Below are 72,089 nucleotides of genomic sequence, written 5' to 3'. Positions count from 1 at the left end.
CTCTGGCCATAGAAGCCCGGAGGCTCAGTCACAAGCAAGGGACCAGCACCGCTGTCGTGGAGCGGAGGCTAACAGAAGGCCCCAAGTCACCAGCCATACGGGTGAGCATTACACAGTACACTCAGGGACGTGGGCTACTTCTACCCGCTTACAGCAAGGTAGCCAGGAAGAGTGCAGACAGACGGGGAGGCCTACAACTCCACCTAGCCAGGGGATCTCCTGCTTGCTCACAGACTGACCAGGCCTCTTATGCTAGCCAGTACTCCCGGGAGGGTCTACCTTATAATCATCAGTAAAGACCCTGAACTGCACTGCAAAGACTCTGAGTCATTCCTGCTGCGCTCGTGCACCATCACCCCCATCATCCACACTCACTGCCCTGAGGCTATACTCCTCCCGTGGGGAGTTATCCCATTCTCTGCTGCGCACACAACACCAGCCTCAGCGGTCTGCCTCGCAGCGGTGGTACTCCCTGACCGCAATCCACGGGTGGCGCAGTCGGACAATTAACCTCAAAACCTAAGAAAGACTGCCACTGGTTTGACGAGCCTGAGCCACGGGAACGGGTCACCGCCACGGAGACTACAGACACCAGAGACCCGGCACCGGGTATCCCACACACGTGTACACACGGCCCAGGGGGCGTGTCACATGCAGTACAGCATATTACAAACATAAGTCCCATTATTGGGGAGTGGGTCTCCCATAGGATTCGCTTATGCCTTGCAAGCAAAAGCTGCCAAAAATTAGGACGGAGCAACTTGCAATGCAGTACAGCATATTACAAACATAAGTCCCATTATTGGGGAGTGGGTGTCCCATAGTATTTGCTTATGCCTTGCAAGCAAAAGCTGCCAAAGATTAGGACGGAGCAACTTGCAATGCCCCTTACAAGAGCCATGCAGTACAGCATATTACAAACATAAGTCCCATTATTGGGGAGTGGGTCTCCCATAGTATTTGCTTATGCTTTCCAAGCAAAAGGTGCCAAAAATTAGGAAGGAGCAACTTGCAATGCCCCTTACAAGAGCCATACAGTACAGCATATTACAAACATAAGTCCCATTATTGGGGAGTGGGTCTCCCATAGTATTTGCTTATGCTTTCCAAGCAAAAGCTGCCAAAAATTAGGACGGAGCAACTTGCAATGCCCCTTACAAGAGCCATGCAGTACAGCATATTACAAACATAAGTCCCATTATTGGGGAGTGGGTCTCCCATAGTATTTGCTTATGCCTTGCAAGCAAAAGCTGCCAAAAATGAGGACGGAGCAACTTGCAATGCCCCTTACAAGAGCCATGCAGTACAGCATATTACAAACATAAGTCCCATTATTGGGGAGTGGGTGTCCCATAGTATTTGCTTATGCCTTGCAAGCAAAAGCTGCCAAAAATAAGGACGGAGGAACTTGCAATGCTGGCACCCTGGTGGTATAGTGGTGGTGGAGGCTGAGGATAAGGAGAAGAAGATAAAACAGCCGAAACGTGGAAGCGTATACCCATGTGTGGGTGTGAAGCGGTGCATGTGAATACACCTCCCGAAATAACACAGTGGATTTGACTTTATGTTACTCTGCTGTCATTTGGTGGTGATGAGAAGTCTGGCCCAATCCAGCCCTTGTTCATTTTGATAAGGGTCAGCTTGTCAGCATTGTCAGTTGGCAGGCGAGTGCGCTTATCAGTTATAATTCCCCCAGCGGCACTAAAAACACGCTCCGATAACACGCTAGCGGCAGGGCAGGCCAGGACCTCCAAGGCGTACAGATCAAGTTCATTCCAAGTGTCCAGCTTGGATACCCAATAATTAAAAGGCACAGAGGAATCACGGAGGACGCTGGTGCGGTCGGCAAGGTACTCCCTCACCATCTTTTGAAACTTTCCACTCCTTGTGAGAGTACCCCGCGCCTCAGGGCCTGTAAGCTGGGCGGGTGTCAGAAAACTGTCCCAGAACGTTGACAGTGTTCCCCTGCCTCTGCTGGATTGGAGTTGCATCTCTCTCACCTGTACGCCTTGGTTGGGCAACGAACTGTGATCTCTGCCGCTAGTGTGTTCAGATGGGAATTTTTTTAAGAGTTCTGCAGCAAGGGCCTTCTGGTACTGCCCCATTTTTGTAGAACTCTCCACCTCAGGAATAAGAGAGTGAAAGTTCTCCTTGTAGCAGGGGTCTACAAGTGTCACCAACCAGTAATGACTGTCACCCAACATTTTGACAACGCGAGGGTCACGGTTAAGGCAGCGTAACATAAAGTCAGCCATGCGTGCCAGACTGGTGACGGGCAAGATTTCCGTGTCCTCACCAAGATGACGACTGACCATGCTCTCCTCCTCCTCCTCCTCTTCCTCCTCCCCCCTGTCCTCAGGCCACCCACGCTGAACCGACAGTATGACACTTGTACAGGTACTACCGTCTACAACGCATGATAGCAGCTCCTGTTCTTCCTCCTCCTCCTCTCACGTTGGGATGAGATGAGGCTGGGCTGTGTGTAATCGCCCGCTACGGCTTCTTGATCCATCTCATCATACTCTGGCTGCAATGCCTCCTCTTTAATTCTCTGCAGAGAGCGTTGCAAAAGACAGACAAGTGGGATGCTGACGCTAATGATGGCGTCATCGCCACTCACCATCTTGGTGGCCTCCTCAAAGTTTGTCAGGATGGTACATATGTCAGACATCCAGGTCCACTCCTGAGGTCTTATGTGTGGAGTCTGACCTGAATATTGACGGCCTTGTTGCAGCTGGTACTCCACAACTGCTCTCTTCTGCTCACAAATCCTTTGCAACATGTGGAGGGTAGAGTTCCAACGTGTGGGGACATCACACACCAGTCGGTGTGCCAGAAGCTGCAAACGCTGCTGCAACACAGCAAGGGCAGCGGAAGCTGTAGCCGACTTGCGAGAATGAGCTGACCGGCGGCGTACTTTCACGAGCAGATCTGGGAACTCGGGGTACGATTTAAGAAACCACTGAACCACGAGGTTAAGCACATGAGCCAGGCATGGTACGTGTGTGATCTCACCTCGCCTCAGAGCCGCCACCAGGTTACGGCCATTGTCACACACGACCATGCCGGGATGTAGGTTCAGAGGTCTCAGCCACAGATCTGCCTACTATTTCACAGCTGTCCACAACTCACAAGCAGTGTGAGGTTTATCACCTAAGCTTATGAGTTTCAGCACAGCCTGTTGCCGCTTGTCTGAGGCAGTACTGCAATGCTTCCAGCTTGTAACTGATGTGGTGATATCTGAGATGGAGGCTGAACATGAGGATGAGGAGGAGGAGGAGGAGGAGGAGGAGGAGGATGTGCAGGAGCTGTACACTGTGGGGGCAACTCTGACTGACATAGGGCCCGCAATCCTTGGTGTGGGGAGGATGTGTTCCGTCCCAAGGACCGACTGGGTCCCGGCTTCCACTATGTTTACCCAGTGTGCCGTCCGAGAGATGTACCGTCCCTGGCCACAAGCACTTGTCCACGTGTCTGTTGGCAGGTGGACTCTCCCAGTAACTGCGTTGTTGAGGGCACGGCAGATGCTTTGGGACACGTGCTTGTGTAGTACGGGGATGGCACACCGGGCAAAATAGTGTCGGCTGGGGACCGAGTACCGAGGGACGGCCACCGCCATAAGATTGCGGAAGGATTCCGTCTCCACCAGCCTAAAAGGCAGCATTTCCAACGCAAGCAGTCGTGAAATGTGCGAATTTAGGACTGTGGCCTGTGGGTCGTTAGCTGCGAATTTCTGCTTTCGTTCAAAGGTCTGAGATATGGACAATTGAACGCTGCGGTGGGACGTGGACGTGGATGCTGTTTCTTGAGAAACTGCCATAACAAGTGAAGACAGAGGAGGGGGGCATCTTTACATGCAGTATGGACAGGGGATTGCCTTGCACACACAACAGGGGGTTCTATTGCACGCACAACAGTGGAAGAAGCAGTGGTGACACCCGCTGACACTGGTCGTGGACCCTGGGTTTCGCCCCACAAAGTCGGGTGCTTTGCTGCCATGTGCCTGATCATGCTGGTGATGGTCAGGCTGGTAGTTTTGTCACCCCTGCTGATGCTGGCATGGCAGGTGGAACATATGGCCTTTTTGGGGTTATCAGCAGAGTCTTTAAAAAAATTCCCGACTCTGGAAGACCTACCGCTTGTACTGGCAACATCCCTCGTGTTGGTGTTACGGGGAACGGTTGCCTGCCTTCTGTCTGCGGCCACCACACTGCTTCTTCCTGCCTGTTGGGGTACTCTGCCTCCCTCCCCCTGTGTGCTGCTGGCCTCACTCTGCATGTCCTCCTTCCACCTTGGGTCAGTTACTAGATCATCCACCACCTCCTCCTCTTCCACTTGCGCACCACGATCCTCCTACTCACTTCCTGGCAATTGTGTCTCGTCATCGTCCACCTCTTGTGATAGATTGCCAACGTCGACTTCCTGTGGCCGTGGCTGTTCAAATATTTGGGCATCGCAACATGGGATCTCCTCTTCCACCACTTCAAGCGTATCAGGCGAGGGGCCCAAATATGGAAATGGACCAGTGAACAGCTCTTCAGAGTGTCCAAGTGTGGGATCACTTGCTGTCTGACGACACTCGGCATGGTGGGAGGAAGGAGCATCAGGGTGAGGAGGAGTATGCGGTCGAGACTCACGGCTACTAAGAGTTGACCGTGTGGAAGACAGACCGGAGGTGGTGGTGCCCAGGTAACTGGAAGTATTATCTGCTATCCAATTAATAACCTGTTCACACTGATCAGTTCTCAATACTGGTGTTGTTCTGTGCTTCCCTAGTAATTCGGTCAAGAAGTGGGAGCGAGAAGATGTGGCTGTTGGTTGTGGCACATTTTCACCTTGGCCACGGCCCCGTCCTCTGCACGAACCATCACCAGAACGTCCACTTCCACGTCCCTTGCCAAGCGCCTTGCCCATTGTAAATGAAGTAAAATAGCTTACACTTGCACTATCAATGGAAAAAGGGTATTAAAGAGTAGATTAGAACCATGGAAGAGGAAAACCACAGTTATTGTTTACTGGGGTATACCACACTTTTTTAAATAGAGATATTTGCGGCTAAACAGTGAGCGACACACTCAAACTGCTTTTTTTTTTAGATACCAAAGGCCCAAAACTGGATAGTACAGCGATTTGACCCGTGGAACTGCGAAACCACACTGGGATGTCGGGCCTACACAAGACTATTTTCAACAGATATATTTTTGTGTCACAACAGTCAGGAGACACTACTGTTTTTCTTTACGGAAAATATACCAAAACCTGAACAATAAAGATTTTTTACCGTGGGATGGCAAAACCACAGTTATTGTTTACTGGGGTATACCAGACTTTTTTAAATATATAGATTTGCGGCTGAACAGTGAGCGACACACTCAAACAGTTTTTTTTTTTTTAGATACAAATGGCCCAAAATGGATAATACAGAGGTTTGAACCGTGGAAGTGCAAAACAACACTTCTGTTTCTCTAGCCTACACCTGACTATTTTCAACAGTTATATTTGTGTCTGAAAAATCAGAGATACGCTTTTTTTTGGGGGGACGGGGACACACCAAAAGGTTAATAAGACGGGTGTTTGTACAGTGTGAAGGAGGAAAAAAAAAAGGAGGATTTAGATGAAAAAAAAAGGATTTTTCCTGGCCCCCGACACCTGGTGCTAAGTCCAGCAATTTCAGCAACAGGAGCACACAGGACTGTAATGCAGCGTTTGCTGGTATAACCACTGTGTCTCCTATACAGCCTGCCTGCCTGGTATCTGGAATGGATATTAGTCCTGAAAAGGACTGTTTGTTCTGGCAGCCTTTACAGACCCTACACTAACTATTTCGCAGTTTATATCTCTCCCTAAATCAGCAGCGCTGTCCCTACACTGTCTAATCTGGAGTGACTGTGTCCAAGATGGCGGCGCCCGGTTTTAAATACTCGAGGTGACGCTGTGCGGCCAGCCAATCACTGTAATGCCCACAACCAACATGGCTGCAGCATTACAGTGACTGGCTGGCAATCTCTGCATGTTCATTGGCTCTGTAAAGAGCGCCAAACATGCAGGGCGGAGACCCGAGCTCCCGCCCGAGTAACCCGGAAATGCTCGGTGCTCGCCGAACATCCCGAGTACCGTGATGCTCGGGCAAGTACCGAGCAGCGTCGAGCATGTTCGCTCAACACTACTCAGCACTAGACAGTCCGAGTGCAAATACTGTAAGGTGTGCGGGTGCATCAGGTTTCAGTTCGGTGTCAGTGACCATAGAGTGCAAGGATGGCCAGTGGCACCAGGGGCAGGACCACGGAGATGGCCAATGCTCCGGATGGTGGGGCGGAGGTGGAAGACGATATCGCTCCAGAAGAAGGGGAGTCCCTCCTAGGCTCCCAGGGAGAGAATCCTCGGCGTTCGGTCCCTCAGTGGGCCACCTGCCCTGGCGAGTCTCCAGGCTGGGGACAAGGTCACCTTCAAGACCCTCATGGCAGAACGTCAGCGGGAGCGCAAGCACCAGGAAAATATGCTTCAGCTCCAGCTGCAGGCCCCAGCCAGTCGCGAGTCCCCTGAGATCCGAGTCCCAAAGCTATGGGCAGGCTACTTCCACCTGCTCGACAAAGGAGGGGACTTGGACACTTTCTTGCTGGCATTTGATAAAAACTGTCATTAGTACCATCTGCCTGAGGACCAGTGGGTCCAGATCTTAACCTCTCACCTTAGGGGTAAGGCCCTGGAAATCTTTGAGTACCTGCCCAGTGAGACCACCCCGAGCTATGAGGACATCAAGCAGGCTCTGGTCTGGCAGCACAACTTGACCCCTGAGTCCTACCGGTAGAAACTCTGGAGTATGCAGCAGGGTACTGCATACATCTGGGTCGATCACATGCGGGCCTTACTGAGAGCAGTTGATCAATGGACCACGAGACTGTAGCTCACCACTATCCAGCAGCTGAAGGAGCTCATCGCGACTGAGCAGTTTCTGTGGGACTGCCCGGAGGACCTCTAACAGTACCTCCGTGACCGGAAGCCTAAGGGGGCCTCTGCAACAGCGACACTTGCTGACGAGTACTCCAACAACAGGACTCCAGAGGCTAAGAAACTTGCCAGCTGGGGAGGGAGTAAGACAAACGCGGTGCCTGCTGTTCCTGCCCCCAAGCGGGCACCTACCCATGCTTTCCTCTCCATGCCAGTAGGGGAACCCCGACTGTGTCACCTTTGCAGACATCTGGACCACTTGAAAGCCATGTGTCCCCAGCGCCGGAAGGGCCCGTCCCGTCCCAGAAACCGTCCACTGTTTTGTGTGTGAGTGGGGGTGGTGGGAGGTCCCTTGATAACTTTCAGATTGTCACCATGGGCCACGCAAGGATGATGGGACTGCGAGACACCAACACTAAGATGACTCTTGTGCGGCCTGAACTGGTGTTGCCCCAGGATTTTATAAGTGGGAAAACTTGCGCAGTCTCCGGGATTGGCAGTGTCGAGCCAGCGCTGCCCGTTGCCATGGTGTATTTGGACTGGGGCATCGGGAGGGGAGTGCGGGAAGTGGGGGCAACTACAAACATTCCGGTGTTTTGCTTGGGAGAGACTTGTGGCGGCTAGTGTCCCACTATGTGGCCACTGTATCCCCAAGGCCTGACCCTCCAGATGTCATGTCCACCCCTGTTGATGACGTTATTAACATGCCTACGGATGGGGATGTGGGGGTGGGTGATGTACTGTGTCCCTCTCCCCTCAGGGGGGAGGAGATCAATCAAGTCAGCTGTGATAAGGCCATAGAGTGTGGCCAGCCAGCAGGCTGGAACAGTTTGTCCTGTGAGGTTGTGACAGAGGGGACAGACAGCTGCAGAGGGGGAGCATGCCATGGAGGTCGGGGCAGTCCCAGGAGAGGTAGGGCTCAAAGGTAAGGCCGCATGGCAGGGTTCCTCCCCAAGCGGCTTGTCAGAGGGCCAGGGTAGTCCATTTAGACCGGCGATTGGTCATAACTAGAGGAGAAGCGGGCGCTACCCGCGGTCGCAGCGGCCGTGGCCGTGGTCACACACAGTGGTGGCACCCGGGCCTCAGAGGCCCCTTGGGTGTCTGACGGCTTCTCCCCTTCCGACCACGTGGCTGCCGGGTCAGACGGAGGACAGGAGACAGGTCCCGGGGAACTGACAGAAGACGTGGTAGTTTCGTCTATTCTGCCAAGTCCAGTCAGGGGTTTCAAGCGGCGTTGGAGACTGACAACAGCCTGAAAGCTCTTAAGGAGCAGGCGGCACAGCATCCCTTGGACTCAGACCTCGAGAGGGTGGTCTGGGACCAAGGACGGCTGTACCGGGTAACGTTCCAGCAAGGTTCACCGGAGGTGTGGCCCAGGGACCGACAGTTAGTGGTACAGTATCCATTCATGGCGGAGTTGCGGATGGCGCACAAGTTTCGGATGGCCAGACCTCTAGGGATCACTAAGACCAAGGCCAGGCTAGCCCAGCATTTCTACTGGCCAAGGATGGGGGCCGAGGTGACTGCCTACTGCGTGTTGTGTGACACCTGTCAGAGGGTGGGGAAGGCGGGGCGGCGCTCCAAAGCGCCCCACTGGTGCCCATCATTGAAGAGCCTTTCAGGAGGGTAGCTGTGGATTTGGTAGGCACGTTGGCCACTCCCAGCAGCTCCGGGAAACGCTTCATACTGACGGTAGTAGACTATGCCACCCGGAAGTGGTAGCCTTGACGTCCATTCGGGTCGACAAGGTGGCCACCGCCTTCCTGGAGATTTTCTCCCGAGTGGGTTTTCCCCAGGAAATGCTCAGACCCAGCTCATGTCGCAGCTGATGAAGTCCATCTGTAAGCAAATACTGGTGCAACATCTGGTGCCTAGCCCGTACCACCCATAGCCCAATGGCCTGTGCGAACAGTTCAATGGCACCCTAAAGCAGATGCTTAAGATGTTGGTCGACTCCCATAGGCACAACTGGGAGCGGAACCTCCCACACCTGCTATTTGCCTACCGGGAGGTTCCACATGCCTCAACGGGGTTCTCCCTCTTTGAGCTCCTGTACGCCCGGCCTGCGCAGGGCCCCCTGGCTCTGGTGAAGGAGGTCTGGGAGCGGGACTTAGCCACCCCTGGAGTGTCAGTCATCGAATATGTTGTGCGCTTCTGTGACGAAATGCAGGCCTTGGCGCAGCTGGTGCACGATATTATGACGCAAGCCCAGGCCGACCAGAAGCTATGGTACGACCAGAATGCTTGTGAGAGGACCTACCAGGTGGGTCAAAAGGTGTAGGTACTGGTCCCCGTACCCCAGGACAAGATTCAGGCAGCCTGTGAAAGCCCTTACCTCGTGCACCAGAAGGTCAATGCCGTAACGTACCTGGTCACCCTGGACCACGCACGGGGAAGGCGGAAGACCTTCCATGTAAACATGATGAAGGCCCATCATGAGCGGGAGGCCTGCACCCTCCTCGTGTGCAACCTGCCAGGAGGGAGAGGCGGAGACCCTCCCAAACATGCTCACCCAGGCCAGGTGGGTGGGACCATCGAGGACGTAGAGGCTTGCCACCAGCTGTTGTCGGACCAACGGTCCCAGCTGTGGGCAACCCTATACCCCTTCCGGGATTTGTTCAGAAACAAGTCCGAAAGGACAGAGTTGGCCGTCCATCACGTGGACACCAGAGATCACCCCCCAATCCGGTGTTCATCATATCCGGTCTCTCTGGAGGTACAGCAACACATGCGCCAGGAGATTGACAAGATGCTGAAGCTGGGGGGCATCCAACCATCCAGCAGTGCTTGGGCGTTGCCTGTGTTCCTCGTCCCAAAGAAGGACCGGACAGCCCGGCTCTGCGTGGACTACAGGGGGATCAATGCTGTCACGGTCACCGATGCATACCCAATGCCATGCATCGATGACCTGCTCGATCAGTTGGGGGGGCCAAGTACCTGACCATCATGGATCTGAGCCGGGGTTATTGGCAGATTGCCCTGACACCCAAGGCAATGGAACGCTCTGCCTTTTTGACCCCATTCGGACTGTACGAGTCCACGGTGATGCCATTTGGCATGAAGAATGCCCCTGCCACTTTTCAGCGGATGGTCAACACACTACTCAAGGGATTCGAAGGGTACATGGCCGCGTACCTGGATGACATTGCCATCTTCAGTCCCACCTGGGAGGATCACCTGGAGCATCTGGCGCAGGTGCTCGGGCGGGGCCAATGGGCAAGCTTGACCATTAAGTCGGCAAAGTGCACTTTCCTGAGTGAGGTCCACTATCTGGGACACCGGGTAGGTGGGGGAGCTCTAAAGCCAAAGCCTGGGTAGGTGGATGCCATTGCATCCTGGCCCATCCCCAGGACCAAGAAACTGGTGATGTCCTTCCTGGGCACTGCCGTGTACTATAGGAGGTTCGTCCCTCACTATAGTAGCCTGGTGAAGCCCCTGACGGACCTCACCAAGAAGTAGCTGCCCTCCGCAGTGGATTGGACAAACGACAGACGGCCTTCCGGGCGCTGAAGACTGCCCTTTCTAGCTCCCTTATACTACAGGCAGCCGACTTTACACGGCCGTTTGTAGTGCAGACCGACTCCAGTGACTTTGGCCTTGGTGCTGTGCCCAGCCAGGTTGACACTAGGGCCATGAACACCCTGTTTTGTACCTGAGCCGGAAGCTCCTGCCGAGGGAGGTGGCCTACTCCACGATGGAGAAGGAATGTCTGGCAATTGTGTGGGTCCTGCAGCGTTTCCAGCCATACTTGTATGGGTGCTAATTCACTGTGGAAACAGACCACAACCCCCTCAGCTGGTTACACACCGTATCTGGAATAAATGGGAAGTTGCTAATCTGGAGCCTCGCGCTCCAGCAGTACCACTTCGCCACAAAAAGGGCCACGACCATGGCAATGCCGACGGCTTATCCTGACAAGGGGAAGTTGCAGACGGGAGGTGCTACCCCCTAGCGCCATCTAAAGGGGGGAGGTGTTAAGAATATTGTAGGTATAATCCCATGTCAATCATTGCATCTTGTTTGGCAGGGGATTATAAGGGTCTACAGTGTACAACTGCAACCGGACACTGCTTCAACTAAGAAGAAGGGAGGGGGCAGAGTGACAGTGAGTGACAAATATCTCACAGCAGCTCTCAGCCAAGGAGCTGCTACAGGAAGACCCACTGTGGACCCAAGCCAAGCGGCATTCCCTTTGTGTCAGACGATAATAATTCAATACAGAGTTATGGGAATACGATACATCCCAGGGATACACCAAATAGATTTTTGGAATCACACGAACATGAGGAATGTCACCCTGGCTTCCAGCACAGTCTAGCGCGTAGGGATGGGGAGATACATGGCACAGCCTTTTGGAAATCCCTAGGGCTACTGTGTTTGGTCTCCATGCATAGCAGGGGCCTGGCTGGATCCAATGACACCAGAATCGGCTCCCTAGAACCGTCCGTTAAGGAAGTATAGCCCATTTTAGTTTTTGGAGCTTATAACTGAAAGAGGCCAGGGGTGGAGATTCAGGTCCAGCCCAGGGGGCAGAAGGGGGAGTGACCCAAAGAGGTTAAGAGCTCCTGCAGCTCTGGCCCATGGTCTTTTTCTCTGGAAGGCCACGACGATACATCGTGTGAGGGAAGGCACAGAAAAGAGAGGGGGACCCACAAGCCTCCCATGTGGCAGCCCCTCCCCCGCAAGCCAGGCCTTCCATCTGACTGGTAACTCTTAATATCTGCTTATGTCTTTTGTACCACTACTATTGTATTTGCATCTCTGACCATTATGTATGTATAACCTTATGTATTTAGTGTATTGTCTAGTGTGCCCTTAAGGGGATTAAATATATAATTTAACCTTGGGCTGCTCTTTTATCTCGATCCTCACGTCCGTTGTTCGGTCCAACGAACACGCCACCGAGGCTGGCTTCTGGCCCGATATAACTCCCGTTATATCTAATAGAAACAGGTGGCACCTCTACCAGGCCGACAAGGTTCAGCTTCACTGGGGCTAGTGAAGGAGTCTCTCAGCCTGTCAGAGGTGTGAGCGAGTGTGGTGCCACGTCACTGACTGAGTGGGCCACCTCTTCTCACTTCCGTTGCCTTCCTGTACCCGTGTGGAGAGGGGATGTCTGTGTACAGCTGTACCAATCTGACCTCACACGTCCCCAAGGGGGTGCGTAACGTCACATTAGTGCAAAGGGCAGATCCGTATCACGTGTTCCGTCTGATGTAACTGGGATGTCAGGTGGGTGGCGAGGTGTGGATCCTTCACAAGTGGTGGCAGCGGTGGGATTCTGCGGTATCTCTCTGGTACCATTCATCACAAAGGCATTAGAGAAGTTTCTCCTTGTCCTTCAGGGCCATCATGTTCGTATACTATCGATCAATCTGGTGATGGTGGCATACAGTACAGACCAAAAGTTTGGACACACCTTCTCATTTAAAGATTTTTCTGTATTTTCATGACTATGAAAATTGTACATTCACACTGAAGGCATCAAAACTATGAATTAACACATGTGGAATTATATAGGTAACAAAAAAGTGTGAAACAACTGAAAATATGTCTTATATTCTAGGTTCTTCAAAGTAGCCACCCTTTGCTTTGATGACTGCTTTTCACACTCTTGGCATTCTCTTGATGAGCTTCAAGAGGTAGTCACCGGAAATGGTCTTCCAACACTCTTGAAGGAGTTCCCAGAGATGCTTAGCACTTGTTGGCCCTTTTGCTTTCACTCTGCGGTCCAGCTCACCCCAAACCATCTCGATTGGGTTCAGGTCTGGTGACTGTGGAGGCTAGGTGTTCTGGCGTAGCACTCCATCACTCGCGTTCTTGGTCAAATTGCCCTTACACAGCCTGGAGGTGTGTTTGGGGTCATTGTCCTGTTGAAAAATAAATGATGGTCCAACTAAACGCAAACCGGATGGAATAGCATGCCGCTGCAAGATGCTGTGGTAGCCATGCTGGTTCAGTATGCCTTCAATTTTGAATAAATCCCCAACAGTGTCACCAGCAAAGCACCCCCACACCATCACACCTCATCCTCCATGCTTCACGGTGGGAACCAGGCATGTAGAGTCCATCCGTTCACCTTTTCTGCATTGCACAAAGACACGGTGGTTGGAACAAAAGATCTCAAATCTGGACTCATCAGACCAAAGCACAGATTTCCACTGGTCTAATGTCCATTCCTTGTGTTCTTTAGCCCAAACAAGTCTCTTCTGCTTGTTGCCTGTCTTCAGCAGTGGTTTCCTAGCAGCTATTTTACCATGAAGGCCTGCTGCACAAAGTCTCCTCTTAACAGTTGGAAGAGATGTGTCTGCTGCTAGAACTCTGTGTGGCATTGACCTGGTCTCTAATCTGAGCAGCTGTTAACCTGCGATTTCTGAGGCTGGTGACTCGGTTAAACTTATCCTCAGAAGCAGAGGTGACTCTTGGTCTTCCTTTCCTGGGGCGGTCCTCATGTGAGCCAGTTTCTTTGTAGCGCTTGATGGTTTTTGCAACTGCACTTGGGGACACTTTCAAAGTTTTCCCAATTTTTCGCACTGACTGACCTTCATTTCTTAAAGTAATGATGGCCACTCGTTTTTCTTTACTTAGAATTTGTATTATGGCAAGAAAAAAGCAGCTAACAGTCTATTCAGTAGGACTATCAGCTGTGTATCCACCAGACTTCTGCACAACACAACTGATGGTCCCAACACCATTTATAAGGCAAGAAATCCCACTTATTAAACCTGACAGGGCACACCTGAAGTGAAAACCATTTCCGGTGACTACCACTTGAAGCTCATCAAGAGAATGCCAAGAGTGTGCAAAGCAGTCATCAAAGCAAAAGGTGGCTACTTTGAAGAACCTAGAATATAAGACATATTTTCAGTTGTTTCACACTTTTTTGTTAAGTATATAATTCCACATGTGTTAATTCATAGTTTTGATGCCTTCAGTCTGAATGTACAATTTTCATAGTTATGAAAATACTGAAAAATCTTTAAATGAGAAGGTGTGTCCAAACTTTTGGCCTGTACTGTATGTGCTAATTATTTGGAGGTCCACTCATGCTCTATAAACCAACTGCTGCTGAGGAGAGATGCCACCCTTTTATTTCAGTGGGTTTCCTGTCCTGGATGGGTGGATCCTCTCTCAGGTGGCGCTGTCATGGGATCTGGAAAAAAATCCCATTACCGGTGAGTAACTTAGATTTTTCCACAAAAATCTTGCAAACTTTTCATTTTCACAAGGGTAACAGGAAAAAATGGATCATTCAATTTGTTGTGCAATTTCTACTGAGCCTAGCAATACTCCATATGTGATTGGAAATTACTGTTGAGGCACACGGCAGAGTCCGGAAGGCTAGGAGAGCGATTTGAATTTTGCAACCCAATTTTGTCTGGAATAGATTGTGGGCGCCATGTTACATGTGCTGCGCCTCAGAGATATGAAAACAGTAGAACTCCCCACAACGGACAGCATTTTGGAAACTACACCCTTCAAGGAATTCAACAAGGTATGTGATGACCATCCTGAACACACAGGTGCTTCACAAAATTTTGTAACATTGGGATGCAAGAGTGAAAAATCTCATTTTTCCACAAAAATGTTGCTTTAGTCCCAAATATTTCATTTTCGCAAGAGTAACAGGAGAAAATGAACCACACAATTTGTTGCACTATTTCTTCTGAGGCCGACAATACGCCAAATATGGTCAGAAACTACGGTTTCACAACATCTCAGAAATTTTGGAGCAGCATTTTGGCTGGAATAGATTGCGAATACCATGTAGCATATGAAGTGCCCATGTTATGCCAAAATAGCAGAAACCCCACACAAGTTACCTCATTATCGAAACTATACCCTTAAAGGAAATCATGTATGAGTATTATGAGCATCTAGAACCCACAGGTGCTAAACAGAGCTTTATAACATTGGGAAGTGAAAATGTAAAATATTTTTTCCACAAATGTTGCTTTAGCCCCAAATTTTTTTAATTTCCTAAGGGTAGAAAGAGAAAATGGACCACACTTTTTTGTGCAATTTTGCCTGAGTACAACAATACTCCATTTGTGGTGGAAAACTACTGTTTGGGTGCATGGCAGGGATCTGAAAGAAAGGAACACCATTTTGATTAAAACAGATGGCAGGTGCCATGATGCATGTGAAGAGCCCCTGACATGCCAAAACAGAAGAAACCTGCCACAAATGACCCCATGTTTGGAAACTACACCCCTCAAAGAATTAATCTAGGGGTGCAGTGAGCATCTTGAACTCACACATGACTAACTGAATTGTATAACAGTGGGCTGTGAAAATGAAAAGTTACATTTTTTCCCCAAAAAATGTTGCTTTGGCCACAAGTTTTTAATTTTCAAAAGTGGTAATAGATGAAATTGTCTAACAAATTGTACAATCCATTGTCTCTTAAGTTCGCCAATACCCCAAATGTTGTCAAAAACTACTTTTGAGGTACACTGCAAAGCTCAGAAGGGAAGGAGCACCATATTGGTGTTCAGATTCTGCTGGAATGGTTTGAAGGTGTCATGTCACATTGGCAGAGCCCCTGAGGTGCAAGAACAACACTTTACAAACTACACCTCTCAATGAATTCATCTAAGGGTGCAGTGATCATATTGACACCACAGACATGTCACAGAAATTTATACCATTGGGCAGTGAAAAGAAAATAATTACATTTTTACCGCAAAAAATTTGCTTTAGCCCCAGATTTAATTTTTTTCACATGGGGCAAGAGGTAAAAATGGCACCAAAATTTGTCACACAATTTCTGCTGTACGTGTCAATACTCCATATGTGGCTGTACAGTACTGGTTAGCCACACAGCGAGACTCAAGAGGGAAGGAGCGCTATTTGACTTTGAGAACAATTTATAGTAGAATAGTTTGCAGCCTCCATCTCCAGAGCCCCTGAACGCCAGGAGAGCAGAATCCCCCCACAAGTGACTATTTTGGAAATCACCCTCTTCTGGGAATTTCTCTACAGGTGTAGGGACGATTTTGACTCCATAGGTGTTTTCCAGAGTCAAGCAACAATGGACGTTGCAGAGTGAAAATTGCAAATCTGCCATTGTAGTACACAGACATTTTACCCAGCTCGTGCTTCTAGAGACACACACCCCATAAATTAAGTGGGCTCTCATAGCTACAGACATACCAAACATGTGGACCCTAAATGTAGTTTAGGCACATTGTGGGGCATTTGCAAAATAAGCTGGATTTCTTTTTTGGGGCAAGGAACCATAGTGCTTGTCCAGAGAGCCTTTGTGCTACCAGTAACATGGAAGCCCCCTATATTTCCATTGACAGATGATGGACTGGAGTGGGGACTTGCTTTTTTGAGGATGGAGTTGAAGCTTTTATTGGGAACATTTTGGACCATATTTATTCTGTACTCTAAGCTGAGCACTTCCATCTAAATCTCAGAGTGAAGTGATTCAGATGAAACCCCTGAAGGATCCCTTCACTATAATGAGGCAGCAGAGTTACTCTGGACTCCGTCTGGCCTCTGTTCAGCGGTGTCCTTTTCAGAGGTGCACAAAACTGTGACCGACCGCACTTTTATGCACGCTTAAAAAGACGGACACCACTGGATCATAGGTCAGACAGAAGCCACAGTGTCCCCCCTATCTGCCTCATTATAGGGAATCTTCCGCCAGGGGTTCTGTCTGAATCACGTATTTCGGAGATTTATACAGGAACCCCATGTATGTAAGCGCTCAGCATAGAGCGCTGGATAAATGTGAGCAGAGCCTTACTGCGATGTTTGGGAGGCAGCAGAATGAACAAAACAGCAAGAGAAGAATTAATTTTATTTTCTACGCCGTTTCTCATGCGGTATAAGTGATTAGACGACTATTTTTTGGATGAGTGCGATTACATAGATACCAGATTTACGGTATATATTTTTTTTTAGGTTTGGCTGCCATCACAAACTTAAAATGTTTTTTTTTTGCAAAATCAAGTTTTTGCATCGCTATATTTTGGGAGCTATAATTTTTCTATATTTTTGCTGACAGTCATGTTATGGCTTGTTTTTTTTTTTTGTGGAACGAATTTACATTTTTTATTGGTACCATATTCGGGCAAGTCACTTTTTGATCACTTTCTATTCCGATTTTTGGGAGGCCAGCAATTCAGGAATTGTTTTTTGTTTTTTTTTTGACAGCTTTCCTCTTCGGGTCAGTGCAATTACAGTGATATGATATTATAAAAAAAAATTATATAAATGTTTTGCCGCTTTTACACAAACTTTTATAGAAAAAATTGTTTTTGCATCGTTGTAGTCTGAGACCTATAGCTTTTTTTATTTCTCCGCTGATGGAGCTGTATTGCTTGCTTTGCGCGACAAGATGACGTTTACAGAAAGATTATTTTGATTTCCATTCAATTGTTTGATTGCGTTTTATTCTAATTTTTGATCAGCAGTATGATAAAGGCATAGGTTTTTAGCCACACTTTGTTATTTTCATTTAGTGTTGACTGAAGGAGTTAACTAGTGTGATGGTTTTATAGCTCAGGTCATTCCAGGAGCAGCAATATCAAATGAGTACATATAGTTGTGCTCAGAAGTTTACATAGCCCGGCAGAATTTTTGCTTTCTTGGCCTTGTTTCAGAGAATATGAATGATAACAAAAAACTTTTTCTCCACTCATGGTTATTGGTTGGGTGAAGCCATTTATTGTCAAACTACTATGTTTTCTCTTTTTAAATCTTAATGACAACCAAAAACATCCAAATGACCCTGATCAAAAGTTCACATACCCTGGTGATTTTGGCCTGATAACATGTACAGAATTTGACACAAATGGGTTTGAATGGCTAGTAAAGGTAACATCCTCACCTGTGATCTTTTTGATTGTAATCAGTATGTGTGCATAAAAGCTGAGTGAGTTTCTGGGATCCAGACAGACTCTTGCATCTTTCATCCAGCCACTGACGTTTCTGGATTGTGAGTCATGGGGAAAGCAAAAGAATTGTCAACTGATCTAAGGGAAAAGGTAGTTGAACTGTATAACAAAGGAAAGGGACACAAAAAAATATCCAAGGAATTGATAATGCCAGTCAGCAGCGTTCAAACTGTGACTAACAAATGGAAAATCAGGGGCTCTGTAAAAACCAAATCACGGTCAGGTAGACAAACAAAAATTTTGGCTACAACTGCCAGAAAAATTGTTTAGGATGCAAAGAAAAACCCACAAATAATATCAGCTGAAATTCAGGACTCTCTGAGAACTAGCGGTGTGGCTGTTTCAAGATGCACTTGAAGAAAAATGGGCTGCATGGTCGAGTCGCCAGACAAAAGACATTACTGCGCAAATTCCACAAAGTATCTCGCCTACAATACGCCAAACAGCACAGAGACAAGCCTCAAAACTTCTGGAACAAGGTAATTTGGAGTGATGAGACCAAAATTGAACTTTTTGGCCACAACCATAAAAGTTACATTTGGAGAGAGGTCAACAAGGCCTATGATGAAAGGAACACCATTCCTACTGTAAAGCATGGAGCTGGATCGCTGATGTTTTGGGGATGTGCGAGCTACAAAAGCACAGGAAACTTGGTAAAAGTTGAAGGAAAGATGAATGCAGCACGTTATCAGCAAATACAAGAGACAAATTTGCACTCCTCATCCTGGAAACTGCGCATGGGACGTACTTGGACGTTCCAACATGACGACGATCCAAAACACAAGGCCAAGTCGACCGGTCATTGGCTATAGCAGAACAAAAGTGAAGGTTCTGGAGTGGCCATCACAGTCTCCTGACCTCAATCTCATTAAGCCACTCTGGGGAGATCTCAAGCGTGCTGTTCATGCTAGACAGCCCAGGAATTTACAGAAACTGGAGGCTTTTTGCCAAGAAGAATGGGCAGCTTTGCCATCTGAGAACTTAAAGAACCTCATCCACAACTACCACAAAAGACTTCAAGCTGTCATTGATCTTAGAGGGGGCAATACACGGTATTAAGAACTGGGGTATGTGAACTTTTGATCAGGGTCATTTGGATGTTTTTGGTTGTCATTAAGATTTAAAAAGAGAAAACACAGTAGTTTGATATTATATTATAGTGTGTGTGTGTGTGTGTGTGTGTGTGTAAATTATATATGTATATTATTTATATACAGTACAGACCAAAAGTTTGGACACACCTCATTTAAAGATTTTTCTGTATTTTCATGACTATGAAAATTGTACATTCACACTGAAGGCATCAAAACTATGAATTAACACATGTGGAATTATATAGGTAACAAAAAAGTGTGAAACAACTGAAAATATGTCTTATATTCTAGGTTCTTCAAAGTAGCCACCTTTTGCTTTGATGACTGCTTTGCACACTCTTGGCATTCTCTTGATGAGCTTCAAGAGGTAGTCACCGGAAATGGTTTTCACTTCACAGGTGTGCCCTGTCAGGTTTAATAAGTGGGATTTCTTGCCTTATAAATGGTGTTGGGACCATCAGTTGTGTTGTGCAGAAGTCTGGTGGATACACAGCTGATAGTCCTACTGAATAGACACTTAGAATTTGTATTATGGCAAGAAAAAAAGCAGCTAAGTAAAGAAAAACGAGTGGCCATCATTACTTTAAGAAATGAAGGTCAGTCAGTGCGAAAAATTGGGCAAACTTTGAAAGTGTCCCCAAGTGCAGTTGCAAAAACCATCAAGCGCTACAAAGAAACTGGCTCACATGAGGACCGCCCCAGGAAAGGAAGACCAAGAGTCACCTCTGCTTCTGAGGATAAGTTTATCCGAGTCACCAGCCTCAGAAATCGCAGATTAACAGCAGCTCAGATTAGAGACCAGGTCAATGCCACACAGAGTTCTAGCAGCAGACACATCTCTTCAACAACTGTTAAGAGGAGACTTTGTGCAGCAGGCCTTCATGGTAAAATAGCTGCTTGGAAACCACTGCTAAGGACAGGCAACAAGCAGAAGAGACTTGTTTGGGCTAAAGAACACAAAGAATGGACATTAGACCAGTGGAAATCTGTGCTTTGGTCTGATGAGTCCAAATTTGAGATTTTAGGTTCCAACCACCGTGTCTTTGTGCGACGCAGAAAAGGTGAACGGATGGACTCTACATGCCTGATTGCCACCGTGAAGCATGGAGGAGGCGGTGTGATGGTGTGGGGGTGCTTTGCTGGTGACACTGTTGGGGATTTATTCAAAATTGAAGGCATACTGAACCAGAATGGCTACCACACCAGCTTGCAGCAGCATATTATTCCATCCGGTTTGCGTTTAGTTGGACCATCATTTATTTTTCAACAGGACAATGACCCCAAACACACCTCCAGGCTGTGTAAGGGCTATTTGACCGAGAAGGAGGGTGATGGGGTGCTAAGTCAGATGACCTGGCCTCCAAAGTCACCGGACCTGAACCCAATCGAGATGGTTTGGGGTGAGCTGGACCGCAGACTGAAGGTAAAAGGGCCAACAAGTGCCAAGCATCTCTGGGAACTCCTTCAAGATTGTTGGAAGACCATTTCCAGTGACTACCTCTTGAAGCTCATCAAGAGAATGCCAAGAGTGTGCAAAGCAGTCATCAAAGCAAAAGGTGGCTACTTTGAAGAACCTAGAATATAAGACATTTTCAGTTGTTTCACACTTTTTTGTTATGTATATAATTCCACATGTGTTAATTCATAGTTTTGATGCCTTCAGTGTGAATGTACAATTTTCATAGTCATGAAAATACAGAAAAATCTTTAAATGAGAAGGTGTGTCCAAACTTTTGGTCTGTACTATATATATATATATATATATATATATATATATATATATATATATATATATATATATATATATATATATATATATATATATATATATTTTTTTTTAATATTAAAATAATAAGTGACTAAGTGAAAAAATATATATTTATTGGATGGATTATATATTATAATATAAATAAATAATCCATCCAATAAATATTTTTTTTTTCACTTAGTCCCTTACTGGGACTTTAACTTTTATTAGTCTGATTGGTGGTATAATGCATTGCACCAGCACTGCAATGCCTTATACCTGTCAGTATTGCACTGACAGAAGCCTCATAGCCCATGCTCCTGGCATGGTCTAACAGGCTTGCCATAGCTGGCTGACCCGGAGGCCGCCATTACTACCTCGGCTTGCGATGACAACGATCAGTATGTCACGTGGCCACCGATCGGGCTCCCAGATGCTGCGATTGCCATGACGTATCTATACGTCAAAGGTCGGGAATCCCTTCCCGCCCATAACGTATCGGTACATCAAAGGTTGTGTAAGGGTTAATGTTTAACCACCGCAACCCCTCCGCATAACAGGCCAATGCCTTTTCTCATAACTTACTCTATCACCATTACTGAAGAAAAGCTTACTAATCTTCTCTCCAAATCACACCTCACCACATGTGCGCTTGACCTTATTCCCTCTCCTCCCTAACCTTACCACCATACTTATTCCAGCCCTAATCCATCTTTTCAACTTATCATTAACTTCTGGTGTTTTCCCTTCCACTTTCAAACCACAACAATCACACAAATCCTGAAGAAGCCATGTCTTGATCCAACTTTTACATCTAGCTATTGCCCCGTATCGCTACGCCCTTTTGCTTCAAAATGCCTTGAATAGCATGTTGATCTTTCTTCCCACCTCTCATACAACACACTGTTTGACAACCTACAATCCAATCTTTGTCTTCACTCCAATTTCTCCCAGCTCCACCAAATGGGCAGAACTGGGGCAGGACACCACAGATTGCCCAATTCATGATGAGCTGTGGCGTTCCCTACACCAGAAAGCTCACTCCTGTACCTGACTGGGGTGAGATTTCTGGCATAGCACATGCCATTCGTTAGATGCTCAAAATTAATGAAGAAGCGTGCACCTCTTCATGACTAAGGAGTATTACAAAAAATGTTTTGAAGAGTTGTGCCTCATAATAGGGGGTGACATCTCCATTAATCATGTTAGGTAGAACTTATGAGTACTGCTTGATCAAGCTTATTTGTTTTGCCTAGAATATGCATTTATAGGTTATGTTGCTATAAATGATATAAATATATGTATTTCTTTTTCGACACATGCTGATTTAATTGTAGGTTAGTTCCACAGTGTAATTATTATGCAGTGTGTGAACACAGACTTCTAGTCCACAGCTGAACCCACACTTCTGAAGGCTTCAGAGTTGAAATGCATTTCACCTGGTCCAGTCTACATAGAGCCTGCTATCTAATAAGATCAAATGTATGCTGAGTTATAAGATGTGTTTCATAACAGACTTAATGACTTTTTCCAACGTGGTGTAGAGCTGCAATTGCAGACCTGGACTAGAGCACAGACTATTACTCAAGTCTGACAGAAAATAAGCAAGTCAATATACTAGACTATATACCCATTAAAGCACATACATTCTCAAGGATAAGACTTACCACTTTCAACAGAAATCATTGTACAAAAAGAATGCAGTGGGAGACTTGTTTCATGTGACAAATTGTAGAATTCAGAACTGAGGGATTCTTGGTAATAAAATTGAAGATGTTTTAAATATTTAATGGAAAACATTGGTATTATAACACAAGAATTAAACCCCACACAGCCAATTTACAAAGATTGTCCATCTTGTGGCTTTACATAAAAAGTAACCAGTGCACTAAAAAATAAAATGGAAAAAAGTCTAGTTTCCCCATGTGTCCTGCAATCAGCATATAATACCAGATCAGAACACGCTCCTTGTAAAACGGCTTACAGTCTTTTAGCTGACCATTTATACCAGTTTCACAGCCGGGAAATACTTGTGTGCAGAAAAGTCAAACTCGGGAGGAACCTGTACAGGAAAAAATAAAAATAAAGTGTTATGTGCATAGAAACATAGCAAAATTGTATAGGTTTCACTGGGCAAACTATCTGCACTTGGTCAACTATAAATGGGCCATAGAATATCCTGTCCTTTGCCATCTGAGCTATGCTATATTACTGACTGGTAGTAACATATTATATTACTGACTGGTAGGAAGATTTATTACACACTGGTAGTAACAGAAAAGGAAAAATAGGTTATGTTGAAAAACCCCTTTAAGCAACTCATCAATAGGATTCACCTATTATACAAAACTAGTGTGATCTTACGCTTGGCAAATGGGTTCTAAAAAATCTGTCAGTTTTGTATAGTACTTGTCTGTATGAATAATACCCAGATGGTACTACCCAGATGATGTTGGTGAAGAGGAGGATCCAGTACATTGGATTTCCAATGTCTAATGCTTTTGTTTTCCTGGAGATAAACAGCTAAAGGAGGAATTTGGTAGGGGTTCTCACATAGAGAACACAAGAGCGTGTATGCCTTCTAAGAAGGAAGTAAATGCATGACAAAAGGATTCAACGACTACCAAAGAAGTCATACACTGCCCCCTTTAGTTCCACATATCAGTTTTGCAGGAACCTTCCTTGAAACTACACAGCTGATACTTGATTTATTAAATTGTATTAAATCAGTAGAATATGCTTCCCTTAAAGGCATTAGTTAGGAAGGGTTCCTATAAGACAAGGCAGAAAAATGTCATCTATTATCCCTCCACAAAGAATATGCAGAATAACTTTTTTTTTTTTTTTACTTTTCGAACCTATACTTATGTTATTTTAGCTTTGGTTAGCATATCATATTATCCCGAGAGATCGACTGTAACCCCTTTCCAATGTAGCACATGATATTAATATTGCGTTCTATGTCGGGTCCCCAAGTATGGTCGGTGCTTATGAGCTGAACCGTACCATACCAGCTGTGCTACAAAGCTGGCATCTGTCTTAACAGCAGAGACCAGAACTAGCGGAGCAAGCCTGTAGCTCAGCTTCTTATTTGATATCGCTAGGTCTGTCAAAAACATATGCGGTAAATGCTGTAAAGAGAAAAACGCCAGAATTGCATTTTTATTTGGATGCCACAACTCCATAAAAAATGCAATAAAAAACAATCAAAACACTGAATGTACTCTAACTAATATCAATAAAAAGGATCTCAAAAATGGAGACATAAACCAATTTTTTTTTATTAGTTTTCAATTTTTGTTTCACCAATTAACCACAGCCAGTTTTGGTCTTTATGACAGGCCACTTACTACCATTTTACTTATTTCATTGTCACATTCCAGGAGCAAAAACCTTTATTTTTTCATATGAGGGCTTTTTTTTTCTACAGGAGTTGCATTGGGCACTGGAATCATTTCAGGGTACATGCAAGGCCCACTACACACATCAGTCTCTCCAATACATTTGGTGACCGTTTTCACACGTACTGGAGACAGAATATGTCTGCGCACATGTCAGTGTGTTTCCACGGACCGAAACATGCTGACATGTCCGTTTTTTGCTGGCAGCACAGGCTGCACAACATCCTGCACACATGCACAGTGATGACACATGGATGACTCCCCGAGATCAGGCGACAATGATGGGAGTTGTATTCAGCACCGTGCCTGTATAAATAAAAAAAACGCCATGGGCTCCCGCTTAATTTTCATAACCAGCAGAGGTAAAGCCGACCACTGGGCGCTGTTAATAATTGGGGAAAGTGGACAATATCCCTAAAGGTTGCCAGGCTATTAATACCAGCTCACAACTGTTTGGTTATCCTTTACTGGTTACTTTACGGGGACCCCAGAAAAAAAAATAACGAACAGTCCCCCCTATAAATTCTAACCAGCAAAGGCTAAGCATACAGCTGTGGACTGATATTAATAGCTTGGGAAGGGACCAGGGATATTGGCCCCCCTCCCACACTAAGAAAATCAGCCCTCAGCTGCATCAGAAATGGCGCATCAGTAAGATGCATCAAATTTGGAGCTTAGCTTCGCTCTACCCACTTGCCCTGGTGTGGTGGCAAATGGGGTAATAGTTGTGGGGTTGAAGTCAGCTATTTCATGGCCACTGACATCAAGCCCAGGGGTCAGTAATGGACAGGCGCCTGTAATACGCCCCCATTACTAACCCCTAGTCAAATGCAATACAGACACAGAGTAAAGTCTTTTATTTAAAAGAAACACTCCCCACCCTCTTTTTCCAATTTATTTTTGTAAAATAAAAAATAATAAAAACACCATATTCCTCAACTATCTGTCAATCCATTTGTCCCACGAAGAAGAGCCCAACTCGGCTACATCTGGATTTCACGGCTGAGCGGTGGCATGATGCGACCGGTCAGGCGTGAATCCATGAGACACTGAGCTGATCTTAGGACGCAGCTTCAGTGATGAGCAGTAACGTCATTGAGGTTACCGCAGGTCACAGCCAGCCATGCCATGGTAATTTCTCATGGTGCTAGCATTGACACCATAATAGGTTACTGCAGTTCATAGGCCAGCTCACACGGAACTGACCATGTGAACAGCTGGCTGACGTCTATTTCTACGGTATATTTTAGGTAATCGTCGTAGACGACGATTACTACGGTTTATCTTACTGTTCGTAATCTAATCCTATCAACTAATTGAAATGATTTTTTACTCCATTCTTTTTTCATAAAACAAACAAACAAAAAAAAAACAACAACAACCTAAGGCCTGTCAGAGATATTAGTCACCGACCAGCGCTCGACGGCTGTAGGACACACGAGCAGATGTGGTGCAAAAAGAGGATAAAAAAAAAATAGGAAAAAAAAAGGCCTTGCCAAAAACAAGCACAGGTGCCAATCAGTGGTGTACGTCTGATCAGCGGCTTGGCGTCTGTAGGAGGCACACACGGAGTGGTGCAAAGGGGTTGGGGGTGGGATAGTAAAAAAAAAAAAAAAAAAAAATTGTGGAAAACAGCGAGCACAAGTGAGGATCAGCGACTTCTGTCGCTGATCAACGCTTGGGGGTTGCAGGATGCACGCACGGAGGTGGTGCAAAGAGGGGGGGATGGACAGGGACAAGAAGAAAAGTCATGAAAAACAGCGAGCACGGATGTTGAACAGTGAGTTGCGTCACTGATCAGCACTCAGCGGCTGCAAGATGCACGAAAAAGAATATAAACTGCCAAAAATCGAGAGATCAAGTACTGATCAGCACTCTGCGGCATAAGGGGGACGGGGAGAGGGGGATTGGGGTGGATTATGAAAGATCAGGTGAGGATCAGAAACTATTCTTTCTTCTTCAGCAGGAGCAGCGATGCATAGCCTTTAAAAAACTGGCCCTGGTGACGTCGGCGTTGCTAGGCTCCAACCTATGATTGGGGCTCTTACAGCATTGATCATAGGGTGGACATCAGTGTTTCAGGCAATCTGATTGCCTGAAACAATGAGAAACGCTGCGATTGGCTGTTCAGAAATGAACAGCCAATCTGAGCGATCGTAGTTGCGGGGGGCGTCGCCACCCCCTGGGACGACGATGCCATGTTCCCTTGTGTGAGAAACAGCAGGGACAATCATGCAATCACCGTTCGCTTAGTCATGGTGATCGCATGATTGACATGATGTGTATATACTGCATTGGTCGGGAACTCCTTCCCGACCATGAAGTATATATACACTGCAAATGTCGGGAAGGGGTTAAACTACATTTTGTTTTGTTTACAATATTTACTAGTCCCACATGACAGGTATCCTATCAGAATCAGCCTCTGGAATTATTTTCCCATGTTACGCTGTACAGTAAAATGAATGGCCTCACTCAAAACTACAACTCGTCCCACAAAAAACATGGCTTTGTCAACGGAAAAAATAAAAGTTATGGCTCTTGGAAGAAGGGGAGGAAAATAAATGTGCCTGCAGCAGGAAGGGGTAAACCTCACAGAGAAATGCTGGACTGTGCATATACTGGAAAATAAATCTTTTGTTTTATTCATAAGAACAAGAGTTACTGATTAACAACCTAAGTCATAAAATACTGTGCAAACATAGTTGTCATTGTGCACTTTCACTCGGGCGCCTTCTGCAGATCTACATTTATGATGATCGCACATTTCTTATTCTATTTTATTTCTTATTATTTAAATCTGAATATTAGAAGCAGGGAGGAAATTAAACATCACCCTCCCTGATCTTCATTGACAGGACTGGCAGAGCTGCCGCCTGCGGTGCACTGGGGCAGATGTAGTAAAACGCTCTATTTTTTGAACAATGAATATGTAGACCGGAAAGTCTAAAGTTTGCAGATTTAATTACCGAGCTTCATGCTGGATGGTGAATTTTTAGAATATGTGCACATGTCGTCTTACACGCCGGTATACCGGCTGAGTTCTTCAAGCAGAAGATGCTTCTGCAAACCGCTGAAGCTGGCAAGTTTTTTTTTAATTGTATTTATAAAGTGGAAGCCGGCAGAAAAATGGTCAGGTCACTTTCTTTATAAGCCTGAAGTGGTCAAAAGTATCTCAAAAAGACTGAAATGATCCATTGAAAGTTGATTTGATATTGCAGTGGGTAATTCTTTTGATCCTTTCTTTAGCGCTTTTTAAGGTGGTTTCCTGAGCGTATCCGCCTGAAAAAGACGTTGTGTGCACATACCCAGATACTGTCTAGTCAATTTTATCCCACCTGTTCGTTGGCTCACATTGCCCCAGAAATGATAGCAGTGCAATGCACATCACAGATGTTATTTCTCACCGCTTACCTTTGAGTCTTTTTTATGGCCTCCAGCAAGCAACTTCATTACTACTATATTGTTTTTGGATACCTTCAAAATCTCATTCACCTAAGTAAAAAAAATAAATATAAAAAACAACAACAAAAAAAAAATCACATTTCTGCATGTATCTACACACTTTTACAACCATATGTAAACTTGTCTCTGAATAGCCGTTGTACGACACATATCTCTGAATAGCCCCAGCCTTAAAGGCTACTGTCTTCACTTTTGCCGGCTACATAGTGCTCAGTAAGTATACTGCTAATGCTTCTGTCCTTGGAGATCACATAACTGACTGGTGTCTGCGGGAATAGCAGAACCGCTGTGTCCTAGCATACCCAGATCAGCTCTGCCAGTGATGCTCTGCATAGCAGGGGGCGGTTTTCCCTGTAACTGTGGCTCCTATAGATGGCCCAGTTATAGTGGAAAAAAAAAAAGAATAATAAAAGAAAGAAAAAAAAATGTTCCCCAGAGAGGATATGAGCTTTTGTGGGACACCTTATGCAAAAAAAAAAAAAAAATGAAAATAAAAATGTGTAAAACATGAAAAACACAAAAAAAATGTTCTCCATGACAAAAAATGTATAAAAAAATATTTTATTATAATATACACACACATTTTATTACATACTGTACATATATTTTAACAAAAAAAAAACCTAAACATTAGGTATCTAAACAGCCGTTAATACTGTGGAGAATTCAATCAACAGGTTATTTTGTGTAAAACATGAACAGTAAAATTACAAACAATATAAAAAACTTGAAAAAAATGGCTTGTTTCTATATTTGTGTCACAAAGGAAAAATGATACAGTAATTTATATTACCCCAACACAGCTCTAAAAAAATATTACAATATGTACCACATTAAACAAAGCCTCATACTGCTACATCAATGAAAAAAGTAGCAAAAAAGAATAAGTTATGGCTACTACAAAGAGGAGTGGCAAAAACAAAACACTTGGGCAAAGGGGTGGAAACACAAACACAATTGCTAAATTAGAGAAGCAGAGGATCTGAAAATAAAATCCATGCAAATATGAGGAAAAGAGGTGGCCAGAGTTCAGCCATTGTTAGATGAAGCAAAGTATACAAAAAGAAGAATCTTACCTCTAGATCTTGATTTGGAATATTTTCCAATATCATTCGTGCTTGTTGGAAGTGTTTGCTAGCAGCCATGTAAAGGTCTGCAGATTGGGGAGGGGGACTGTACTTATTTAAGTCAGACATTTCCTATGATTAACAAAAATGAGGGCTATTACATCACACTTAAACGTGCAAAGTACATAAGAAGAAAGTAACAAAGTAACCTAGTGTGGGAAAGAGTACAGCTACACTCAACAGGTGAAATAATGTTAATAGGTATATATATAACAGATGAGTGGTTTCCAGTGACTAGTCAAAGCTTTCAAGCCTGTGTGTACTGCTGGCTGCTGCATACGAGTTGTTTCAATAAATGAGGGGTGTTTAAGAAAAAAAAAGGGCCTCTAAATGGAACCGTGCTCCATTGTTCAATGTGTAGTGGTCGCTGCCTAGTACTGTAGATCAACTCTTATTCTCTTGAATAAGCAGTATTCAGCATCAGCTGCTACACAATGAAAGAAGCTGCGAAGTGCAGCCAAATGCAATGAACCGGGTGTTGGATCCCCATTGATGAGATATTGATGACCTAATCTAAGAATATACCATCCAGAATAATATGACTGGAAATCTCCTTTAACTCCCTGGCACCATGTCATGAATGCAGAACAGATGCCCCACCCCCCAAGAGGTTAAAAAAGCTCCCCTATGTATATACAAGAGCTGTAATTGTAACTGGATTTAGACTGAGGGCCAGTTGATATGTCAGCCTTCTATAGTAAAAGTGATGAGAATAGTCACCTACCTTAAACTGTAAGTAGTGCACTGGTGGAGGGGTGATAACACTGTTGAATGGTGCAAATCTGTGCTCGTACCGAACCTGCTCACTGTCCAACTCAAACTTGGGTTTTCTCACTTTTCCATCCATGTCAAATGCAATCATTGTCTATATGAAGAGATAATATTGAAAGCTTTTTTTTTTGTAAGTAGTATATTTTTATTTTTTGGGGGGAGGGAATGTAGGAAAAAAAATTCTATACAAACACATAGGCACATATAATAAATCTAGTATCACTATAAGTATACTGACAATTGTAAAATAATACCAGGTCATGTTTTACCACAAAGTGAATGTCGTAAAAACAGAGCCCAAAAAAACCAGAAGGGTTTGTTGTTTTTTTTTCTTTTGCAATTCCTTCCCTCTCAGACTTCTTTCTCCTTTTTTCTTTCCTTTAAATGAATGGTTTCATTCAAAACTACAACTTGTCTCATAAAAAAAAGAAGCTGTGCTGAAGAGAAAAAAACAGGTCTTGGAAGACAGTGAAAAAACAAAACAAACAAAAAAAGCAGCAAAATAGGTAAAGTGGCCACATCTCCAAGGGTTCAGCAGTTAAACTCAGATTACAAAACCTAAGCAACACAGTTCAGACAGCAAAACAAATAGTTCCTATGATTTCGCTGAGGCCCTGAAGTTCATACAGGGGGCTCTAAACCTTTTTAGTAAGAAACAAAAATGTACACAAACATGTTTTGCGCTTACCTTGTACATTCCTGCACACATGTTCTGATATGCTTGGCTGAGCGTTATTTCTCTGTTCAATGGACGGACTGTAACACAAAAGCTAGGTCAGAATTGTAAGGTTGTACTTAATAATGCGTCATTTCAGTTTTCAGACCTGCAGGGATATCGGCCGACAAATGCAATTCTGAAAGCTGAAAAGACTCAGTTACTTGCCACTGGCAGGAGACAGAATACACTGTGAGGCTTTGTGCCCACGTAGCAGATTTGATGCAGAGCCTTTTTGCCTCTCTCTGGCAGAAAAAAATGCATGCAGATTTACATGCGTTTCTTCTGCCAGAGAGAAGCGTTTTTACAAGCGTTTTCAGCATCACTTGGAAAAGTGCTTGACAAGTTGATCACACAATATAAATCCATGCAACCGGCACGAATATATATTGTGTGACCAACTTAGATGCTATAAATGCAGCATCTATAGTATATAAAAAAAAAAAAAAAATTAAACCGTTAACAATAAAAAAAAAACTGTATATTCACCTCTCCAGAGGCCCCCGGTCTGCTCCCGGCGGTGTCCTCTCTCCTTTGCGTCCCGCGGTGTACTGGCAGAACCTGCGGTGACGTCATTTAGTCAGCTGATGGTCACGCGACCATCACCTGACTGCTGACGTCAGCAGTCGCGTGACCATCAGCTGACTAAATGACGTCACCGCAGGTCCTGCCAGTACACCGCGGGACGCCGAGAAGAGAGGACGCCGCCGGGAGAAGACCGGAGAGGTGAGTATAAAGGTTTTTTTTTTATTTTTAACTTTTTTATTTCTTTTTTTCACCGCGTGGTAGCCGGGATGAAGAAGAGTTGTAATCTCCTCTTCATCCTGGGTACCACACACACCGCGATTACACTGCAAATTCGCGGCCATTGAATTTAATTGAAACGTAGCAAATCCACATATACCTGCGGGTTTGCTGCGTTTCAATGTTCCTCAATGGCCGCGAATTTGCGGCGTAATTGCGGTAGAAATGGTCATGCTGCGTTTTGCAACGCAATGCGAATTCAGCGCGCAAATTAGCGCATCATGTGCACAGCACATCCGAATTCACATTGCTTTGCATGGCAGACGGTTTTACAAAAGTTTTCGCGGCCGTAAGAACGCTACGTGGGCACATGGCCTAAATGTCTCACAGGCTCTGTTACCCATAAATACCTTTCTTTTTCTTCTTAGTCTTTTTACTGCTGCGTCCTTTCTGTTGTTCTTCCATTATGCGTTCCTCGGCCATTTGCGAGCTGTCTGCCCGACTAAGTGTGGACATGAGCCAGGCATAAAGGAATTCAGAAAGATACCTACATACAGAAAAATGTTATGTGCTCCATATAAACATTATCATTCTATAATAAAACATTATGCATTTGTCTAATATACTTTGTATTTCTATACAAGAATTCAACATGCTGTCATATTCTGATATAGATGTATGGACAATTAAAGTGAACACCAACACTAATCAGTCAAAATCTTAAAGGGGTTGGCCACTCCTTTTTTTTTTATTGAAGGTCTATCATTAGGATAGGCCAAAAATCTCTGTTCGGTGGGTGTGTGACCCCTGATACTAGTGGCAGCCAGAAGTTCTCTGATGCTCCAGAGACACAGCAGCACCATCAAAACTATAGCTAAAAAAATATGGGGTGGATCTGAACTCCCCAGCCACTGCCACTATATAAATGACGGAGCTGCTGTGTTGATTGGCAAGGTTTTTGGGTGCCGCACACCCACCAATCATATATTGATGGCTTATCTTAACGCTAGGCCATCAATAAAAAGTAGTAGGCAAAACCTTTAAGTTGAAACGGGGTTGGGTAAGGAGGACTTCAAAGGTCTAAATTCCCTTCACTCAGCAAGTTAGAACACAGTAAGACCTTAAAACATTTTGTTGATAGGATGTTAGAAGGGTTGAACGGTTAGCACCAATTTTTCAATGAAATAAAAAAATATATATATTACACTTTTTCTACGAAAATCATATTTTAGCCCCAAATTTTTCATTTCCACAAGGGAAACCGTAGAAAATGGACCACAATTTGTTGTGCATTTTCTCCTGAGCACACCGATACGCTATACGTGGTCAGAAACTACTGTTTGGCACATGGCACGGCTCGGAAAGGAAGGTGTGCTATTTTACTTTTTGAGATTAAAATTTGGCTGGAATGGATTGTGGATTGTTGTATTTGAAGAGCCCTTGAAGAAAAACAGCAGAAACCCCCCACAAGTGACCCCATTTTAGAAACTACACCCCATGTTTATAACATTGGGATGCGAAAAATGAAACATTCTCATCTATATAGGGGCAACAAGAGAAAATGGACCCCATTATTCGTTGTGGAATTTTTCCTAAGTACGATGATACCCCATAAGTGATCAGAAACTACTGTTTGGGCACATGGCATGGGTTGTAAGGGAAGAAGTGCTATTTGACTGAGTGCAATTATGGCTGGAAAACACTGTGGATACTGTCTCACATTAGGAGAGAAAGCAGCATCTTTCATAGAGGTTTCACAGAATTTGAGAACATTGAGGCATGAAAAAATATGTTTTCCACCCAAATTTTTCATTTTCACAAGAAAGAAAAAAAATAGACCAGTTTGTTGAGCAAATTGTCCTGAGATACCCCACATGGTCAGAAACCACTACTAAAAAGAGCATGACTATTCACTGTTCTCCACGATCATGGGAGTGGAGAACAGTGACTATTCATGCTCTTTAGTAGCAGCACACTAGATCGCCGAGCTGCTTCAGGAAGCCAGCGGCTGCGACTGACACTGTGCGCGCTATTAAAGAGCATGAATATTCACTCCTCCCCACGCCCATAGTCGCTCCCACCGCTGGCTTCAGTGTATACAGGTGGGAGGGACTATTGGCGTGGGGAGGAGTGAATATTAATTTTCTTTAGCAGCGGGCAGTGTGAGCTGCAGAAGGTGGATCCCGACTCTGTGACCCGCTGCCACCCCTCCTCCTTTTCACCATCCACAGCCAGACAACCATCCACAACCGTATATCCAGACTATAAGATGTACCTCCCACTTTCCTCCAAAATTTTGGAGGAAAAAAGTGGGTCTTATAGTTTGAAAAATACGGTAAGTGAGTTCTCCCTGCTACAGTAATGCCACATATATGGATGCTTACTCAGGTTTCAACTCCTTGTGGGGCTCAGCAGGCATAGAAGCATTTGAATTTGGGAGCACAGATTTCAAGATTTTGTTGTTTGTTTGTTTTTTTTGTGGGGGGGAGAGGGGGTCATGTCGCTTTAACAGACAGTGCTATCTGTAAAGTGGAAACACCATATATTTCCATTCACAAATGACGGACTTGAGTAGGGGTTTGTTTTTTGTGGGTTCAGTTGAAGATTTTATTGGTTACATTTTGGGGCACAGTTAACATTTATCCAGTGCTCTACACTCACTGAGCCCTCACATCAGGGTTTCAATCAAAATATGTGATACCGATAGAACCATTCATGATAATGAGGCAGGCAGAGTTATTCTGGACTCCACCTGGCCCGTTTCAGTTATCTCCCGTCCTAGAGGTGAACAAAAGCTTGGTTAACTACCCCTAATAAGATGAGACACTGCGGAGGCAGAAATCAGATGGAGTCCAAAGTGACCCAGTCTGCCTCAGCATGTGCAGAGCGGGCTGTCAGTGAAGGAGCAGGGAGAGTGATAACAGCACGCACACAGTATAGAGTGGTGGCTGTAAATGCTCCCAGCAACGCCCCAATGACTGCAAGTGAGCAGAAGCAGGGAGAATAGAACTTCATTTTCTCCCTGTAAGCGCTGCTCCAGTAAGCCTGCCAGGCATGATTTAAATGTTTTTAGAGGTGATAAGTTCCCTTTAATAAAGATTATACAATAGTGATAGACATGCAAATAGTTTCTTTATGCCCTTGCTGGTCAAATATGCACCCAAAAAGCTCTGGTAAGTAGCACAGGTATAGCCTGTGAGCCGATGCACAAAATATAATATAAATTTGCATTACTTTTCACTTATTACATAATAGAAAGCAAACTAATAATGTCTAGAGGTTTTCTGACATCTCCATACAAACAGGATATATAACAAGATATGACTTACCAATAGATGTAGTAGTATTCATGCATGCTGTAAAGTTCCAGTTCAAAACCACTCAGTAAGTACTGGATCATAATCCGCAAGTTATGATAAAGCACCCAGGTGCCCAAACATGCCAAGTGTTGTCTCTGTGGTTCCTGTTTTAACAGCATACTGTGAAGAGCAGCGTCCACCTTCTCAGCCTAGCCAGAATCATTAAAATAAAAATTGCAAATTACTAATAAAGAGTGGCAACTTTTAAGGGCAGCAATATTAAAGTCTATATTGTACAACTATCCTTTGCCCAACCTGATGCCTTCATCTGTCCCAAAGACTCATGCAAATAAATTCATCACCACTCCCTTTATGAGCTGTATGTTTAAAGCGAAGGATGCCACCATGCATGAGCAATTACAGGCATGAGGCATGTCCCACCAGAGTCAGAGATGACACCCATGCCAGCCATGTAACCCCATAAATGCCACAGTCAATGCTAACTGCAGCATCTTTTTTTTTCTTTTTTTTTTTTTTCACAGCCCATTTACTGAAGTAACCATAGTGTGCAAGTTTCAGGGAGAAAAAAGTTAAAATAAAAAACAAAACAGGTATGTTCACTAAATTCCTCAGAAAGACAATATACTTGTTTTGTTTAATGGCTTCTGTAATATAAACACTAATTTTGAAAAATCTAGAATCTATATAAATATGGCAAGAACAGATAGGGAATAAAAAAAATGTATCCAGTACTTCAGCCCTTTGTGAATTATTATATCTGACCACCCTATGTAACACTTGGGTATACTAGCAGGGTAGAATATCTGAAAAGTAGAATGCGATTGTCAATGGTAACTAAGGAAGAAATAAATACCTCATCTTGTAATGTTGCAAAATCTTCCAGGATATGGCCAAGCTTGTCCCTCTGGCGAGCCCTGTTGTGACCATGAATCTGAATTAAGCTACAAAAAGGCTGGAACAAGAAAACTGGAATCAATGGTCTCATACTTCTCTTAAGACGTACTGTATTTTTCGGACTATAAGACGCACCTGACTATAGACCGTATTCAAACTTTATACAACAGAAAAAAAATATATTTCATACTAAATACAATTTTCTTAGGGGTTTAAAAAAAGAGAGGCTAATAACACTATAGAGTCTAGTCTGTTGGGATAAAATTAATGAAAACAGGAAGCCCAAGCTTCAAGCTTTTTTTGAAGCAGCGGCCCACTGCAGTGTCCAGGTAATGAAACAGGAAAAATCGAACCAGATACCAAAATTAGATCTGTATACACAGAGGTAACTTTTGTTCTCATCAAAGCATCTTTCGTAGACATTCCGTCTCCGGGGTCCAGATAGGAAAATTGGGTTTGTGGCAATCCGATATTTATGCGATATAGATTTTCTGGCATCGTAGCAAAGGGATGAACAGATCGAATTCACTCACATCGCCGTGGGGCCACTAAAACTCCTCCAACTTAATATTGGTCCGCTATATGATGCAAACCAGGTCATATTTGGTCTTTAGGTAAAGGTAAAATCACGATAGAAAATATGACGTCAATATCTAACGCTTAGGACCTTCAAAGGTGAAGATATCTTGTAAGTTGGGGATCTCATAAAATCCTGAAGGACTGAGAACATCCAACAAACAGCCCCCAAGGGTCGGCCTGTATAAAAACAAATTGGTGGTGGCAGCTAGTGGTTCTTTTTGTTATTGCGGAGCTGGCAGTGACCATAAGGGGGAAGGTATAGACTTATATTCCATGTGTTGGAATCGGAGATATATATACCATACGCTCACTGTTAGTTCCACACTAACTGGCCTAGTAGTGGAAGCAGCCGCGGTCTCATCCATCACAGCGATTGGTGACAGCGGTGGGATCTGTGGGATCTCTACGGTGTCATCCGTGACAAAGTGGTAACAGTGTCAAGGATGGCACTTCCCCACCCACTTCCAGCTGTGTATCCATGACAAGGAGTTTATGTGAGGCATATGAATCAGTGGGGCTGGCTGGAGGCATGTAAAATGATTGCACAGCAGCCGGTCTAAGAAAAAACACTGCTCTTTAACCAGTTCATGACCGGGCCCATTTTTCCACTGTTCCTGGCCAGACACATTTTTGCCATTTATAGTACATGTGCTTTTATAAGCTCTAAAAAAAAAAAGTTCTGAAACGGATATTCAAATAATTTTTTTTTTCTTATTCACAATGCATGCAGCTTAATTTTCATGTGCCTTTTTCTGCTAATAAGGGGAAAATGTAACAAAAATAGGATGGTCTATTTTTCATATTTTTCTTTATGACAACAAAGGACTGCTAGAAAAATTCAGATTGCATTCACCTTTCCGTAGGAATTATTTTATATATTGGGCGTATTTTTTTTCAATTAGGGCAAAAGTAGAAACAGTGACATTGGCAGTGTCATTTAAAAAAAAAAAAAAAAATCATATTTTTGATATTTTTTCGTTTATTTTACACACTGTGCCAACCGATAAGGTCTTAAAAAGACTTTTTCGAGGCATTTCAAACATTTAAATACATTATTTTTACTACTTATTTCCACACAAGCGCTGGTTCAGAGTGGTGTACAGATATTGAGAAGGTAGTAATAAATCATGCTCATCTTCTCTCTGAGAAGTCTGACAGCCAGCTTCCCTGCCCCACAGCTGCAGAATTGTGTGCAAGGTGCATACACTGCATTGATGTTTTATAGCATCAGTGCAGGGTATTGTGTGGAATCAGCCCAGACACGGAGCATCTACAGCAGTGGTACTGTGGAATCAGCCCAGACACGGAGCATCTACAGCAGTGGTACTGTGGAATCAGCCCAGACACGGAGCATCTACAGCAGTGGCACTGTGGAATCAGCCCAGACACGGAGCATCTACAGCAGTGGCACTGTGGAATCAGCCCAGACACGGAGCATCTACAGCAGTGGCACTGTGGAATCAGCCCAGACACGGAGCATCTACAGCAGTGGTACTGTGGAATCAGCCCAGACACGGAGCATCTACAGCAGTGGTACTGTGGAATCAGCCCAGACACGGAGCATCTACAGCAGTGGCACTGTGGAATCAGCCCAGACACGGAGCATCTACAGCAGTGGCACTGTGGAATCAGCCCAGACACGGAGCATCTACAGCAGTGGTACTGTGGAATCAGCCCAGACACGGAGCATCTACAGCAGTGGTACTGTGGAATCAGCCCAGACACGGAGCATCTACAGCAGTGGTACTGTGGAATCAGCCCAGACACGGAGCATCTACAGCAGTGGTACTGTGGAATCAGCCCAGACACGGAGCATCTACAGCAGTGGTACTGTGGAATCAGCCCAGACACGGAGCATCTACAGCAGTGGGTATTGTGGAATCAGCCCAGACACTGAGCATCTACAGCAGTGGTACTGTGGAATCAGCCCAGACACGGAGCATCTACAGCAGTGGGTATTGTGGAATCAACCCAGACACGGAGCATCTACAGAAGAAGTAATGTGGAATCAGCCCAGACACGGAGCATCTACAGCAGTGGTACTGTGGAATCAGCCCAGACACGGAGCATCTACAGCAGTGGGTATTGTGGAATCAACCCAGACACGGAGCATCTACAGAAGAAGTAATGTGGAATCAGCCCAGACACAGAGCATCTACAGCAGTAATATTGTGGCATCAACCCAGACACACAGCATCTACAGCAGTGGTACTGTGGAATCAACCCAGACACGGAGCATCTACAGAAGAAGTAATGTGGAATCAGCCCAGACACAGAGAATCTACAGCAGTGGTACTGTGGAATCAGCCCAGACACGGAGCATCTACAGCAGTGGTACTGTGGAATCAGCCCAGGCACGGAGCATCTACAGCAGTGGTACTGTGGAATCAGCCCAGACACGGAGCATCTACAGAAGAAGTAATGTGGAATCAGCCCAGACACGGAGCATCTACAGCAGTGGTACTGTGGAATCAGCCCAGGCACGGAGCATCTACAGCAGTGGTACTGTGGAATCAGCCCAGACACGGAGCATCTACAGCAGTAATATTGTGGCATCAACCCAGACACACAGCATCTACAGCAGTGGTACTGTGGAATCAACCCAGACACGGAGCATCTACAGCAGTGGCACTGTGGAATCAGCCCAGACACGGAGCATCTACAGCAGTGGCACTGTGGAATCAGCCCAGACACGGAGCATCTACAGCAGTGGTACTGTGGAATCAGCCCAGGCACGGAGCATCTACAGCAGTGGTACTGTGGAATCAGCCCAGACACGGAGCATCTACAGCAGTGGTACTGTGGAATCAGCCCAGGCACGGAGCATCTACAGCAGTGGTACTGTGGAATCAGCCCAGACACGGAGCATCTACAGCAGTAATATTGTGGCATCAACCCAGACACACAGCATCTACAGCAGTGGTACTGTGGAATCAGCCCAGACACGGAGCATCTACAGCAGTGGCACTGTGGAATCAGCCCAGACACGGAGCATCTACAGCAGTGGCACTGTGGAATCAGCCCAGACACGGAGCATCTACAGCAGTGGTACTGTGGAATCAGCCCAGGCACGGAGCATCTACAGCAGTGGTACTGTGGAATCAGCCCAGGCACGGAGCATCTACAGCAGTGGTACTGTGGAATCAGCCCAGACACGGAGCATCTACAGAAGAAGTAATGTGGAATCAGCCCAGACACGGAGCATCTACAGCAGTGGTACTGTGGAATCAGCCCAGGCACGGAGCATCTACAGCAGTGGTACTGTGGAATCAGCCCAGACACGGAGCATCTACAGCAGTAATATTGTGGCATCAACCCAGACACACAGCATCTACAGCAGTGGTACTGTGGAATCAACCCAGACACGGAGCATCTACAGAAGAAGTAATGTGGAATCAGCCCAGACACAGAGAATCTACAGCAGTGGTACTGTGGAATCAGCCCAGACACGGAGCATCTACAGCAGTGGTACTGTGGAATCAGCCCAGGCACGGAGCATCTACAGCAGTGGTACTGTGGAATCAGCCCAGACACGGAGCATCTACAGAAGAAGTAATGTGGAATCAGCCCAGACACGGAGCATCTACAGCAGTGGTACTGTGGAATCAGCCCAGGCACGGAGCATCTACAGCAGTGGTACTGTGGAATCAGCCCAGACACGGAGCATCTACAGCAGTAATATTGTGGCATCAACCCAGACACACAGCATCTACAGCAGTGGTACTGTGGAATCAACCCAGACACGGAGCATCTACAGAAGAAGTAATGTGGAATCAGCTCAGACAGAGAATCTACAGCAGTGGTACTGTGGAATCAGCCCAGACACGGAGCATCTACAGCAGTGGTACTGTGGAATCAGCCCAGGCACAGAGCATCTACAGCAGTGGTACTGTGGAATCAGCCCAGACACGGAGCATCCACAGCAGTGGTACTGTGGAATCAGCTCATACACGCAGTATCTACAGAAGAAGTAATGTGGAATCAGCCCAGACACGGAGCATCTACAGCAGTGGTACTGTGGAATCAGCCCAGACACGGAGCATCTATAGCAGTGGTACTGTGGAATCAGCCCAGACACGGAGCATCCACAGCAGTGGTACTGTGGAATCAGCCCAGACACGGAGCATCTACAGCAGTGGTACTGTGGAATCAACCCAGACACGGAGCATCCACAGCAGTGGTACTGTGGAATCAGCCCAGACACGGAGCATCTACAGCAGTGGTACTGTGGAATCAACCCAGACACGGAGCATCCACAGCAGTGGTACTGTGGAATCAGCCCAGAAACTGAGCATCTACAGCAGTGGTACTGTGGAATCAGCCCAGACACGGAGCATCTACAGCAGTGGTAGTGTGGAATCAACCCAGACAGAGCAGTCACAGGAAGAAGACAGGCCCTGTCCAAGCAGGTGCCTATGAAGTGCATGACTACAATGATCAGGACTAGCAATTCTTGAACATTTTGGCCAATTGTTAAACGGTCACTTGTGTGTTCCCCTGTCTGAAGACTGTCGGACGCAAGAACTCTATCAATATTTTTTCCTGCTAAAAAGTGTGTCTCAAAGTTCATAAAATACGATATTTATAAAAATTTTACACTTACCCGTACACAGTGGGTGACAAACGAATCTATGTAGTCTTTTGCTTGATGATTATTATATAAGCAGCATCTAAAAATACAAGAATACTATAAGCAAAACCGACAAAGCAAAGTGTTGCTGTTACAAGCAAGCAAAAACCTGTTAGAATACATACTTAGAAGACAGAACAGGGGGACTCACAAAGGACCGCAATGCATCTTTTATCATGTCTTGCATTAGATGAGTTCCAAATACTTTTTTGTTATCCACCAAAAAAGTGGTCTATAGAATAAAAAAGTAAGTATATTAGTATCAGGAAAACAAATACCCCAAAAAAGCTTCAAACCCTCCCATATGAGACAGATGATGATAGTGATTTTGAATGGCCAGTATGCAATACTGTATTTCTCTGCGGAGAAAATGATGGGCTACAAGGCAAAACCATCTGCAGAACTAAAAAAGTTTGATGATCTCAGGTGAACAGAACTTATCCTCAACTGAGAGGCTACACACACAATGAATATACGTAGTGATTAAAATAGGAAATTTTATACCTGCAAGAGCGATCTTGATAGTACACAAGGAGATTGCTCGCTGAATTCACAGAAGAAATCCTACAAAACATTAACATATTTATGTATTATCCATTAAGATCTCTAGAGAAAAATATCTTTTGCTGGTTAAAAAAAAAACGATATTTTGACAAATCGTTGTTTGTCAATTAAGCTGCGTTTACACGTTGCAGCCACCATTAAAAAAAAGCAAAGTGGCAGTATTGTGTGAACACAGGGAAAATTGAAATTACAGTAAGTTCCAAACTAATAACCAATTTGGGTAATAGAGGACGGCAAGTAAAAGGAGGCTACATTAAAAAAATGTTAGGATGCATACAGCGTGAAAAGAAAAAAAGAAGCAGTGGTGATGACGTCTGGGACAGAGTGGCTCTCCTTTGTACACTGACACAATGCAGCCTGCAGCCTCTGACAACTGTGTTCGCTCTCCATGGCTGGCAACTTGAGGGGAAGGGAATTTCTCCAAATATCCCCAGACACTAAATTACTTCTGATACAAGTGGTAGACCAACTTAAAGGGATTTTCCCATGAACAAAAGTGGATTTTAATCAATAGATCTTGGAATAATAATAAGTTCCACAATTGGATGTGTATAAATAAAATGTTCCTTTGGTCGAAACTAGGCACATAATAGGCCAGGTATTTTAAAGGATATTCATAAATACAGAAATGTAGGATAAGGGACCTGCTTTATTTTACTTTGTCTACTGCTCATGATTGACAAAGGTGTACAGGTAGGGGAAATAATATAAATTAATAAAACAAAACTATGTACAGCACAAAGAACACAAAATAAGAAACATGTCCAAGTAAACAAGGACCAGAGCTGGAAGAAGGTGGCATGGACTGGACACTATATAGGGTCACTCATAACTCATAAATCCGTTAAAAAAAAGGGATTGCACTTGGAGCAATGTTATTCAATGAAGCAATAGCGATCAGCGTATTTTTTTCTCACAAGTATTCCACGAGATAAAAAAAAAAAACGCATGCCATACAGACCATCAGCGTGGCTTCCGATCTTTACGGATACATTACAATTCTGTAGAATAGTAAACTGTAAATGGTCCTGTAAACGATTAATAACAGCTGAGTAAAAAAGACAGATTGTATACAGACCAATTTTTTATACGCTCATGTCACCCCGGCCTAATAGTCAATAATTCTAGCACGGCCTGACAGTAAAAAATGAAAATGCTTCCACGGACAAAAAGAAAAAAAAAGAGTTAGGTAGCACTTGCTGGCGATACTAAATTGAGCTTTGCTTTGCTTTACCTGTCTTTACAATAGATTAATAGATACCATAATATTCTGAATCTGCCCACCACTTACCAGTATACTGTGAAGGTTAGTTAAGGTGACAACGTCACACACAGTTTTTATCCGGTCAATTAGTTTATAAAAATAATTCACCATTTCTTCTTTCTTAATTATTTTTGCATAACGAGGAAAAGTAGGTGGAAGCAACCTCTGGTTGACCAAAGGCTCGAATCCCATCATGATTGGGTGATCTAAGCACAAAGAGACGAGTTTTGTTATTCTATCTGACTAAACATATCATAGAAGAAATAAACATTCCAGCAAATATATGCAATTCTTATGGAAATTGGTGTGGGTAGTCTGGAAAACACAAAGGGGCTTCTATAGCATAGCATAAAGAGAAATACAATAGTTCACCATGGTCATTAATAATTACACCTCCTTCATACCTCATTAACAGGTCTCACCAATGCGGTTTGCTCTACTATGCTTAATACATGCAACCTGCTTTTATCTATGTTCACAGGGTAGATCTGGTGGCATTACTACTGGACCTCATTATAACAAGCATTTCTAAACACTGCTGACCCAGAAAAGATGAAGGAAATGGGTATTTAGAAAATACAGCAACCAACTTTCTAAGGATTAAAGGGAATCTGTCAGGAAGATCAACCCTCCTAAGCAGTCTATATGGGTATGTAGGTCATAGGAAGCGGAATTAAATGATACCATGATATCTGCGATCCAACGTCTTATTCCAGAGAAATCCATGTTTTTCTTATATTTAAGTGAGCTGTTAAGATCTATGAGCCGGACATTGATCTGCAAGAGAATCTGCCTCCAGAGATTATTTTAAATGAAAGGGGGCATTACGAGTGTGAACCAAGTCATGACTGACACTTTACTCTAATCACACACAGCTCTGCAATGAGATCAAAACTAAGAGTACAGCAGAAGTGAAGTTTGTCTTATTCCAAATATTTGCAGCAGCAGTTGTCCTCTCAGTGATGTCAGCTCTGCTGCAGAGCTGTGCCTGATCATAAGGCCATGTTCACACATTCAGTAATTGGTCAGTATTTTACATCAGTATTTGTAAGTCAAAATCAGGAGTGGAACAATCAGAAGAAAAGTATAATAGAAACACGTCACCACTTCTGTATTTATCACCCACTCCTGGTTTTGGCTTACAAATACTGATGTAAAATACTGACCAAATACTGAATGTGTGAATGTGGCCTAAACAACACAGTACAGCAGAGAACCTTGTCTCATTGCAAACACATTTAAAGTGATGTCCGCTCTGCTGTACTGTCCTTCTCCCCACACTGGCTGCCTGGGAGATGGAAGCTGAAATACTAAGAGAAGACACCTGAAGTGCAAGTGTGTTAGTAAAACAGAAGTGAACTTAGTACAACAGAGCTAACATGGTTCTGAGACAATGTTAGTGTTAGCTCTGCTGTACTGTGCTATCTCTGAGCCATGTGTCAGCATGAGAACAAAGCGTCAGTCATTACATATCCCCCTTTCATTTAAAATACGCTCTGGAGGTAGATTCTCATGCAGACCTGTTTCGGACTGATACAGCTTAACAGCTCATTTGCATATAAGATTTATATGGAATAAGCCATCAGATATCAAAGTATCATTTTATTTAGCTCCTATGACCTACAAGGCAATATAGACGGCTTAGGAGGGTTGATCCTAATGGCAGATGCCCCTTAAGAGGGTTTTCTTAAGAATTTAGAGCATTTGTCTAACTAAATCTCCCTGACTGGTGTCCTTTTCTATTAGACCGTGGGTAAAGCCACTAACAAAGAGGAATTGACTTGTCCAAGTATAACATATCCAGCCATTTATTTACTACAGTCGGTACGTTAACAATAGGCAAAGGAAAATAAAGAAAAGTAATGTATGACAGGAGAATCACACTATTTGTAAGATTGGCTTCTATTCTGTACCAATGGAAGCACAGAGTGCTACATAAGATTTATACATGAGATAAATATACATATAAAATTGTTAGATAATTTAAGAAAACAGAAAAGATGTACATAGGGATAAGTGTAGTAAAAGCTAACAGGTTCTCACCGCCTTTGGTGGTGTCATTCTGGGCTTGAATCCCAAGTGAAAGGGAGTTCTGAATAGCAGAGAGAAGGTCAGTTGCTTGGCTTATTAGCTTAGATGCCTCGACCACTGGGCTAGTCTATGAAATAAAGATCAAACATTCAATTGTATTGCAATTTCTGTAGTATAAGCACTGAACCCTAGCCTAATCACCTCCTTACCTCTTTCTTTGTAAAAGCTATCAATACAGTAAGCAAAACGCGTGTAAACTTGACTCTGGTAAATACCGCTAAGCACTGCTGGTGCTGGAAAAAATATACAAAAAGAAGAATTTAGTAACATCCTTATAAAAAAGTGATATCTAGCCTCTTTGCAACAGAGGTACATAATTTATCATTACCAGGTATTATCCCCATGCTATGGTAAGTAAATTGGACTCAATAAGGAGTAATCTCAAATTGTTCTGTAGTTTTTAGTAGTAAAGTTTCCTGAAAGTAGACAGAGTTTAAAAGATGAAGGAATTACTACCTCCAGCTCCACTTCGGGATTTCTTGCTTCACCTTGTCGACTCCTGGTGCTCTAAAATATGTTGAAAGAGAGAAAAAATAAAAACATTTTTCTTTAACGTTTTGGACAACCCTAGTTCAGGAGTGATGGGGACTTTGTTTTTTTTTTACCTATGGGGATGAGAACTTATCGGCAAGTAGTTGCTAGCTACCTGGTTTTTCTGCCCTGTGACGATCTTTTCCGGCTCAGATGAGGATTCTGCTGTTCCCATTGATCTCACGCCCCTGCCAATGACATGCTGACTGAAAGACGGCTCCCCGCAGTTAAGACAGTGGGGAGCCAACTGCCAATCAGCATGACATCAGCAGATCTGAAAAGCTGCTGCTCTGTTGATATTATGTCCCTGGAGAATTGCTGGCAGGAGCTGTCCATGGCCACTCTGAGCCAAAACAGATTGTCGCATGGCAAAACAGCCAGGTAGTTAGCAAGTTAGCAACTACCTGCTGGTAAGTTTTTAGCCCCATAGCAAAAAAAACAAAAAAAACAACCCAAAGCGCTGAATAACCCCTTGGCGTCACAGACAGTTTTGGGCTTATATTTTTTCCCTACTTTTTTATTGTGGCATATCAGGCACCATAACCTTTTTATTTTTTGGGGCGACAGTCACATGAGCGCTGCTTGTTTTCAGAATGGGTTGTGTTTCTCTGTGGCTTCATTTTGGGGGATATATACCAGTAACTTATTAAATTTTTAACTCTTTACTCTGGGAAGAAATCTAAACAAAACAGCAATTCCACCAGTGATTTTATGATTTTTTTCTTATTTCGTACTATTCATGTGCAGCACAAGTAAAGTGATTTTTTTTTATTCTGTAGGTCAGCACGATTATGGCAATACCAAATTTCTATGATTTTATTTATTTTTTACTACTTTTGTACAATTAATACACTCTTTAAAAAAAAAATTGCTTTTGGGTCACCATACGTTTCCAAATCTTCCATCAGTGGAGCTATCCCCGTGTGATAAGCAGCTCATTGTCTATTGACTTGGTACACAGAGAGCCTGGTGTGGGTGCGGTTAGCTTTCTCAGCTCTGCTTCATTCTAAATCTAAAAGCCCTGACTGTGTGGGAACAGCTGCACCCAGTAATCTAAGTGATACATCGTTGGATTCAGCTTCTCTTTACCTACATCAGGCTGCTCTCATATGAAATAGCAAAAACCTGATGACCGATTCCCTTTAACCCTTTTCCAACGTGGTCAGTAATAGTACGCACCATGTCGGAAAGGCCGGTTCAGCGGGGGATCTGGCGGTGAGCTAGCACTGAACCGGGCACATGTCAGCTGATTCTTACAACTGACATGTGCCCGTAACAGCCACGGGTGGAATCGCGATCCACCCGCGGCTGTTAACTAGTTAAATGCCGCTGTCACTCTCTGACAGCGGCAATTAGCAGCGCCGCAAGCACGGCATTAGCCCCACCCATCGGTGACCCCGTCAAGAGATCGCGGATCAAGGATACGTGGGCATGACAACCCGAGGTCTGCAGCAGACTCCTGTGGTTGTCATGTCTCGCTTGCTATGAGCGCCACCTAGTGGTCGGCGCTCATAGCAAGTGAGAATTTCTACTACATAGAGGCGATCTGCTTATTGCCTCTATGTAGAAGAAGCGTTTGGACAGCTGCTGCTTCTAGTCTCCTATGGAGACTATTGAAGCATGCAAAAAGTGTAAAAACATGTTTTTAAAAATATAAAAGTTTAAATCACCCCCCTTTTGCTCCATTCAAAATAAAATAAAAAATAAACCCCACATACACATATTTGGTATTGCCGCGTTCAGAATCGCCCGATCTATCAATATAATTTATTTTTTTTTATCCGATCAGTAAACGGCATAACGAGAAAAAAATTCCAAACGCCAGAATTAAGTTTTTTTGGTCGCCGCAACATTGCAATAAAATGCAATAACGAGAGATCAAAACATTGGATCTACTCAAAATGGTATCAATAAAAACGTCAGCCCGGCGCTCAAAAAATAAGCCCTCACCTGGCCCCAGAGCCCGGAAAATGGCGCTTTTTTTTTTTTTTTTTTTTTTTAAAGCAAACTTAGGAATTTTTTTTCACTACTTAAATTTAAAAAAAAAAGAGCCTATACATGTTTGGTGTCTACGAACTCATAATGCCGATGATGAGAATAATAATGGCAGGTCAATTTAAGCTTTCTGTGAACGTTGTAAAAAAAAAAAAAAAAAAAAAACCAACTGTGGAATTGCATTTTTTTTTTGCAATTTCAGCGCACTTGGATTTTTTTCCCGTTTTCCAGTACACAATATGGTAAAACCAGTGATTGCGTTTAAAAGTACAACTCGTCCTGCAAAAAATAAGCCCTCACATGGCCATATTGAACAAAAAAATAAAAAAAGTTCTGGCTCTGGAAAGAAGGGGAGCAAAAAACGAAAACGCAAAGATGGAAAATGCTCTGGTCATTGAGGGGTTAAAACAAGCTGTAGTTTTTACTGGTACCATTTTTGGGTGAATTTGTCTTTTTGATAAATTTTTAATTCATTTTTGGTAGGCTGCATAAATAAAAAATAAATAAATCTGAATTTTTTTTATGGAATTCACCATGCAGTATAATTGATATATTAGATTTATTCTGCAGGTAGATGCGATTACAATGATACCCAAATAGTGCTTTTTTTTTTTTTTTAATGCTTTACTAATTTCCACAATAAAATAAATCATTAAAAAAACATGCTAGTCTTTGGTCATCATATTGTAAGAGGCATGACTTTCATCATTCACTTTATAGCGAGGGTGTTTTTTTGCTTAACGAGCTGTAGTTTTTATTGGTGCAATTTTGCAACACAACTTTTTGATAATCTCAATTACAAAAAAATGAATAAAAAATTAACAGAACCAATTAGGGCATTGCTTTTTAGATTTTATTTTAACGTCATTCACCATTCAGGATGAAAAATAATATAGTTTTATAGTATGTCATTAAGAACGCAGTAAATGTGTGGTTTTAGAGGGGGGAGAAGGGGTTTGCTTCACACCTCCCCACAAAAACATTTATTTTTTTATTATTGTAACTGTGATTTTGGGTTCTTTTATTTTATTTTAACATTTAATTTTTTTTTTTTTTTTTTTTTTCAAAACAATGCTTACTAGTCCGACAAGGGGACTAGGGCATACAATCAACTGATTGCATAATAACTGTACAACCTATGTATAACAGGTTTTTCCACCTTCTATCATCAGTCCAGGAAAACAGCACTCGGACGGCATCCGAGTGCTGTGTGATTTTTTTTTCATGGACTCACACACTTTCATTGCACAGTTTAAGCTGACAATCGAATCAAAATAAGACATGTCCTCATGATTTTATACAGACCGCTCGGTCCGCAAAAAAAAAAAAAATCAGTGACATGTGAACAGCCCCATAGACTGATAGGTACAAGTGATAATTGTTAAAAACATGGATAGCATTGGTACAGGATAAAATAAAGTGTGAATGATCCCTTGTAGGAAGGGGATAAAGTGTGTCTTCACTTATAGCACACTGTCCAATTTATTGCAACTGCATATTGGGTGGTCCAGTTGCCAAGGCAAATCTAAGACATTTGGAGAGTACTGTATGTGACTTCTACTAAATTGTAGGTTATCCCCTATCTAAGGAATAGTGGATAACTTTATGGTCACTAGGGGGTCTGTCCACTGGGACCCTCAATGATTTGTGAACGGAGCTCTACAGAGACCAGTCTTGAATTGAGGAGCGAATGCTTGACCACCACTCCACTCACTGTCTGTGACACTGCCAGAAACAGCCAAGAACAGTTTTGGGCTTCTTCAAGAGCCCTGCACTTGGGATACCTGAACTTTCTAGTGATCACCCCCCCTAGCAATCAGTTAGTTATACCCAATCATATGGGAATAGGGTAGAATCAACTGAACATATTCCACACATATAAGGGATAACTTACTATTTTTGGAATATCCCTTTAATCCCCCTGGACATCATATGGTTGCTTCATCATCTTTAACACCCTTCTCTTTTCACACATCCATAGGTCCCGGTCCAAACACGGACCGACTGCGGGTATCCTAACCTGAACTAGACAGCCACATACAGGTGCATCTCAAAAAATTAGAATATCATCAAAACGTTACTTTATTTCAGTTCTTCAATTCAAAAAGTGAAACTCATAGTATATAGAGTCATTGCAAACAGAGTGATCTATTTCAAGTGTTTATTTCTGTTAATGATTATGGCTTACAGCCAATGAAAACACAAAAGTCATTATTTCAGTAAATCAAAATAATTAACAAAAAACATCTGCAAAGGCTTCCTAAGCGTTTAAAAAGGTCCCTTAGTCTGTTTCAGTAGGCTCCACAATCATGGCGAAGACTGCTGACTTGACAGATGTTCAGAAGGCAGTCATTGACACACTCCACAAGGTCCCAGAGTTCCAATTTTCATTTGGAAATCCAGGTCCCAGAGTCTGGAGGAAGAGTGGAGAGGCACACAATCCAAGCTGCTTGAGGTCTAGTGTGAAGTTTCCACAATCAGTGATGGTTTGGGGAGCCATGTCATCTGCTGGTGTAGGTCCACTGTGTTTTATCAAGACCAAAGTCATCGCAGCCGTCTACCAGGAAATTTTAGAGCACTTCATACTTCCCTCTGCCGACAAGCTTTTTTGGAGATGGAAATTTCATTCTCCAGCAGGACTTGGCACCTGTCCACACTGCCAAAAGTACCAATACCTGGTTTAAAAACAACAGTATCACTGTGCTTGATTGGCCAGCAAACTCACCTGACCTTAACCCCATAGAGAATCTATGGGGTATTGTCAAGAGGAAGATGAAACACCAGACGAGCTGAAGGCTGCTATCAAAGCAACCTGGGGTTCCATAACACCTCAGCAGTGCCACAGGCTGATCGCCTCCATGCCACGCCGCATTGATGCAGTAATTGATGCAAAAGGAGCCCCGACCAAGTATTGAGTGCATTTACTGAACATAAATTTCAGTAGAACAACATTTTGGATTTTAAAAACATATTTCAAGCTGTTGTTATAAAGTATTCTAATTTACTGAGATAATGACTTTTGTGTTTTCATTGGCTGTAAGCCATAATCATCAACATTAACAGAAATAATCACTTCAAATAGATCACTCTGTTTGTAATGACTCTATATAATATATGAGTTTCACTTTTTGTATTGAAGAACTGAAACAAATTAACGTTTTGAGGATATTCTAATTTTGTGAGATGCACCTGTATATGTCTATAAGGCTGTTGACACATGGATGTGTAAATGTAGGCTAATAGTGGGGTACCAACCAAGGAACACTTTATTAAAGGCCATGTGAATATGGGTAATCGCAAAGCAATGAATCCCTTGTAAAAACAACCAATGAGAAAGCCATAAGAGAGCTGTAAAACTGAATATATGATCCTGTGTTGTTTTACATGCATAAACTTTCTCATAGCCCATCAGGATCAGGCGTTTAAAGGGACTGTCAGCACAGAATGACTGTTCAACCAAGTACAGGCGCTCAGTGCTTCATGGCGGGGCCAATCATTTATATACTCCTTCCCACCTGCTTGTTTTCCCGCAATCTCCACCCATCTCTTCTTTGATTGACAGCTCTGGCTTCTTAAAGCCAGAGAAGGGTGGGGATAGATGGAACCCAAGTAGGTGGGAAGGTGTAATTAAATATGTGGCCCCACCATGAAGCACTGAGCGCCTGTACTTGGTTTGAACAGTCATTCTGTGCTGACAGAGTCCCTTTAAAGGGCTTTAAATGCATGCTATAGCAGCCCCTATCTTACTTCTGCAAGATACAAGGAGGTGTAAATTTAACCCCTTTATTCTTCAGCCTTCCAGGAGTGACATTTGTTTCAGCACCAACAAACAAATATCCCATTGAGCTCTTGGAATCAAAACAGAATACAATCAGAAATCTACTGCTAAGTAAACCTTTTATGAAGCCATGGAGAAGAGCTAAATCATATTTTAGATTCTGTCAAATGGAAGATACCTTTACTCTCCTCTGCAAGTCATCTTCAACATCCTTCAACATTCCTGGAGTAAAAAATAAACGTCATTATAAATGAAGAACACTCAAGAAATATTTCACAAGAAATCATATAAATTACCTGTAACTCGGAGATCTGTTACATTATTAGCCATTTTAAACCCGTATGTCATGGACTGGAAGTCCTCCTACAGGAAAAAAAAGCTGGTATGACTAAATTGTACAATTTGCTGTTTCCTGTGTGATCACAGGACTGGGCAGTATCTGAAGGAGGGCAGCTAAGCCACCACCATTCTCCAATGTATAAAAAGAGAAGGGGGCTGGCTTAGCTATTGGGTTCATTGAATCTAAATCCAAACTGCTGGGACATGTGAGAGCGACTGAGGGAGGATGGGGCATCTGGGCCAATAAAAGTAGGTTATATTCTTAATTCCCTGGAAAATCCCTTTAACTACCAGATGACTAACCTCTTCAAATACAGCAGCTTTGTTGACTTTTTCTCTAGCAATATCGCATATCTTTAGGATTCCTAGTGCAAATGCTTTCATAGCTGGGTCTTCTATGAAGTCAGGATTATGTACATAGAGGCAAGTGAATACAGTCTGTGCTAAAGAGTGACCCTCCAGCCATGTTATCTGTAAGAAAACGAAAAAAAAAGTTCCAGATACTAAAAAAGTAACAAAATACATAAAGGGATTAGTATTAGTCCAAGGTTTACAAGAAACCAGCACTTAGTCTACTGAAATGACTATTCCCTATCACTGGAGCCGCCAACCTGTGGCATTGGGGCATAAGATGTGTAGCTCACGGCCGTCTACCAGAGAGGTGTGAGAATACTGCCCATAAAGGAGGGCATACAAGGTCTTTGTGATCATCTCACAGAGCTGAGTGTGGCTCTCAAGGTAAGAAAGGTTGGAGACCACTTCTCTATCATAACCAAGTAGTTTACATACTTACCAAACAACAAAAACATGTGTCCATAATTCCGATTAAATCTGGCCACGTTAAATCCTTAATTTTAATGCCTCCATCCTTTAAAAAAAAAAAAAAAAAAAAAAAGGAACTTAGTTGGCCACATTTGACCAAAAAATGCAACTTGCAAATTATGTAAATACGTGTGATGATGTAGGTTGTAACTTTCCAAGTAAATATTTGTATATCTTGTGTCTGAAGAGTGAGCCATAAACACAATTTTAATAGAGCTAGCTGACCACAGTAAAGCCCCAGACTAAATGATACTTAAGGGAAACCTGACAGCAAATAAATGCTGCCTGATCCACGGGCAGTATGTATCATACACTGGCTGCATGATTTCAGCCATGTACAGTTAGGCCCAGAAATATTTGGACAATGACAAGTTTTGGCATTTTAGCCGTTTACTAAAACATACTGATTATATAACTGTATATTTCATATTGGCTTAAAGTGCAGACTCTCAACTTTAATTTGAGGGTATTCACATCCTAATTGGAGTAAAGGTTTAGGAATTACAGCTCTTTAATATGAAGCTGCCTTTTTTAAAGGGACCAAAAGTAATTGGATAATAATCTCAAAAGCTCTTTAATGGGCTGCACAGACTATTCCCTCATAAATCCATCATCAATTAAGCAGGTAAAAGGTCTGAAGCTGATTCTAGATGTGACATGTGCATTTGGAAACTGTTGCTGTGAACCCACAACATGCGGTCCACAAGGTGCAAACCATTAATCAGCCTTAAAAATAGAAAGGCCAGATTAGACTTTTCAAAAATAAAAACATCCAAAGAAGTCAGCCCAGTTCTAGAAAAGCATTTTTAGACAGATGAAACTAAGATCAACCTGTACCAGACGGATGGGAAGGAGAAAGTATGGAGAAGTCTTGGGACGGCTCAAGATTCAAACCACACCACATCCTCTGTAACACCTAGTGGAGGCAGTATGATGGCATGGGCATGCATGGCTAATAATGGCACTGGGTCACTAGAGTTTATTGATTATATAACTGAAGACAGAAGCAGTCGGATGAATTCTGAAATGTACGGGGCTATACCTTCTGCTCAGATTCAACCACATGCAGCAAGATTGGACAGCGCTTCACAGTACAGATGAACAATGGCACAAAACATAATGTAAAAGCAACCCAGGTGTTTAAGGCAAAGAAGAGGAATATTCTGCAAAGGCCGAGTCAATCACCAGATCTCAACCCCATCAAGCAGCATTTCACATGCTTAGGACAAAATGTACGGCAGAAAGACCCACAGACAAGCCACAAATGAAGTCAGTAGCAGTAAAGGCCTGAAAAGCATCACAAAGGAGGAAAACAGAGTTTGGTGACGTCCATGACTTCCAGACTTTGGCCAGTCATTACCTGCAAAGTATTCTCTACAAAAGTATTAAAAATTGTATTTCTGGTAAAGTTAATTTGTCCAATTACTTTTGAGCTCCTGAAATGTTGTAGAAAAATGATTGCAACTTCTAAACGTTTACATAAATATATTTATTGAACCCTTGAACTAAACATGAAAGTTTAATTGCATCGCATTTGCTTCATTTTAAATGAAATATAGTGACATGCAGAGCCCAAATCATGGAGAGTCGGTCACTGTCCAAATATTTCTAGACCTAACTGTATGTTTGATTCTGAAATGTTACGGCGTTTCAGAGAAATTTTATTACCCGCCGTGGACCAAGCCACAAGGGAGACTAGTCGGACAGGCATAAGCCCAGTGGCTTCTCCCTGCCCACTCCCCTGAAGCGACAGGTCCCTCCGTGCATATGTGCATATGGAAAGACCTGTGAGTCACTGGCAGCAGGCAGAGAGACGCCGCCGGTACTCGTCAGTCTGACTAGTCTCCTGTATGGCTTATAAAGTATGTTTTCCTCTAAAAACACTGCAGAATTTCAGAGTCAAACATACCTGGCTGACATCATAGAGCCAGCGCCCGATACATGCTGCCTGTGGATAATGTGTTTGCACTCTGTAAATGTATATATTTTGTTGGTTGCACACGTAGCAGTGCTGTACAGAGATGGTCATCATTTCCATAATCAATCCCCAATGAGGCTGACTATTTAAATTCCCTATGCCTTATCTAGTTTGTATTCAGGTAAAAGAAGTCAGCAAACTCACCTTTATTGCCTGGTCAAAATTCAGAACCTTACGATTAACTTGATTCCCAATCATTCCTGCATCCATCTTAGGATCCATCATTTCAATGGCTGACATGGCTTCAAAAAGGCCAAAGCTATCCAAAAGGAAAACATTACTACATTATCTCCGTATCGAAATATAAAATTAAATATTAGTTTACGCATTCTCTCGAATACTCACAGCTTGTCATGTAGCAGCTCACCCAGCTTCAACTCTGCAATGGAGACATTACATGTTACTAAGACAAGGTCCAGAATCATTACGGGAGCAGCAGACAATACAATCTGTTCATCAGTGCCCTTATTCTAGGGTATATTGGTGTAGTTTCATCTGAAGGAAATATCAGAAAATGACCTATTGCTAAAATTAGGCTTGTGTTGCTAAATGTATTTTTAAAAAAAAGCATTTTTTTTATCCTATATGACTATATAATATTAAAAAAACACAGAAAACTTCCAATATTCACACTGGACGTTATGCCTAGAATTAGACTCATACTTATTGTTCTTTACAGCAGCAATAGACTGACTGACCCTACTGACTTATATACAAATATTTATTCCTCAAGCTCTGGGCAAAAGGCCCACTGTGAAGGTAGGGGGAGGAGGTGAGCTGTGACGTCACCTATTGTGAATGGAGGATCATGTGTTATTTACTGTATATAGCGGGGTAACCTTTCATTGTATTCCTGCATGTAATGATAATGAGACTGCTGAAAAGTATTCTCAGGAGTTATGAGTCTAGTACTAGGCTGAGTGTGAAAATTACAAGAATTATGATTTTTTTTGTTAATAAAAGATAGTGATATGAAAAACATTTTTTTATAGAAAAAAAATACACAACCTGATTTAAATATTAGGTCATTTTCTGTTCTTCATTTAATCGGGTGCTGCAGGTTCTGTAGTGTGACGGATCTGGTAACGCTGCTGATTTCATTGTTCAGCTCCCATGACGGAGCAGGACAATGGAATTGCAGAACACAGGTGTGAATTTACAGAAAGACGTGAATTAGAAGATGACTGCAGGATGAGACCACGCTGGGTTTTGTTCGCAGTCTGTTACCATTGAGAGACACAACATTTTTGAAAAGTTGCATCATTTGCCACTTTCGATGCATTGGACCAATAAAGAATAAGTTGTGAATGTGAACATAGTTGCTCAGGTATTAGTAAAAGCTCATACAGCGTTGTAGACCAAATATGTATGATTACCGCTACATGCATCTTTGAATTCCTGTGTGATGTCTATCCAGTTGGCATTGGTTTTCCCCATCTTGTCCTGCATGGAAATTTCCCATCCGGAGTCATCATCTTCCATAGATGCTTTCATCACCATGACAGTGCACACTAAGAGAATAAAGATGCGCACAACTCAAAATGAAGTCACGCTCGGGTTTCATGTCACATCACTATATAAAAGGACAAGAATGGGGTAGGCTCCTCTCAAGTCAAAGCAATGATGTCCTGACCTGGGGCGTCACATGGCCAGAATGCAGGTCTGCATGGGATGTGTAGTGCATCTGCCTCCTGCTTGGCCCTGAATGACAGCTACAGGTAGGGTCTGTCCACCCACAGTGACGTACCAATGTATACAGAGTGGGACGGAGCTGGATGCCCAGCAGTGTTGAATTAAAACCACTTACTGGAAAAGTTACTCATTATTTTTAGGGGGTGATATCCAAGAGCAATTCTATGACTGCTGAGATACCGTGTGTGTATTGTTTGGGGCTTTTTAACACGTTTGCAAAATAAACTTTATTAAACTGTATTTGTACTATTGTCCCACTACTGGACTTTACAAGGCGATTTGCTGCTTGCTTATATAATTCCTTTTTCTTACTCAGTGTTCCTCAGCATTACTCCATACCTATAATAGCAAGGCTGTGGAGTCAGAGTCAGTATAAAATGGACCGACTCCGACTCCTAAAATATATAATAAATTAGGTACAGTAGTTTAATGCAGTTTGAGGGGAATATTTTTTCATAAGAATTTGGGAAAGTTATGAAATGTCCTATAGATGTCTGTCCTATTCCTAATCTAAGGGTCTAGACTTTTAGCTGAGATTAATCTGTGCTACAGTAAATTTATCACTTAAACATGAGCCGTGTATGAGGGAGTCGAAGTGGTGGAGTCGGAGTCAGTATAAAATGGACCGACTCCGACAATATATAATAAATTGGGTACAGTAGTTTAATGCAGTTTGTGGGGAATATTTTTTCATAAGAATTTGGGAACGTTATGAAATGTCTGTCCTATTCCTAATCTAAGGGTCTAGACTTTTAGCTGAGATGAATCTGTGCTACAGTAAATTTATAACTTAAACATGAGCCATGTATGAGGGAGTCGGAGTCAGGAGTCATGGAAATTGAGGAGTCGGAGGTTTGGCTTATCGACTCCACAGCCCTGGCTATAAGTCCTAGTCTTGGGCACGACCTAATAAGCATACAGCCATGTTATGCCCCAGGCTGCCATTGTGACCCACGATAGTGATGCCAGACACTGATGGTGTGACAAAGGGAGCCCCTCTCTGTCTACACACCTGAGTGCGGTGTCAATGGTATGTAAGGAGGTTTCTCACTACTGGACTAAACCTTAATAGCGCCAGGTCACGATATTAAAAAACCCTCTATACTTCCCTCCTGGGTCAGCGCTGTTCCTTAGATCTCAGTACTGTGGCTCCTGCTTGTCACCTGACATAAACAATGTGACATGACAGCTGCAGCCAATCAGCAGAGGCCAATATACTGCCACATTCATAATTTTGTCACAGTGGAAGAAACACCGTCTGCCCGGACAATACTGTGAAGGCTGCAGCTGATGAGTGGCATTGCCGTGACACTGTCAGTAGATTTGTGGGGAAAGTGGTGCTGCGATCGGAAAAACAGTGGCAACTGGACAGTAGACAACCCCTTTAGTGCCATAGGATGCTGAGGCTCTACAAATATAGCGGCTGTACACAAGTGTGCTATAGGGGTAGTCCACATTACTCTGCCCAATCTGACATGCTGGCCAGTACTATTGTCAAAGCAACTCCCAACACTCAGGGAGCACTGGGCACAGGTGCCAGGCTACATATTGGGATCCGTACATAAAACCTACATTGCTGCTTCAAAACCTGTACTACATCAGATCCGACAGGGTAGAATGCTCTGCCAGCCCCTTGTTTCCCACAACTCTTGGGCTGTCATCATGGGCAGCACACACACGCTCGGGGGGTGTCGCCGTGCGCAGCGCACACACGCTCGGGGGCTACACGTTCGGGGGCTGTCGCCGTACGCACGCGTCCGTGGGCAGTCGCCGTACGCAGTACATACATGTGCGGGCGCTGTCGCCGTACGCAGTACATACATGTGCGGGCGCTGTACGCAGTACATACATGTGCGGGCGCCGTACGCAGTACATACATGTGCGGGCGCCGTACGCAGTACATACATGTGCGGGCGCTGTCGCCGTACGCAGTACATACATGTGCGGGCGCTGTCGCCGTCTGCAGTACATACATGTGCGGGCGCTGTCGCCGTACGCAGTACATACATGTGCGGGCGCTGTCGCCGTACGCAGTACATACATGTGCGGGCGCTGTCGCCGTACGCAGTACATACATGTGCGGGCGCTGTCGCCGTACGCAGTACATACATGTGCGGGCGCTGTCGCCGTACGCAGTACATACATGTGCGGGCGCTGTCGCCGTACGCAGTACATACATGTGCGGGCGCTGTCGCCGTACGCAGTACATACATGTGCGGGCGCTGTCGCCGTACGCAGTACATACATGTGCGGGCGCTGTCGCCGTACGCAGTACATACATGTGCGGGCGCTGTCGCCGTACGCAGTACATACATGTGCGGGCGCTGTCGCCGTACGCAGTACATACATGTGCGGGCGCTGTCGCCGTACGCAGTGCACACAATGCATCGGGGGGGTTAATCAGAAGGCCCTCACACACCTGGATCCTATAGAAATTGGCAGATTCCAACAATGTAATGAGTTATTCCGCATTATATCTTAGGGGACACATACTACACCAGCGGAGAGGTCAAGGCCACCACTGTCAGCTGATTGGCTAAGACAGCACATGCCTTCAGTCCTACAGACCTGACAGCAGCTGCGGACCATCCGTTGGTGGGATGGGGCTGCACCTTATACCCTATAGGTACCAGCATAGTCATATGGGATATGAAGAGTGAGCAGTTCTGTATCTGCACACACAGGGTGACACTGGAGTGCAGCACAAGCCTCAGTACAGGGTCTCCCTGGCTGCACAGCATGGACCACAACAGCTGCTCTCCCCCTGTCAGTTCCGTCCGGTCACCGTCACCGACACCCCGTACTGTACCTGTGCTCTTCCTCTGCTGCACGAAGCCGCTGTCTCCACGTTACGCACCTCAGAAGGCACGATGTGATGACGTCACGATAGACGGGACACGCCTCCTAGGCCATGCTTTCGTGACGGCCGAAAATCACATGGAAATCTATTGGCAACAAGCGATATAGTGTATCCGCGGTATATTCTAGCTAACGACTCCCAAAATGTAATACTTTCCACGTATCGGGGAACGTACCGCGAGAGTTCAGGCTCTCGCGATGTCCTCGTGTACCGGCAGTTGCTTCTTGCGCATATGTCAGATTAGGCCTCGTGCAGAAAGGGTTTGCAGTGGTAACCAATCAGATGCGAGCTTTCATTTTTCCAATGCTGGTTTGCTAGTAAAAGAAGGAATCTGATTGGTAGTGGCTCCTGCACTGCTCGCAGGTTATCATGGTAGCAGCATTATATGGCACATGATTCACTACACACAGTAACTTGACAGTGTTTTTTCCTGATGTCTGTGGGTATTTTCATGTTGTGAGTGAGCTCGTTGCATTTTTGTGCCACAGTGGTTTGCACAATTTTATACATAAAAAAAATTAATAAAGTAGGGTGATTGAAATTTATAGATTTTGTTTTTACTTGTCACCTTTTCTTTAGTCCCCATAGAGGACTCGAACCTGCGATTATCCGATCTGTTCCACTAGTATTGCAGTATATCAAGTAAGTTGTGGTCTCCTTTGAAGCTCAGCATGTACCAACATGCCAGTGATGGGGGCCTTCTGCATCCCCCAGCTGTCATAGTCACCGGGGGTGTTCCAATACATGGTTATCGGACTCCTGCTTTTATAGGGGACCTGTCACTTGCTCAAAAAGTTGTCAAATACCTTGTAAAAGTGTCTGGCCTCCCCTGATTCTGCCGCTCTTTTCTCTTTTACATCGCGTCATTCCATTGCCGTGATATTCACATTTGTTTTTTCTGGAGCGCATTATGTGAAATTTCTGCTTGAAGTTCAACTGGGCATTTTTTCACTCTTTTTAAATGATACATCACTGGAATCAGGATCTCTGCCCTTACATCATGCTGCTATCAGATTATATAGCAAAAACCTACAAACAGATTCCTGTTAAAAGGGTTGACACACAACTGCAATGTATCACCCATCCTGGATAGGCAAAAAGTGATCACTAGAGGCCCAATCCCCACCAATCATGAGAATGGGGTTTCTGTGTCCACTATTTGAATGGCACCACAATCTGGGATGTGCACTGCCTGTCTTCATTATTTGTTACTACCCTAGATATCAGAGTACAGTAATCAGACACTAGTGGATAGATGATAAATTACAATTGTGGTACAGCCTAATCATCTGTATCAAAAGAGGTCAAGGCCAGACTAGAAGCCCCTGCACAAATGAGCTGCATAAGAAGACCACAGTAGCCACACTGTTCTGATGAGTGATATGGCCTAAGAATTTATCAGACCTACAGTAGCTCTATATCAGGTCTTCACAACATATGGTCCACCAAGGAGTTCGCTGCAGCCCGCGGAGATGTCTGGGAGATGCCCGCTCCCTTCTTTCATCCTTCCTCTATTTTTTCAGATACATTTGAACACTGCGGCTCCGGGACTGGGGCAGAGCAGCGGCTGCTGACCTCATCACGATGCTGCCGCAGAGTAAGTGGACATATCGGTGACCAGTAAGCGCTCCATAGAAGAGCTGAAGATGAAATGTGGTATTATTTTTAGATGAGGGGAGAGAAGAGAGTTGTATTTTTACAATGGCACATAAAGGGGCAATGGGGAACTGGGGGATATTATCAGTCAATTTGAGACATTATAGGGCAATTAGGGGGGATTGTGAAAAGGGCATAGTATAATGAAGGGCAGAAGGGTGGGGAGAGACTTTATGCAGAGGGACAGTTTGGAGGGATATTATGGAAGGGATCAGGTTGTGGGGATATTTTGGAGAGGGACAGTGTGGGTGAACATTATGGGGAGAGGCAGTGTGGGGGGACATTATGGAGAGGGGCAGTGTGGGGGGATATTTTATGTAGGAAACAGTGAGGGGCAATTATTTATTCAGGGATGCAGCATGGGAAATATTTTTATTTTATTCTTTGTGTTGTGTGATTGCAGGAAAACATAAAAAACAATATAAATCTGGTATCGCTGTAGTCGCACCGACTTTAAGAATAAAGTTGTCTAATCACTTATACCACGTGAGGAGCGGTGTAAAAAAATAAAAGCAATTCATGATCTGCTGTTGATTTGTTCATTCTGCCTCCCAAACATCACAGTAAGGCTCAGCTTACATTTATCCTGCGTTCTGCACTGAGCGCTTACATCAGGGTCGCCGTGAAAATCTCTGAAATACAATTTTGACGGAAGATTCCCTATAATGAGGCAGATGGAGGCACTATGGATGCTGTCTGGCCTATGATCCGACGGTGTACGTCTTTTTAGGCGTGCATAACAGCACGGTCGGCCACAGTTTTGAACATCTCTGAAAAGAAGGACACCGCTGAAGAGAGGCCAGACGGAGTCCAGAGTAACTCTGCTGCCTCATTATAGTGAATGGATCACTAAGTGGTTTTATCTGAATCAACGTAATTCAGCGATTTAGATGGAAACCCCGATGTAAGTGCTTAGCTCCCACTGAATTGAGTGTGAGAATGCAGCTGCGTGTGACCGGCGGTGACGTCATTAAGGTTACTGCGGATAACATGCAGCTGCATTCTCACACTAAGCTCAGTGTGTTCCGGCTGGCATGGTGAGCGGTCGCATTACTGATGTGACCGCTTACCAAACCACCCGGATTGGCATGGGACATCAGCATTCTGAATTATCAGCGGACAGGTGAAGATTACTTTGATTTTTTATTTTTTTTGGTTAATAAATGGGTAAAAGAGGGTTGTAGTGGGGGAGTTTTTTTTTTCAATTAAAGGACTTTTCTCTGTGTGTCTATTAATTTTGACTGTGGGGTTAGTAATGGGGGTGTTTGATAGACACCTCTCCATTACTAATCCCTGGGCTTGATGTCAGCGGACATAAAACAGCTGACATCAACCCCAAAACTATTACGCCACTTGCCACCGCACCAGGGCAAGTGGGAAGAGCCAAGGCTAAGCGCCAGATTTGGCACATCTAATACATGCTCCATTTCTCGGCTGAGGGCTGATCTTAGTCTGGGAGGAGGCTAATATCCATGGCCCCTTCCCAGCTTATTAACATCAGCCTGCAGCTGTCTGTTTAGCCTTTGCTGGTTAGTAAAATTAAGGGGTCTGCACGTAATTTTTTATTTTTGATCCCCCTTTTTACTAAACAGTAAAGGCTAAGCAAACAGCTGTGAGCTGTTATTAATAGTCTGGGAACCTTTATGGCTATTGTTCCCTTTCGTAGAATATTAACACCAGCCCCCAACTGTCGGTTTTCCCTCAGCTGGTTAAGAAAATTAAGAAGGACCCCACGCCATTTTTTAAATTTATTTATTTAAACAATAAATAGAAGTACAGGAAAATAAGCATGCAAAGCACTGATTGTAAATCACACTGACATATTTCCATCTATCATGTTCCTCATCGCTACAGTATCTATCTCTCTGAACATCTTTAACACATAAAACTTTAATTTCTATGCTGCATTTCATTTAATACATGTCGCACTGACTGCACTTGGACATGCAGACAGAGACAGCTCACGGATGTCACGTACACACAGATGGCTCACGGACTCAGACCACGGATCTCACCAGTACTGTTTTTTCCAGTACTGGAATCACCAGGACGTGTGAAGGAGGCCTCAATGTGTATTTAATGTAGTGTAAGTGCATTAATTTACTTCCCGATGGCCATCTTTCCAGGTTTACAGTGTAGCTTTGGTTCTCTTCTCAATCATGTCACTGGAAGTCCAATTTGCCTGATCACACTGGGGTTTATGTGTGAGCCAAAAGTCGCTTTTACAATATACAGTACAGACCAAAAGTTTGGACACACCTTCTCATTTAAAGATTTTTCTGTATTTTCATGACTATGAAAATTGTACATTCACACTGAAGGCATCAAAACTATGAATTAACACATGTGGAATTATATACTTAACAAAAAAGTGTGAAACAACTGAAAATTTTTCTTATATTCTAGGTTCTTCAAAGTAGCCACCTTTTGCTTTGATGACTGCTTTGCACACTCTTGGCATTCTCTTGATGAGCTTCAAGATGTGTCCAAACTTTTGGTCTGTAATGTATGTCTATGGAGCCTCGGTCTGGTACACAATACAAAGACCTATATTATATACAAATTTAGAGAATTAAAAAATGTTTGTGGGAATGCTTATTTAAGTAGGAGAAAGGGGTCGGCTGTATTTGTACACTCAGTTAACATTTCCAGACCTGGTTGAGACTAAATTGTTAATATGCAAAGAAAAACCCAGCAATGCATGTGACTTTTTTTTTTTTAGCTGTGCCATTCATGCTTTGTCAGATTTGTCCATTGTCCTTCCTGTGTAGTCTGTATGGTGACATTGAGTATATGCCCAATTCCAACTGATATACCCTTGTGTTCCATTTCCGCTTGAGGACTGTCAAGGGTTTACCGCGACAGAGAGGAGCCAGAAGACCGCAGCGTCTGAGTTCACGTACTCCTGCACTGAATAGAAGCACTTCTCCCTCTTATTAAATGGTACTGGTTTCTTTCAGCAGTGTAGGAGTTAAACTGCTCAGCTTTGAGTCTCTGTAGCTTCCTTCTTGGAAGTTCTCAGCTGTGCAGTATCAGCTACTCACCTCTCCTATATTGTCTCTGCTCTGGCAGTCTGGATTGACAGTGTTAAGTCTTGTACTGCCTGTTGAGGAGGGGAGGGTTCGGTAGAGGCGAATAAGGAGAGTTGTTCTGTGACTGTTGCTTGGTGTTTTATCTGTGTGCATAGTCCCATCCTCTTCTATTTTTTTGTTTACCTTCCTAATCCCTTCGGTGTTTTCCCTCTGTGAGTGGATATTTTTTGTATTTGGTATTTTATTTTATCTCTGTATGTCCTTTCCTTGTTTGTCTGGTTTGTGTATTGACATAAACTATTCCTCGCCACTTCCATGGGTGGGGGAGGGGACAGATAAGGGCTGATTCAGGAGAACAGCAAGGTACGTGGCTCCAGCAAATTCACCATCAGAAGTAACCTGGGGAGCAGGGATAGCTAGGGCGCCCGTAGCGTTAGGGATAGGGTAGAAGCCCCTGGTCCCGGGTTATCAGACAACAGTATCATGACAGTAACACTTGGCCATACTATTTTTTGATCCATCAAGTATCCTATTACTGCTCTGGCTGGGCAACTGCAGCAGCTCAATCTAGACAGGGCTGCCACCAGGAATTTCAGGGCCCCATGCTGGCAAAATTTTTGGGCCTCCTTGAAACTCCGCCCAGGCTCCACCCAGCTCCGCCTCCACCCCACGAACCTTCCACAGGCCCACTGCCCACCCTTGGAAAAACTCCACTTCTGCACCACGTCTTCACCAATCACACATTAACAGTTCCCATCGAACACCATATTGTTAGAACCCTCCTGTTTGTTTTTTTCCATCTTGTGTTTTGCGGTCACGTGGCCATCTGCCTTTATATTCCAGCTCCACCTTTTTGGCTGTGCTGGACTTCAGTGTTGTTTGACTGTTTTGCTAGCCAGGTGCTTCTGTGCCTATCTCTGTTAGTTTGCTTGGTCCTTCTGGGACCTCTAGTACCTTTTTGTCAGTTTATCTTTTTGTGTTCTGCAACAACTTTCCCTGTTCAGGAGGTGTCCCATTTTTGTTCCAGTTCTTAGTTCTTTTAGGGACCCCTTCCCTTTATTCTATAGGTCTTCGTTCAGACTAGCCTAAGACTAAGGCGGCTCCAGTGGCGTACCGCCCCATAGCAGTCCAGGGGCGGACATACTGCCACTGGTGCAGCTGCACCGGGGGGGCCTGCCGGTGCAGCTTCTCCCTGCTCGCGGAGGGCAGGGAGCGATCCCTGCAGCTCCGCTGCTGACAGGAGAGAATGGCAGCGAAGCTGCAGAGATCCTCCTCAGCTTTCTGCCCTCCGCTTCCTCCCTCACACAGGCACGCGCTGCTTGATGATGTCATCATGCTGCACGGGCCTGTGTGAGGGAGGTAGTTGCTGACAACAAGGATGCTGCGGCCTGCGGGGGAACGGGCAGAGAGGTAAGTGTTTTTTGTTTTTTTTACTGAAACGCTGGGGAGGGGAGGTGTGGGAGAGCAATGTTGGGGATGGTGGGGCTGGGGAGAGCAATAATGGGGCTGATGGGGCTGGGGAGAGCATTAATGGGGCTGATGAGGCTGGGGAGATCAATGGTGGGGCTGGGGAGAGCAATAATGGGGCTGGGGAGAGCAGTGATGGGGTTGGGGAGAGCAATGATGGGGATGGTGAGGATGGGGAGAACAATGATAGGGATGGTGGGGATGGGGAGAGCAATGACGGGTTGCTGGGAGAGAGAAATGATGGGGGTGCTCGGTGAGCGCAATGACGGGGGTGCAGGGAGAGAGCAATGACGGGGGTGCAGGGAGAGATCAATGATGGGGATGCTGGGAGAGAGCAATGACGGGTGCTGGGAGAGAGCAATGACAGGGGTGCTGAGACAGAGCAATGATGGAGGTGCTGGGAGAGAGCAATGATGGGGGTGCTGGGAGAGAGCAATGATGGAGGTGCTGGGAGAGAGCAATGATGGGGGTGCTGGAAGAGAGCAATGATGGAGGTGCTGGGACAGAGCAAAGATGGGGGTACTGGGAGAGATCAATGATGGAGGTTCTGCGAGAGCACAAGAATGGGGGTGCTGCGAGAGATCAATGATGGGGGTGCTGGGAGAGATCAATGATGGGGTGTTGGGAGAGAGCAATGATGGGGGTGCTGGGAGAGAGCAATGATGGGGGTGCTGGGAAAGAGCAATGATGGAGGTCCTGGGACAGAGCAATGATGGGGGTGCTGGGACAGAGCAATGATGGGGGTGCTTGTATATTTTCCATGTGCTCATAGCCTTACAGTTAATTGGGGAGAGTCACAGAATACTGAATAATTTATATTATTAGGCCAGTGGAGATTATAGTTAAGGGGGGGCACAGTGCTGCTTATCACTTTATATTTTGATTACTAAGTGGCTAATAGTATATCAATGAAGGGGGGGTATATATCTGTATTCAGGGCCGCAGTGTGGGGGAGACATGTATATATACAATATATGTGACCTTGTTATTTTCTAGGTTCGAGGATCATCATGACAAGACGAGACGTGGCTGGGAGATGTCGACATGAAGGTCCGACCAGATGGAGAAGAAGCAGCAGAAACCGGCTCTGATCAGATGAGACGTCAGCGGTAAGTGCCTGGATGTAAATATTCTGTATCTGCACTGTGTGACTTGGATTGATAATGTGATCTGTAAAATCCCTTAGGCTGCATTCTCACGTTTGTGTGAAATGTCCGTGTGCTGCCAGATTTTTTTTATCGGATGGTCCACGGACTCGTAGAGTTTTATAGATCCATTCACACCTCCATGAAAATCACGGATCTGAAAATGAGATCTGTGAGCGTCGGAGAATGTAATTTTCTGATCCGATTTTGTGGATTAGAATAGGACATGCTCAATGTGTCTGTAAAACAGGGCAGCACACCGACACTGCACACAGATGCAGGAATGTAGCCTTATTATGTATAGCACAGTCCCTTAGTATATAGTGTACTCACTTATTATGTATAGCGCCATCCTTAGTTATATAGTTTTATCTTTTATTATGTATAACACCCTCCCTTATTACCTACCATCCTCTCTAGCTCTAGGTCTCACAGTTGGGGGATCATACTGTGTTGGAGTCAGCATACTTTGCCCTGGGAGTTGAGGTGGGGTACAGTAGGGTCATTATACTACGCATGTGGAGGAATTCACCATGGGGGTATCATACTGTGTTTGGGGGACACTTTTGTTGGCATCGTACTTTATGGGCAATGAAAGAGGGATCTAGGACGTCAGCAGGAGGAAAACTACTATGTAAAGGCTGGAAAGTTGTGAGATCTGCTCTTCTGTGACCCCGACAATTATTTACATTTTTTTTGGTGGGGTGGGGGGCCCAATTGCAACTTCTGCTATGGGGCCCCATGATTCCTATGTACACCCCTGGGCGGGTCCGTTCACTAGGAACAGGCAGCCCGCTACATCGTAGGGATTCAGCTTAGTCTTACTGTAGGGAAAGCTTTCCCCTTCTTTCCTTAGTTCTTTTTGCAGATCATAACAGTAAGTCCAGCACAGCCAAAAAGGCGGAGCTGGAATATAAAGGCAGATGGTCACGTGACCGCAAAACACAAGATGGAAAAAAACAAACAGGAGGGTTCTATCAGTTGGAGGATCCGGAGGATCCTCTTAAAAGAGGGGGTACTGTTAGAACCCTACTGTTTGTTTTTTTCCATCTTGTGTTTTGCGGTCACGTGACCATCTGCCTTTATATTCCAGCTCCGCCTTTTTGGCTGTGCTGGACTTCAGTGTTGTTTTACTGTTTTGCTAGCCAGGTGCTTCTGTGCCTTTCTCTGTCAGTTCGCTTGGTCCTTCTGGGACCTCTAGTACTTTTTTGTCAGTTTATCTTTTTGTGTTCTGAAACAACTTTCTCTGTTCAGGAGGTGTCCCATTTTTGTTCCAGTCCTTAGTTCTTTTAGGGACCTCTTCCCTTTATTCTATAGGTCTTCATTCAGACTACCCTAGGACTAAGGCGGGTCCGTTCACTAGGAACATGCAGCCCACTACATTGTAGGGATTCAACTTAGTCTTACTGTAGGGAAAGCTTTCCCCTTCTTTCCTTAGTTCTTGTTGCAGATCATAACACATATCACACACATAGCCAGCAGCTTTGTTTTGGCCAAAAGATTTTTTTAAGCCCGCCACCACGACAAGGAGACTCTTCTGGCCGGGTCCTACTCTGCTCTAACCTATTAAACATTTCTTATAATACTCAATACTCTTTTAAGGTATATTTTTATTTAAAGGAATGTGTCATATACATTTTTAAAATGACCAATAATGTCACATACAAGGGACAAATACCATCACACCATGACCAGACCACATATTACCACCACATAGTGACCGAATAATACCACATACAAGGAACAAATACCGCCACACCATGACCAGACCATATATTACCACCACATAGTGACCAAATAATACCACATACAAGGGAGAAATATCACCACACCATTACCAGACCACATATTACCACCACATAGTGACCGAATAATACCACATACAAGGAAATAATAGTGCCACACCATGACCAGACCACATATTACCACCACATAGTGACTAAATAATAACACATACAAGGAACAAATACCGCCACACCATGACCATATCACATATTACCACCACATAGTGACTGAATACTACCACATACAAGGTACAAATATCTCCACACCATGACCAGACCACATATTACCATCATATAGTGACTGAATACTACAATACTGATCATTAATAAAAAAACACAATACTAATATTACCATAAGGGCCATTATACACTGGAGCTCTGTTCATAGTGTACAGTGTATAGTGTCAATGTACAGATAACACACTGACTCACTGGTGACATCTCTAGTTCAAGTCCTTAATCTTTCGCTTTTCCTCTTTATCCACAGACCGCCATCACTTCTTCCAGCCAGAACTCTTCTCTGCATAAAATAACACAGTTATCTAGAGCAGCTTCCAGAGCACATTCCCCAATTTTTCCCCAACTTCTACACTACACCAGATGAAGAAAAAAAGTGACATAGTGCCGCCCTGCACAGTAACAGGACCCCCCCCCCCCACTGAAAACAGTATCCTTGAAAATAAAATAGATCACAGCAGTAATATTAACTATAATTAGCCCCTACAGTAATATCCCACATCCTGCCCCCATGTCTCCATTCTGCCCCGCATATCTCCATTCTGGCCCAAATGTTTTTATCCTGCCCCCAATGTCTCCATCCTGCCCCCATTGTCTCCATAATTAGCCACTACCGTAATAATGTCCCACATTCTGGTCCCATGTCTCCATCCTGCCCCCAATGTCTTCATCCTGCACCCCATGTCTTCATCCTGCCCCCATGTCTTCATCCTGCCCCCATGTCTCCATTCTGCCCCCATTGTCTCAATCCTGCTCCCATTTGTCTCCATCCTGCCCCGATTTGTCTCCATTCTGCCCCCATGTCTCCATTCTGACCCCATTTGTCTCCCTTCTGCCCTCAATGTATCCATTCTGCCCCAATGTCTCCATCCTGTTCCCAATGTCTCCATCCTGCCCCCAGTGTCTCCATCCTGCCCCCCAATGTCTCCATCCTGCCCCATGTCTCTCCATTCTTCCCCATGTTTCCATTCTGCCCCTCAATGTCTTTCCATTCTGCCCCATTTGTCTCCATTCTGTCCCCAATGTCTTCATTCTGCCCCGCATGTCTCCATTTATCTGCATTCTGCCTCCATTGTCTCCATTCTGCCCCATTTGTCTCCAATCTGCCCTCAATGTCTCCATCCGAACCCCATGTCTCCATCCTGCCCCCAATGTCTCCATCCTGCCCCATGTTTCCATCCAGCCCCATTTCTCTCAATTCTGCCCCCATGTTTCCATTCTGCCCCCATTGTCTCCCATTCTGCCCCCATGTTTCATGCGGCTTTACAAAAAAAAAAAGTTTGTCCTTACCTTCCAGAGCTCGAGCGGCGCCGGGCTGTCCCATCATCAAAAGCATGGTCGCTGGCGCATGACAGTGACGTCATACGCCAGCGACGTGCGCGCTGACGTCAGCTGCCATCCTGTGATTGGCTGGTGGCTGTTAACTATTGCCGTGCGGGAAGCTTCCCACACGACAATAGATTTAAAGTGAACGTGCGTCCAAGGACGCACGTTCACAGTACTAAACCGGCAGAATCCTGCCACTGGGGCCCAGTGAGCAGAAGAACGGGGGTCCGACCAGGCCCTCTCTGCTCACCGGGGCCCATACGCCAGTAATGACAGGTTTGCCCTGATGGCGACCCTGAGTCTAGAGGTGGCAGATCTTCGCTCTGTTGTTTTGCAGAAACCGAACACGTCCAGTTTTAGGACTGCAACTCCAGGTTCTCTGAGGGCGTGATAAGATTATTGTCTTCAGGGAAGCCTCACTTCTCCGGTACTGAGGAGCAATGGGTGAGGATCGTAATTTCGCTACTCCAGGGTGACCGCCAAGCCTGGGCATTTCCTCTTCCAGATGACTCTCAGTTGCTACAGACAGTTGCTCCGTGTTTTGGAGTTGGTCCACCAATACCCTGTGGAATGACCCCGCACTCCGTAGCTATTTCATAAAAGGGTTATCGGTAAGGGTAAAGGATGCCTTTGCCCTGCATAAGACTCTGGTCTCCCTGGAGGCAGCTATGCCTCTGGCCATCCAGATGGCCCGCCGTCTTCGTCAGAGACATAAGGAGACACTCCTATTTGCAGGTGGTCCGGAGTCAAGGAAACCTGGGTCTGAGGCTACCATGGAACTCATGCAGAAGGGTGGGGCTGCACATTCTGTGGGTGTAATGGTAGTTCGGCGTAAAGGGGAAGTGTGCTTTTTGTGTGGTGGAATGGGTAATTTTGTCGGTATGTGTCCTTTCATATCCCCCCGTAAACAGCCGCCAGAAAACATTATTGGAGCACGACATTATTGGAGCACGACAGATCCTCTGACCGCCGGGGGAGTGTATGCTCCAGTAATGAGGGGGAGGGGGGAAGTGTAGGGCAGGCAAGACAGGTTCTGGTAGTGGGTGACTCTATTATTAGGGGGACAGACAGGGCAATCTGTCACAAAGACCGGGATCACCGAACGGTGTGCTGCCTCCCTGGCGCTCGAGTTCGGCACATCGCGGATCGGGTTGACAGGTTACTGGGTGGGGCTGGCGAAGACCCAGCGGTCATGGTCCACATCGGCACCAATGACAAAGTGAGTGGTAGATGGAGGGTCCTTAAAAATGATTTCAGGGACCTAGGTAGGAAGCTTAGGGCAAGGACCTCCAAGGTAGTTTTCTCAGAAATACTACCAATCCCGCGAGCCACACAGGAGCGCCAACGGGAAGTTAGGGAGGTGAATAAGTGGCTAAAGAGTTGGTGCAAGGCAGAAGGGTTTGGGTTCATGGAGAACTGGGCCGACTTCGCGGTCGGCTACAGGCTCTACCGTAGGGACGGGCTGCACCTCAATGGGGAGGGTGCAGCGGTGCTGGGGAAGAAGATGGCTAATAGGTTGGAGGAGTTTTTAAACTAGAGACGGGGGGGGGGACCAAGGAAATAGGTGGGATGTGAGGCAAGCAAGGGGGAAGGGGAGAAGTGAATATAAAGAGGGTGGAGAGGGGGGTGGGGATAGTACAGTTAGATCGTTAGAGAAGAATAGGATGCTAAATAACCCCAAAGTTTTATCTTGCATGCTGACCAACGCAAGAAGCCTGACCAATAAGGCGGATGAGCTGCAGGCGCTTATATCGGAGGAGAGGTATGACATCGTAGGTATAACAGAGACTTGGCTAGACGATAGCTACGACTGGGCGGTAAATTTATTAGATTATAGTTTATTTAGAAGGGACCGGAAACAGGGGAAAGGCGGAGGAGTCTGCTTATATGTAAAGTCATGTCTAAAACCCAGACTAAGGGAAGATATAGGAGAGGGAGAAGAGGGGGTCGAGTCCATGTGGGTAGAGATAGAGGGAACTAAAAATAATAATAAAATATTACTGGGGGTCTGCTATAAGGCACCCAATATAGCAGAGGAGAATGAGAATCTGCTATTAGGACAAATAGACAAAGTAGCAAAACATAATGAAGTGATTGTAATGGGGGATTTCAACTACCCGGATATTGACTGGGAAACAGAAACCTGTAGATCTCAGAAAGGAAAAAGGTTCTTGACAAATATTAAGGATAATTATCTCTCCCAACTAGTGCAGGAACCAACGAGAGGGAAGGCCGTGTTGGACTTAATATTGACTAATAGGCCTGATAGAATAACTGAGGTACAGATAGGGGGGCACCTAGGTAATAGCGACCATAATATTATCGACTTCAAAATGCCCTTCAGTAGGGTTATCAATAAGGGAACAACAAAAACATTAAACTTTAGGAGGGCGAAGTTTTATCAGCTGAAAGAAAACCTTCAACTTATTGACTGGGACAAAGTTCTTAATCAAAGGAATACGAATAGTAAATGGGAAACCTTCAAAAGAATTCTGAATACTCAGTGCGAGAGATATATACCGTATGGGAATAAAAGGGCCAGAAATAAGAGGAAACCAATATGGTTGAACAAGAACGTAAAAGGGGCGTTAAATAGCAAAAAAGAGGCATTCAAGAGATTAAAACAGGAAAACAGCAAGGAGGCACTAATGTGTTACAAGGAAAAAACGAGAACCTGTAAAAAACAAATAAAAATAGCGAAGGAGGAAACAGAGAGACGTATTGCTAGGGAAAGTAGATCAAATCCCAAACTGTTCTTTACGTATATAAATAGTAAAAGGATTAAATCGGATAATATTGGACCGATAAAAAGTGAGGAAGGCAAAATCATAGAGAAAGATGAGGATAAAGCTAATCTATTAAATAATTTTTTTTCGACAACTTTCACAAAGGAAAAAGAACTAACAGGAGAAATGAGAAGTGACAAGCTTAATCCTCCACTAAGTATGACAAATCTAACCCAAGCTGGGGTACAGAAACGCCTCAGTAACATTAAAATAAACAAATCACCAGGACCTGATGGCATACACCCACGGGTACTAAGGGAACTAAGTAATGTGATAGACAGACCGTTATATCTTATATTTAAGGACTCTGTTGAGACTGGGTCTGTGCCACTTGATTGGCGAAAGGCGAATGTAGTGCCAATATTCAAAAAGGGAGCGAAAAGTGACGCCGGAAACT

At 44.3% G+C, this 72,089-nt stretch overlaps 1 protein-coding gene across 1 annotated transcript; it reads right to left on the bottom strand.

Annotated features, from left to right (window-relative positions):
• Nucleotides 1–22,471: 22,471 nt before the first annotated feature.
• Nucleotides 22,472–58,465, bottom strand: NAA35 (N-alpha-acetyltransferase 35, NatC auxiliary subunit). Its single transcript, XM_073670944.1, has 23 exons — nucleotides 58,209–58,465; nucleotides 55,084–55,218; nucleotides 54,053–54,086; nucleotides 53,852–53,966; nucleotides 51,701–51,775; nucleotides 51,211–51,378; nucleotides 50,865–50,931; nucleotides 50,747–50,790; nucleotides 44,721–44,771; nucleotides 44,414–44,497; nucleotides 44,217–44,331; nucleotides 42,201–42,379; nucleotides 40,850–40,909; nucleotides 40,471–40,577; nucleotides 40,319–40,385; nucleotides 35,096–35,194; nucleotides 34,252–34,430; nucleotides 31,333–31,469; nucleotides 30,152–30,219; nucleotides 29,417–29,557; nucleotides 28,642–28,764; nucleotides 27,515–27,595; nucleotides 22,472–22,761 (listed from the first exon to the last, which is right to left on the bottom strand). Exons 2-23 carry the CDS (start codon nucleotides 55,205–55,207, stop codon nucleotides 22,702–22,704), a joined length of 2,178 nt encoding a protein of 725 aa, XP_073527045.1. The 5' UTR covers nucleotides 55,208–55,218; nucleotides 58,209–58,465; the 3' UTR covers nucleotides 22,472–22,701.
• Nucleotides 58,466–72,089: the final 13,624 nt, after the last annotated feature.

The sequence above is a fragment of the Phyllobates terribilis genome, unplaced genomic scaffold (genome assembly GCF_046119375.1).
Source record: "Phyllobates terribilis strain yellow unplaced genomic scaffold, ASM4611937v1 Scaffold_1__5_contigs__length_1240528914, whole genome shotgun sequence".
Taxonomy (NCBI): domain Eukaryota; kingdom Metazoa; phylum Chordata; class Amphibia; order Anura; family Dendrobatidae; genus Phyllobates; species Phyllobates terribilis.
The sequence above is the reverse complement of the archived record's forward strand: the minus strand, read 5'-3'. Positions and strand labels throughout refer to the sequence as shown.

Bases quoted from the DNA above. Each gene is read 5' to 3' on its own strand.
- NAA35 (XM_073670944.1), bottom strand. From the start codon at position 55,207: ATGGTGATGAAAGCATCTATGGAAGATGATGACTCCGGATGGGAAATT. The intron at 44,332-44,413 runs GTAAGGAGGTGA...TTTATTTCATAG, and splicing joins TAGCTTTTACAAAGAAAGAG to ACTAGCCCAGTGGTCGAGGC. The intron at 34,431-35,095 runs GTATTTATTTCT...GATTCTGGCTAG, and splicing joins TTGCAACATTACAAGATGAG to GCTGAGAAGGTGGACGCTGC.